At 41.0% G+C, this 71,874-nt stretch overlaps 3 protein-coding genes across 3 annotated transcripts; 1 reads left to right on the forward strand and 2 right to left on the reverse strand.

Annotated features, from left to right (window-relative positions):
* Positions 1-22,218: 22,218 nt before the first annotated feature.
* Positions 22,219-28,406, forward strand: CCL1 (C-C motif chemokine ligand 1). The gene is made up of 3 exons (XM_003818003.4): positions 22,219-24,189; positions 25,387-25,498; positions 26,624-28,406. The coding sequence occupies exons 1-3, from the start codon at positions 24,114-24,116 to the stop codon at positions 26,724-26,726; spliced, it is 291 nt and encodes a 96-aa protein (XP_003818051.1). The 5' UTR covers positions 22,219-24,113; the 3' UTR covers positions 26,727-28,406.
* Positions 28,407-28,757: 351 nt separating this feature from the next.
* Positions 28,758-39,057, reverse strand: CCL13 (C-C motif chemokine ligand 13). Its single transcript, XM_003818004.5, has 4 exons — positions 37,666-39,057; positions 30,773-31,195; positions 29,783-29,897; positions 28,758-29,342 (listed from the first exon to the last, which is right to left on the reverse strand). The coding sequence occupies exons 2-4, from the start codon at positions 30,846-30,848 to the stop codon at positions 29,237-29,239; spliced, it is 297 nt and encodes a 98-aa protein (XP_003818052.1). The 5' UTR covers positions 30,849-31,195; positions 37,666-39,057; the 3' UTR covers positions 28,758-29,236.
* A 26,963-nt stretch (positions 39,058-66,020) lies between these two features.
* Positions 66,021-68,187, reverse strand: CCL8 (C-C motif chemokine ligand 8). Its single transcript, XM_003818005.4, has 3 exons — positions 68,045-68,187; positions 67,236-67,353; positions 66,021-66,819 (listed from the first exon to the last, which is right to left on the reverse strand). Exons 1-3 carry the CDS (start codon positions 68,148-68,150, stop codon positions 66,714-66,716), a joined length of 330 nt encoding a protein of 109 aa, XP_003818053.1. The 5' UTR covers positions 68,151-68,187; the 3' UTR covers positions 66,021-66,713.
* Between the last annotated feature and the right edge of the window lie 3,687 nt (positions 68,188-71,874).

A 71,874-nucleotide genomic window follows, 5' to 3' on the forward strand; every position in this document is an offset into this window, starting at 1 on the left:
GTCCCCTCCCCTGCTCCCACTGACTGGGCATTGGGCTTCTCATGAATTGGGCAGTCTTCCTGCTCCTGTCTCCCATCAAGTTTAGCTGCTCCCTGTTCCACTCTGACCACCTGGCTCTTTCTTGCTTGCTGCTCTGAGCCTCTGAGGCAGGGCAGGATTTCTTTCCAAGCTCTCTCTGAGCATTTACTGTGAGCCAGACACTGTTCGAAGCACTTTCCGTGCATTATCTTATTTGACTCTCACGTCACTATGTGGTCATAATGAGTTAGTAACCGTTTTCTCTTAGAGGTTCAGAGAGGTTAAAGAATTTGCTCCAAATCACATCATCAGCAAGTTTGTATTTATGTCCAGCTGACTCCAGTGCCCAGGCTCTTAAGCAAACCCTCCTATGTGATATTAAGTTCTAAAGCAGAGGGAGGGACAGATAGGGGAGTCCTTACAGTTAAGAGAGTTTGAATGTCCCTTCCCCCATGCAGTTTTGGCGGGGGAAGAAATTTGTCCACTGAACACCCACTTTGCACCCAATAGGTGCTGCCCTGGGATTTCCCAGAGATGGAAAAGGGCTACCATATGTGGGAGGGAGGAAGAATGAGTCTTCAGAGGCCTGAGGGGTTCTCAGAACTGAGGGCCCTTTGCAAATGCCTGGAGCCCAGCAGTGCTAGGGAGGGTTGTTCAGCTCCTTGGAGGTCTAGGTTGGGGTGTTCATTCCACAGGCAAAGCTGCACAGAGGCTCATCAGTGCACCAGCGCTCTGTTTCCAAGGGCTCCTTGTTAGTGGGGGAGGTAGCCCTGAGACAGGCATTAGCAGGGCTGGGTAACTAGGGCCATGATGGAAAAAGGACAGCAGCCACGGTGCTGTCAAAATACTATCAGGGTCTTCCTCCTGGGGAATACATGAGGATAAAGTGAGAGAAAGGATCTAAAAAGTGAAGCGTGGAACCCGGGATGTAGAAAACGCTGAATAAATGTTAGTTGGCCTTGTTACTACTGCTTGGAGACCATGACTTAGAATGCTTTCCTTCAAATGGCTGGCAATGCTGAAAGAGACTCAGGGGCCATCTAGTTGCATGGCTTTCAGCTAGGGGGCTTTCAGAGTGTGACATTGCCCTAGAAGCCCCTGTCAGAGGACAGGGAGGGGGTGAGTAGGCAGCCCACCCATCCTCAGTCCCTGCCCCTTGTCTGTGTCATAGTTTGGGGTTCCCTGAAAAAGTTGTTTGGATAAAGGTGTAAGGAGGAGAGCAGTTCTGTTGGATTTTTAAAAGCTTGAAGTGTACAGATTTGTCCCAGTGATTTCTAACTCCCTCCCACTTCTCATGTGGACTTTTTGACTAGCTCCCCAAGGTCCCCATGGCATAGAGAGTTTGGTCTACCCTCATACTGCACGTACTCAGCGATGGTGTGCGAGGCTTTAGCGCTGGTCAAGGCAGAATTTTGCAAAGACTTTTGGCAACCCTTAAGATTATGAGCCTTCATTATCTCTTTCAGGGACTTAAGAAAGGCTCCCTTTCCTATAGGAGGCCGTGGCTTCTGAGCACCTTCTGCGGACCAGGAGCTGTGGGCATGGGCACTATCTTATTTAGCTTTCATGAGCATCCTTCCTTCTGACCACTAGTTTAGACTCAGAGAACACAGGGTCAGGACTGGGGTTTGGGGAAATGTAAAGTGGCTTGCCCAGTGTCATTAACCTGACAAGTGGTTTTTGGATACCAAGTCCACTGAGGACATATCTATTCTCTGCATGAAAAGAAGAGCCAGGACTGGGTGTAGTGGCTCGTGACCATAATCTCAACATTCAGAGAGACTGAAGCGGGAGGATCGCTTAAGCCCAGGAATTTGAGACTAGTCTGGCAATATAGTAATTTAAAAAGTTTTTTAATTACTTGGTCATGGTGGCATACCTGTAGTCTCAGCTACTCGACAGGCTGAGGTGGGAGGATTGCTTGAGTCCAGGAGGTCAAGACTGCAGTGAGCTGTGATTGTGCCAGTGCACTCCAGCCTGGGCAGAGAGAGACCCTGTCTCACAAAAGAAAGAAATAAGGAAAAAAGGGAAAAAAAGGAAGGAAGGAAGGTAGGAAGGAAGGAAAGAAGGAAGCCAGTTTCCTCCTTGTAGTGATCTGTCTGCTTTTTCTGATCAAATGACCTCAATTCCGCTGGATGCTTCGCTGTTACTTGGAATTCATTAGTTTTTACCCTATGTTAGTGGAGCTATGCAAGAAGGTGACAGTCAACAAGAAAGTGCAGTTGGAAGAACCGTGTTAAGCCACAAGTAGTCTGTGTTTGATTTCATTAGTTGTATTGTATCCACAGTCTCACTTAGATGTAGATATTTGCACATACACATAAACATATTCCAACCAATGCATGCTCAGAAACAGCATCTGCAGTGGAACCTCAGGCAAATACAGTCTACAACATATGTGTTCTTCCATACACATGGATATAGGTACACATGCAGAGAGATGGTCATATACCCAGACACACACATGTATCCAGAAACACATGCATGTGAAGATAGGTACAAACTAATTGAAATAAATTTTCTTTGAAACCCAATTTGACCAGCTGTGTCTTTAGGAAATAAGAAGAGCTGGGATTTACAAAAGGAAAAATTAAACCAATAACTTAGGATACAATTGCATTCTCATTTAATTGTTAAAAAGGGGGAGAAATAATACCACTCAGGGATAAAGACTACATTTTGTAAATCAGGTGTATTAATATGCTACCAACAGAGTTAACTAATGTTTTTTTTCTGTATGTTCCTGTAGTCAGAGTTGTGTCATGCCCTCTCTTCCTGTAATTCCACTTCTAGGAAGCTAATCTAAAGAAAACTATTGTAAGTAGAAAATGGGACTTGCAGAAAAGTAGTCACAGAAGTGTTATTTATAAATAACAAGCTAAGTATCTATAATAAATATCTACATATCAAAAACCTAAATAACCAGCTAAATATCTATATATTGAGACGTGTAACTTCAGCTTGATGAAATATTTTTCTGTCATCACAATGGCAGTTATGAAAACTAAGGGGCATCACAGAAAATGTTTATGATATTCAGTGAAAAAAGAAGACACAAAATTTGGCATTCATGATGATTGAGATGATATGAAGATTTATGTAGAAAAAGCTAAATAATGGAAAGTGAGAAACAAGTAGTTCTTTGAAATTGATAGGACTATTAATCTTTTTGCATGTACTCTAATGTTTTATCACGATGGTTTTCAATTCCAAAGGCTATCTGTCAAATAAAAGTTAAATCAAACCTAAACCAACCTGTTAACTTCAGTAGAGATCTAACCTACTTGTGGATAATGGAGACTTAACAACCCCTATGTATGAATGAGAAGCTGTATGTATAGGTGTGTGCATATATAATAATGTCACATGCACATTTGACTTGGTGAGAGTCCCAGACTCAACCTCCAAGGGTCTTAAATAAGATTACACAGGAACCACAGTGTTTCACATGCCTGAACCTCAGCCCTGTTGTTATTCTTTCATGCCCTGAAGTGGAATATCTCCAGGTAATCTCTACCAATACACCGATGTCTGACCTCGGGACAAATCTTCCCAGAAAGAGGTCTTACTCCTAGGAATTAAGATGACACTTGATGGAAACAGTTGTCTGGAGTCAGCAGAGCCAGAGGCTGAGACTTTGGCTTTTCATAAATGAGCTCTTTGAGCTCTGGCCCAAATAGTTACCATTGATTGAGAATTCGCTCTGTCAGGTGCTGTGGAAGATCCCCTCTATCAGTGGCTCTCAAATGTGAGAAGCATCAGAATCGCTCGGGGTGGAGGACTTGTTAAAGAGATTACTGGGCCTCATCCCAAAACTTTAAGGCTCAGTAGGGCCCAAGAATTGGCCTTTCTAACAAGTTCCCAGCTAATGCGGAAGCTGCTGGCACAGTACTGAGAGCCACTGCTCTAACTACAAGCTCTCATTGCTCATGACAACTTTGCAAATGAGCTGCCTTAATATGACATCCTCTACTAAGGGGATAGAGAAATGGAATCACTTGGCCAGTTATTTAACCATCTTTGTTTCATTGTATGTAAGGGGAGTAATAAGATGATATTCTTCTGTTTCAAGAACTGTAGGTACTCACATGTACTCATCTCCCCAGTCCTAAGGTGCAGGGGGTGAGGAGGAAAGAGAGAGACAGAGATAGAGAGAGAGAGAGAGAAAGAGAAAGAGAGAGAGACTCCTCTACTGTGGAGACCAACTAACTGCCCTTTTCTTAGACTATGGACCACCTCCAGATGTCAGGCTTCTGTTTGCTGTTGTTTTCCTTAATTAGCGAAAATGAGCTGCCTCAAACGCAGCCTGCATGGTTTCTGCTGTCGCTAGGAATCCTCAGCAAAGTGACAGACATACACCGCTAGTGACTCTGCAGACCTACCAGGTTCTGTGGGCTCAGGCGTCCCACTCCCGCCCCCGGCGCTGCATGGCTGAACTGGGGACAGGGAGGCATGCAGAACAATGACAGGAAACACCAGCTGTTCCACGAGACCTTTGACAACCTCCCCTTTCTGTGGGTCCCAGAGGGCAGGATTGACTCAGCATCTCCTAGCTGGGCACATGCCAACCCAAACTGTGTGATGTGGGCATGACAGGGGCTCTCAAGTCAGACATGCCTGGGTTTGAATCTTGGAGCTTCTACTTTGAAGCTGTGGAGCCAGTCTATTCTGTGCACCTCATCTATAGTATGGGGAGAATAATATTGACCTTCACTGGGTAACTGTTGGGGTTCAATAAGCCAGTATATAGTAACAGCATAGCTTGGTGCCCAACAGAGTGTTTCCTGGAACTTGATGAAATGGCTAAAAAAATTTTAAAGAAGAATAAAAGGGGCCAGGTGTGGTGGCTCATGCCTGTAATCCCAGCACTTTGGGAGGTAGAGGCGGGCAGATCACGAGGTCATGAGTTCGAGACCAGCCTGGCCAACATGGTGAAACCTCTACTAAAAATACAAAAATTAGGCATGGTTGCAGGTGCCTGTAACCCTGGCTACTTGGGAGGCCGAGGCAGGAGAATCACTTGAAACCGGAAGGCAGAGGTTGCAGTGAGCCAAGATCGCACCACTGCACTCCAGCTTGGGGAATAAGAGCAAAACTCCGTCTCAAAAAAAAAGAACAAAAGGGTAAAAATAGACAGACACTTCCAGTTAAAACAAAAAAAATCCCAGAGGGGATTTACGTTACCAGATACCACAACTTGTTATGAGTTGTACGTCAATGCAGCGATACACAAGCTGACCAATAAAATGATATACAAAAGTCCAGGAACAAAAGCACGTATGTATAAAGCTATGTTATATGATATGGTTTGTGTGTCAGATTAATGGGGAAAGGAGAGACTATTCAAAAATTAGGCCTGGAAAAATGGTAATCTCTATCTAATAAATTAAATTGGATCCTTACATTACATGATATATAAAAATCAACTCCACATGGTTAAATGTTTAAAAAGTCTTTAAAATTTTTAATAGAAAATATTAATAGAAATATTTTTTAAATCTTGGAGAATAGGGGTTTTTTTTAGTTTTAAAACTTTAAAAAATATATATGTGTTTATTTATTTATTTATTTATTTATACTTTAAGTTCTGAGATACTTGTGCAGAATGTGCAGGTTTGTTACATAGGTATACATGTGCCGTGGTGGTTTGCTGCCCCTATCAATCCATCATCTAGGTTTTAAGCCCCGCATGCATTAGATATTTGTCCTAATGCTCTCTTCCTCCCCTTTCCCCCGACCCCTGTGTGTGATGTTCCCCTCCCCGTGTCCATGTGTTCTCATTGTTCAACTCCCACTTATGAGTGAGAACATGTGGTGTTTGGTTTTCTGTTCCTGTGTTAGTTTGCTAAGGATGACAATTTAACCTTGTGTCTTAAGACAGAGGAGTTTTGACTATAAAATAAGAGACTGATACATGTGTATTAAAATTGATTTTTCTTTCATAAAATGACAACTTGACTGAGGAGTCAAGTTATTTTGTTTGTTTTTGTTATTTTGTTTTGTTTTGCATTTTGCTACATTATTTTGTTTGTTTTTATCTAGATGATATTAAAACTCAGAATAATAAATTTTGACATTGTTTTGTATTTACAGTTTATCAGTTGTTAATTTTCTCTGTTCAAGTGTAGTACAATAGATGCAGTGATTTAACATTTACAATTTTCACATATGATATATTTCAGAAATTTGAAATTAAGCAACAATCTCAAAGAGTGGAGAAAGTAAGGACTCCTCGAGAAATCTTAGTAGGGGACTAGGTCCCTTTGGAATTGTCTGTGGGTTCACTGCCTTACATCCTGATATCCGTGTCCAAGGTGAGGTTCTGAGGGGTAAAGGTAAATACAAATTGAAGAGCACTCTCTAAGCTGAAAGAAAGTCATGTTTGTTATGATTCATTCCCAGTTTGGTTTTGGATGGCATTGGAGAATGCTGTGAGCACTGCCGCATTGCTGTGCTGATTTAGGCAGTTTCGCCACCAGCCTGGAAAAGGAGACAAGGGCTCTGCACTCTACCCTTGCTCCCTGGTAAGTCGCTAAGCTCTGAACTTTGCTCCCTAAACTTGAAGTGGTCCTTTATTCACAAAGGGGGAATTACTTGAAAATGTCAGATGAGACATCTATAATTTGTTGCTTTAAATAAAATAGAAGCAAAATGCTAGAAAGGTTACCTTGAATTTTAATACCTGTGAAAGGTCCATGTTTCAGCTTTCTTCCAATAGCCAAACCATGTTCTACCTTGCGCCTTATAGCCAAGCAAGGCTAAAAGCTCCCTGTTTTAAGTGTTTGCTGTTTATTTTATTTTGGGACAAGAGGGAAAAGGGGCAAAGTGTGAAGGTGAGGAAAAGGTTACCACCTCACAAATATTTTCATTTATCTTGAACGTTAATATCTAGTGCAGTGCCATTGACAACAGTAACTTTACGTAAGAGGAAACATCAAACTCTCCCTTGGGTGGGCCCAAAAAAAGTGATGTATCCTGGACCACATTTGTGCTTTTTATGTATTCCCAGACGTATGGTAGGGCACCTACATTGATAATTGGTCTTTGTTCCAAATTGCGTAAACATTGGGGAAAAAAAAACAAACTTACATTTGTTGCCTTTCGGTGTATGCCAAAGAAAAGTGAGAATGTTCACGAAATTCTCTTTGGCATAATCTTAGTTAAACTGACAACATGCATAACTTGCCTGCAGAACATGAGGCAAGTACAGTCATTCTTTCATTCACAGGAATTTTGTGGTTTTCTGACATGTGTCTCTACTGTAGATATTACTACTACTCTGCAGTTGGAAACTTATCTTTTTCTAACTAATTAACTAAGTAAGGCCTGGAGAAAAATGAATTTACATGTTTCATTAATTACATAAGGGTCCATTTTACAGCCTTAATAGCCAAGCGGAGTAAGTGGACCAAATTATGGAGAATGGGTACATTTTATAAAAATACTTAAAAGTACCATTGCGGAGAGAGTGACAGTTTCAAAAAGCTTGTTTTTAATGTTGACAAAAATCATGATCAGAATTTGCTTCCATTTACTATAATTCAGGGGTCAAAAACTGAAAAGCTGAAATACCTTCAGAGTCCCAGGAGGAGCTGACTATGACTAGAAAACGCATGGCATCTAAAGGGGACAGGCAGGGTGTTAATTTGCTCCAGGTGATAGGCAGCAAGCAGGAGTTACATTGTGTCATCTACTTTTCTAATTGATCAAGAAAGGCCGGAGATTTTATGAGATTTGATGTTTGAATTTTGAAGATTAAACGCTTTAAATAAAATATGTGCTCCAACAATATATGGTGGGCTGAGGCTTAGACTACTGGTTTGCATCTTCTAATGTAATTGAATTACTTTCGCCCCTTCCTAACTTATTTGAAGTTTGGTTTTAAGCAAATGCATTTGTGGTTTTGATGAACATCATATGGCCAATAACTTTTTAAAAGCATCTGTGAAACAATTCTAATTGGTTTGAATTTGGAAAAAAAAACAACTCAAAAAAAGTGGCTTAATTTCACAGGTTTCTTTAAAGGGCATCTGCCAAGTAGAAGACTGGCAAGAAAAAATTGGTTCCTAAGGAAGAAGTACAGGTAGTAGGTTGCGTAGTTTGAGGACAGGGATTTTATCCACAAGGAGGTAATTATATGACCTGCTGCTACCTTTCTTAGGGCCTTCTGATTATATAGTAACCTGTTTCCTTGCTACTTTGCTTTGGTTCAAGCAGTTTCTTCTGCAGGTTTTCTCATAAATGAAAACACTGCAAGAATACCAAAGACAGCAATGTTTGTGTTAGTGATTTAAAACATCTGCATGGGGCCAACATCGATTACTGAAAGTCAACTAATGAGAATTAGAGACTTCTGAAGTATACCTGTTTGCTTACGGGTCTCACTTTGAGGTGGCTGGAAGGTTTCGAAAGAATGGTTTTTCTTGTTTTTTTTTTTTCTGTTTCGTTTTTGCTTAAGTTCCTCTTTCTGAGATCTGGAGACTGTCCGCGGTTCCCTGCTCACTGTTGTCCCTGGAGTCTGCCTGAAAGAAAGCATTTTTTAAAACTGTTGAAATATTTTCCAGTTTTCTACACTGTATTTGTAAATATTTATCTTTTGCTAAGTTGCTGTTTCTTTGTCTTCTGGACTTAAAATTTGCGGCAGTTCTTAGGGTAGCATTGCATGTTGTAGAAATTGATAATTGCATTGAGTTACTCATTATGGTATGTAACTCTGGGGTGGAGTTTGTTTAATGTGTACAGGGACTAGAAGGTCAATAAAAATGAAAATGGTTGTCAGGATAGTGGAGCTACTACAATTTGTTAAACCTATACATCTTTTCAATAAAAATATTAACATACTTTTTAAGGAGACAACTTAAAAACAAGTTACAAATGGGAGATTATGTTGCAATACACATACCAAAAGGATTAATATAAGAACATATCAAGAGCTCCTTCAAATCTGCAGGAGGCTCTATTCTCATTTAAAAGGGTTTAGAATGTATTTCTTCACACCGTTGACTTTGAGGTTGGCCATGTACCTCCCTTGAGCCAATAGACTGTTAGCAGATATGGGCCAGGCACGGTGGCTCAGGTCTGTAATCCCAGCACTTTGGGAGGCCGAGGTGGGCGGATCATGAGGTCAGGAGATCGAGACCATCCTGGCTAACACGGTGAAAACCTGTCTCTACTAAAAATACAAAAAATTAGCCGGGCGTTGTGGCGGGTGCCTGTAGTCCCAGTTACTCAGGAGGCTGAGGCAGGAGAATGGTGTGAACCCGGGAGGTGGAGCTTGCAGTGAGCTGAGATCGCGCCACTGCACTCCAGCCTGGGTGACACAGCGAGACTGTCTCAGAAAAAAAAAAAAGAATGTTAGCAGATATGACATGCCAGATCCCAGCAGAAGCTTTGAAAGCATTGCAAGTTTCTGATAATCCTCTTTCTCTTGGACCCTCTGCCAGTAGAATGTCCTGTCCTGAGCAAGAGCTGTTCCTTTAGCTGGACCCTGGAATTGGGAAGACTTGTGACAAAGACTGACATGACCCACAGCTTTATGAAGGGCTGCAGTTGGCCCGCAGACTTAAGAGCAAAAAAGAGAAATATTTCTTGTTATCAGCCACAGATATTTTGGGGTTGCTTGTTGCTGCAGCAAAAGCTGGCCGATACAGAAATTAATACCTAGAAGAGAGAAATTGCTCTAACCAGAGGACAAGATGTACAGATTTGGCTTTGCAGCTGGGTGGCAGACAGCAGAGAAATTATTATAGGGGCTAGAGAAATGGCAACCTATGGAATGCTGTAGTGAAACATTTGGTAAAACTGTCACATATGATAACTCGGAAGGCAGAAAATAAACCTACTGAATTTATAGCTTTGGGAGAAGAGGTTTTGAGACAGAATTGGTTAGTGTGAGTTAGCTTTTACTAGCTACATTTCATGAGGTACTACAAGAAAGAAATGATGTCAGCAAAGGGCAGGCTCATTTGCAAGTGGAATTGAAAGGGAATATAGAAAGTCTAGAAATTCTAGGGCTAAGAGTGTTGAAAGATGCAATAATCTCTCACTTCCAACCTCTGTGGTTAAAAAAATTCTCAAAATAATACATAGCTTTAAGGCACAAAACAAAACAAAGGCATGGCTATGAACACTTAGCCTGGAGACCAAGACCAAATCCAGGGCACAACTGTCACTGCCTTTGTTAAGACTTCTGATAAGAATACGGCACTCCCAGGGAATCCTGTCCATTAGACAAATTGTCTCATGGAAAAGTCTCCTAAAGCCTGATGATGTCAGAGTACTTGAAACTACATATAGAGGGAGAGCAAGACATGTCTCAAAATGAATTGTGGATTTGGCTACTGACATTTCAAAAAGAGTTTTCGAAAGAGTTACATTGCTGAAAGTGCTGCCAGCCTAGGTTAAATAAGACTGATTTTTAAGGACATGAAATGATCTTGAGCGATAGTATTCTACAGGCAGGAAGCAGGCCAAAGAGATTGATGAGAAAAATACAAACACCCAAAAGAAAAATGGCAAAAACTAGGAATAGACATTTCACAGAGGAGGGGACACTTAGAGCTGATAGATATAACTTTCTCATGACAGTGAATATTCTGACCCAGAAATTCTGCTTTTCATATATACCTAATGGAAGTCTTGCATATATAAGAATGTTCGTGTGTCAGAATGTTCAGAACTGTTTACAATGACAAAATTCTGGAAAAGACTCAAATGCCCATCAAAAGAGAGTGACTATATAAACAATAGAATGTTTATCCAATGGAATATAATATGGCATTTAAAACAAATGAACTGCAGCGATAATGATACATGATAATGATAATGTCCTAGATATTAACAAAATACTATTCAACAAATAAGTCCCTATAAACGGTGTGATAAATAAACAGTATGATACCCTTTTTATAAAGTAAAAATAACTAAGGTAAAAAAATATATATATACATTTTAGAAACACACATCACACATTGGTCAAATTTATGGAAAAGAGAAAGTAAGGGAGATTGAGGTCTTGGTTTTCTTAGGTTGGGGGAGTCAGGGAAAGCAGTATAGAGGGAAAATATGGTGGATGTATCTTATTGTCAAGATCCTTGCTTTTATTTTGAGTGGTGGTTTACATGGGTTTATGGATTTATTAAAAATAACTAAAACTTCAAAGGCTGATTTTTTTTAGAAATATAGCATATTAACATTGAAAGGGTCCTAAGAAGTTGATTAGTTCTCTCTTATTTTCCAAATGAGAACACTGAAGCCCAGTTTGGGAGAGTGGCTGACCCGATTACACAATCAATGAGAGTGGCAGAGCCCATCCTGGAGACTGGCGAGATGAAACTTGTTTCTCTTGTCTTCCTCTTACTCTGTACTGGCACACCCGAGCCAAGGCTGCATCCTTCTTTCCCCTGGTCCCTCACATCTAAGTCACCAGTCAGTCCTGCTCTACCTTTATGACATACCTGGATCCATCCACTTTGCGTTGTCCCGGGGCCAGCCGGAGCCATTGCCCTCCCTTGCCTGGCTTCTTGCTATTGCCTCTTGACTGGTTCTTATTTTCCTGAAAATCTGTTCTCCATACAGCTGAGAGAGAAGTCTTACTAAAAAAAAGAAGTCAGTTCCTATCCCTGGCTGCATTTCATAATTGGCTTTCTAATACACAAAAACTGACTTTCGTTTTTCTTTCTTTTTTTTTTATTTTTGAGGCGGAGTCTTGCTCTGTCATCAACAAGATTGGAGTGCAGTGGTGCCATCTCTGCTCACTGAAACTTCTGCCTCCTGGTTTCAAGTGATTCTCCTGCCTCAGTCTCCAGAACAGCTGGGACTACAGGCGTACGCCACCACGTCTAGCTAAGTTTGGTATTTTTAGTAGAGACAGGGTTTTGCCATGTTGGCCAGGCTCGTCTTGAACTCCTGACCTCAAGCCATCCACCTGCCTCGGCCTCCCAAAGTGTTGGAATTACAGGCGTGAGCCACCATGCCCAGCAAAGACTGACTTTCTAATACATCATGGCCTACCAGGCTTTACATGAGTTGGTCCCTGGCCTTCCTCTCAGACTTCAACCTCAATGGGGCTGACTTGATAAGACAGCCTTTACTAAGTGTGTCCCTTCCCTGTTTTGCTCCCCTACTCTCTTACTAATTTTCCCTGCACCTCCTCAGTCAACTACCTTTACCTAAATCTTTGTCTTATTCAGAGGGTAGCACAAGCAAAGATGAATTAGGCCTCATATTTGCAATTCTCTCTGCCTGGAATATTCAGCCTCTTCATTTTTCACATCTTCTTGTCATTCAGGTCTCAGCTCAAATGCAAACTCTGTAATCCCTTCTCTAGTTATATCCTTTTGTTATGTTTCCTTCATCAACTTATCCTATTTGAAATTATCTTGTTCACATATTAGCTTGCATGAAAACGATGCCTTTCTCGCAAGGTGTCAGCTCTACAAAAACGAGTGTCTTGTGTGTTTCAGTTACCAGCCCATAGAACAGTGCCCAGTACGGAGTGGGCATCCTTTAAATATTTGTTTACTTAATGAATGAGTGTTTCTTGCTGGGAGGGATGTCAAATACTGCATCGGGAGTAAGATTTACAGTAGCTGCTTGAGCGTATGCATTTCTAATTGGCACAGCAATTGCCGGCATGTAAATGGATACTGCTTTTGTGTTTTTGATTGGTTGATTCTCTTTAATGGGTTTAATCTGCTTCCAAGTACTTTAAAGTGCTCACAATTGCTCGGCTAATTACAAATCCTGATAAAAACCTCCATTAAAGCATATCTTCTAAGTACCTTCAACCCGATAATACTGTTAGAAGAATTACATGTGGTTGAAAGTAAGAGAACCACATTTATTTAATAATAGTCTTAAATTCATCTTGCCTTTCTGTTTATGTACCTGAATTAGTAAAGCCAGAATGCATTCACCTGCTTACTTGTTTACACAGGGGAGACATTGGCAGAGGCTTGCCCTGGGAAATACTTTTGTGGATGCTAAAAAGAAATGCTCCTTTGCAGGCCTTTGGAGGAGACCTATCTTATTACATGGCTTTGACCCATCGCATGTTCACCTGGCATGGACCTACTTCAATGTGGAACAAGCAGTCTTTCGGGCTTGAGGGGCTGTGGTTGGGGAGATAAGACCATATATTAACAGACTCATGTGGAGTCTGATGGGTTCTCCAATAGGAGACTTCAGACCCATTGGGGAAAGAGAAGACACAGTGAACCATCACTAGCTACCTATTAAACACTCAGCCCAATACTTTGCCCAGGGCATTTGGGTGGAGGGGTGTTTGTGTGAGAGAGATATATATTAATCTGTATGAGCCTTGATTTCCTTATTTATAAAGTAGATTTATATTAACTATTCCATACCTGGTTGAAAGGCTCAAAGTTGCAAATGGGTCTAAGGGGCTAAGGAAGCCACAAGTCATTGTGAACATATAAAGGACTGTTATGACAACTGGTAGCCACTGATTTCTGCTTGGAGACTGTCTTGTCTGACATGGTACATGACTTTGTGGTGAGATTGTAACTGTTAGGCCCCATGAAATGCAATGGATATTATGGAAGAATGGAAAACAGTCCTTGCAGAATTGAGATGACACATTGTAAGAAAGGCAGGATTTTCAGATGCCTGGAAGCCTGTGCAGATGTGGAGAATGGCCTGAAGGCTAAGACAGCCTAAGGGAGCTGAGCCAGGAAGTGAATGAGGGCTCAGGAGGGAATGTGTGCATGCATGTGTCGCTGCATGCATGTAATAGCCTGTATAGATGTGGGTGTAAAGGCTTAGGGTTTTTGTGTTTTGTTTTTTGGCTCAGTTTGTTAAAACACGGAGTAGGCCAGGTGAAAGTCTCAGGTGCTGTGTAGATGTGCGCCAGCTCATTCGTTCATTTACATGTTCATTCAGCATTCGCCAATGCTTATTACATCCATGCATTGTGTTAGGCAAGGAGCTCAGAGTCTGGCCAAGATGGCAGGCATGGGAATGAATGAATTACATTATAAGGCAATATGCATAACCACAGAGAGAAGAGCAAAGTGCCTGGCACTCAGAGAAGAGGGAGAGTTGGGAAGAGGTGGAGAAGGCCTCTGTGACAGAGGAGGCAATTTTGAACAAGGGTGGTCAGAAGAGTGGAAGCTCATTAGCTGATAAAACAAAGAGAAGTTTATTCCCCAGAGAGAGAGGAGGAGCACAGGCAAAGAGCAAGATGTGTCAGGTGGAACGGTGTGAAATTCGGCCTAGGGGACATCCTCTGTATATGATGTTATAGGTGGTGTAGGTTGTGGCCAGATTAGAAGGAACCTTGCAGGATAAGCTAAAATGTTTGGACAGCATTCAGGAACAAGTCTGCTGAGAGGCGATGTGGAGGATGGGTTCAGAACTCTGGAGGCAGACAGCTTGTGTTTAAATACCACCTCCCTGATGACTAGCTAAGTAATCTCAGACAACCCTGGGCCTCAGTTTTCTCATCTGCAAAGTGTGGGCCAATGATAACATCTACTTCCAGGGCTTTAGAAGATTTGACACATTAATGCATGTGAAGTGCTTAGAGAACTACCTAGCACACAGGAAGCATTTAGTAAATATTAGCTATTAACTATCTTAATGCTACAGAGGGATAGGGGAACATCAAGATTAAGGAGTGGACAGAGGACGAGAAGCCCCTAACCAGTCTCAGAGTAACAGCCATACAGGTTGAAGGAAAACCAGGAGGGCCATGAAAACCATGGCAAGGGACGTTTCAGGAAGGAATGGTCAACAGATCAAGGGTGCTGAGAGGTCAGGCGAGATGACAGCCAGGGGGGCCTTGGATTTGCAACAGGCAGTTGACTGGTGATGCCATTGCAGTTTTGGTGATGTAGCAGGGGGCAGAGGCCAGTTTGCAGCATGTTGAGAAAGTGAGAGGTGAGAAACTGGAGAGAGTGGCATGAATTATTTCAATCTCTTGGCTGGGAAGGAAGGTGAGTGAGAGGCAGTCATGGTAGAAGGATGGTAGTGTTGATAACCTTCTGCTCAGCCAAACACCACTTCCATCCAGTCATTGTCTTCTGTGAGGCTCACAACCTCTGGTCACCTAAGCTAGAAAAAGACTAAAATCCACCTCTTATGGGTGAGGACACTGATATAGACAGAGGCCAAGGGTGGGAGAGCCAGTACAAAAGCCAGCTTCCCTATTTCCTTTTTCTTTCCCCAGTGCTGTTTATGGCCATGTACAAGAGGGCCTAGGAGACGGGGTGTAGGGTGTTCAGAGCCATCTGCCTGCTTTGTCACAGCTGGATATCAGAGGACCCATCCATTGAAGGTGGCTAGAAGAGGTTGCAGAGGACACTGGTGACAGATTCCTTTAATTGAGGCCCTTACTTATTATGCAAGACACTGTGCTGGGCACCCAACACACCCCATTGCTGAATCATGCCATATCTGGGTGGTACAAGGAGTCTTTAGTTGAGATTAGCTCTGGCTGGAAACAGTGGCCGAGAAGGAATCCAGATCAGCAGAATGAATGCCTTCATGTTTTTCACATCTGTCCCTTCTCCACAATCCCTTCTGCCCCACCTTAGATCTGATTTGCTGACAGCAGCTCTGGCCTTTGATTCCGCTGGGGAGCAGGGGAGAGTAGCTGGGGGTGCTGTATGACTTGAGGGTTGATGTGCCACTTGGAGCTATTTTAGGGGGAAGTGAAATGCATCTCTCTGACTCATTTAGGATATATCTTTATGTCAAGGACTTTAACAGGCCAATAAAATCATAACAGTAGGATTCTGGAAAGTTACCTTGCAGGCCAGGGCAGAGGTGACTCCAGAGAGTAACACAGTAGTAATGCCTGGTTTCATGGCATTTAACTTGTGCTGTCTTGAAATTCTTAGTTTTTGAAGAAGAGAGTCATCATTTTCGTTTTGCACTGAACCATGTAAATTATGTCACCTGTCTTGGTCAGGGTCACAGGGTGGGTGGAACACAGACTGCAGGGTCTAGTTACATCTGGCAGGCAGCAGTCCTGACTTCAGGTGCTCCCTTGTAAACTTGGTTCCTGAAACTCACACTCTTCCAAGGAAGCAATGCTAGCCAGCCACAGCTGAGAAATAGGACCTGACTCACTTAGAATCAGCTCTTGAGAGCAGCTATAAAGATGCCTCAGGCAAACCAAGCAGGCAGGGAGGAAACACAGAACACAGAGAAATCACAACCTCTGAGCCAGGCTCTGTGCTAGAAATTCTAGCCTTTGCATGTAGTTCCATATATAGTCCTTACGACATTCCGGAGACAGAGGCATTGTAAACCCAGTTTAACAGATGATGACTCAGAGGTTTAGGGTGATAAGCAGAATTGACCAGGTACTAATGGGTGGCAACCTGGATTGAAATATGGATGTCTGGATAGCACGCCATCAGAGGATGGAGAAGAAGGCCAGGAGGCCAGGTGCTGGATGGTGTGTCTGAGGCTCAGCTTCAGTTGCTGAGGTTGAACAGTTTGAGCTTACTGGGGGATCTGTGGTCAATTTAGTTCACTCCAGAGCCCAGGAGGCCAGACCAGGTGACGGGGGCTTCTTACGAAGTGGGCCAGTCCTGAGAGACATGGACAGATGGAATCCCAGGACTGTCAGCCTACGATGCATTGGGAAATGGGCTGTGAGCCATGGAGTGTCCCAGGCTGTTCCACCTGCCACCCCAGAAAGGGAAGGACTCCTTGGGGGACTTTCCCAGTAGCCTGTGGGTGTGTCACCTCAATGATGGGTGGCTTTGTTGGTTTTAGTGGGCATATTTTGAAGTCAATGCTGCCACTTCCTGCCCCTGGCATCTTTGCTCTGTGGGGTGAAAATGTAGGGGCTTTCCCCCCACCACTCCCTGCAAAGTCACTGTGTCCTGGCCTCTAGGTGGGCTGTGGGAATCCTGCAGAACTTCAGCATCCTCACCTTCTCTCTGTCCATAGCAAGCCCTCCAGATATCAGCACATGGCCAGCAAATCACAAGACAAAGAGCCTGGCCCGGGAATTAAGAGGAAGGGTGTCTCCAGTGTCCTGTTACCAAGTCCCCACATGACAATTCACTTTTTCTTTCTCAGCCTCAGGCTACTCATCTGTAATATGACCCGGTCTACCCCAGGTCTTCCTAAGGGCTCTTCCTGCTCTACGGGAGTGGGGTCCAGGAGGGAGAAGATGAAAGGACACTTTCATCTGGTGTACCCCTCGGCACCAAGCTGTATATGGCGTATGCCTGACCCCAGGGACCCCTTGGATACTCACAGAGATGTTGCAAGGTGAATATTTTTGATACAGCATCAAACAGCTCAAGAACCACAGTGCAGAGTTCACAACACATTCCCAGTTCAAGGTGATTGCTAAGTTTCAGATGGAAGGATTGCAAGTGTGGTTCTCAGAGTAGGTGAGGGACCTAAATACCTCAAAGGCCAGGATCAGTCCCATTAAGTTTCACTGCCTTTGAGCCTCATCAGAAGGGGAAGGGGCATTTCTGGTAACCTCCCCTGCAGGCCCCCTCCGCATGAGTGTTTGCTGTTAACAGGCCAGATCCGACTGCTGGTCCCAGCAGGAATGGGCAAGTGTGGTGCTTTGAGCATGGCTGGTGGGCAGGAGTCTGCCCTTGCTTGGAGATCCTGAGAGTCAATAAATGCCAAGCTAGAGAGTGTCCCAGTGGCCATCCAGGTTAGGGGCTTTTGACAGGGTAGAGAAATGGTGGGATTGGATTATATGAGAAGCCTTTTCATTTGGAAAAGGCTGACCTGCATTTAGAATATGGGGATCTAGAGCGGGATTCAAGCATGTGTCTTTTTGACCAAAGCTTCCTGAATGATCCATATAAGAATCCCATTTCAAGGGCAAGAGTCGCTGATTTAGGCCAACCTTCCCACTTTTTGGGTAAGGAAATTGAGGCTTAGAGAGAGGAACTTGCCCAAATCCTACAGACAGCAGGTGGCAGAGCCAGCTCATATCCTGATTTTCACATGCTCCCATACACAACCTCAACCCTCCTCATCTCTCACCGGAGCTCTTTCCCAGCCTCCCCAACCTGGCTGCCTCCTTTCAATCTGTCCTAGCCTTTGGCACCAGCCCTCAGCCCTCACCACATATCGGGCCATCCTCTGTCCTGAGCAAAAGGTTAGCTCAGGCCCTCTATTGCCAACAGGGTCAAGGCAAAGCTCAGTAAACAGGATCTTGCACAACTGAACCCAGCCCTCCTCACCCTTCATTTCTAGCCACCCCTTGCCATGCAGCCTCACACACCCCCAAGCTCTGAAGACAGCAGCCTACACACTTTCATACAGTGATGTCACTGTTCCCATTTTCCCGGAGAAATATGTCAGGCACTATTCTAAGTACTTTATATTTAATTTTCACAACAAGCCTATAAGCAGATGCTATTATTATCCCTGTTTATAGATGAGGCTCAGTGGTTAAGTAACGCAAAGAAGTTACGCAAATAGCGTTCAGAGAAGCTGGGACTGGGCACCAGGGCATTCTGGCTTCAGACCGCACCCTCATAACCACTGCTCACCATGCTAGCCCCTGTTCCTTCTCCTCTCCTGATAAATCCTGCCTTCATCCTTGCAGGTCCAGCTGAAAGGTGTTTGCTGAATGAATGAATGAATGAATGAAGACACTGTTGAACTGCAATCTGTCACTGGAATCTTACGTGTCAAATGGTGCCCATTTAGCACACATGGAAATTGCAGTCTTCTACTGCACAGTGCAGTATAACCAAGCACAGGATTTTGGCCAGAGCTCGTTATCCTGATTCTGATCCAGGCAATCTGTGTGAACTCCTGTCTGTCTGCTAACCTCCAGGGTCTTCATTTCTCCTCTGTGACATGAGCTCAGCCATAGTGATGTTAAAATCTCTCCTTCTCTCTTTTCCAGCTAATAGTTGCTGCACATCAGTGCAGTGTTAAACGCTGCAGCATGAAATGCTGACCATAGCAGAGGGACTTCTGCTCTCTGGGAGCTTCTAGACAGGAAGGAGTGTGAACCACCACGAAATTACACTAGTATGAGATACCCGCTGTGAGGAGTGGGCTGGGTTCACTTTGGGAGCTCTGAGTTGGACAGCCTGCAAGAAGTTAGGCACATAAAAGCAGGAAAGAGTGTTCCAGGCAGAAGGGGCAGTAAATCCCAGTGTATGTGCAGACAACAAGCGGGATTGTGTGGCTGCAAGTCTGCCGACTGTGCTGTGCAGGACCCTGTGAGACCAACCAAGTCAGTTGCATGTCACCCTAAGCATGGTGGGCCATGTTGTGTCAGAATCAGCAGCACATTGAAAAGCTGGGTGCCTGTGACATCCTTTGGGGCACCCCTCAGTTTTCCTGTTGCCATGAGGGGTTCTCCATGCCTCCTTCACATTGTTTCTGATATATAAATACGAGAGGCCTCCTTAAAAAAAAAGTGCTAAATGTCAGGGGAAAACATAGGGGGAAAGGGAATGTGGGCAGAGTATAAGGAGGTGCTGGAAAACATGAGAAAGGGCTTTGAATCCTGAGGTGTTTTTTGGTGCTCGGGTCCTTGCTGTGGATTTGAACTTGTGCTTGCAGTAGGTAGGGGGTATGGTGCAGACTTGAGGACCCAAGAGGACACCCTGCTCATGTGGGCAATGAAACAAGGCTTGGTGTGGATTTCAAGCAGCACCAGATGAGAAGGGAAAGAGACCAGGAAATGGGTCCCAGTAGGGGAGAGGGTGGCACTGCCTGGGTTCATGTGCTGATGCTGAGAATGGTCCAGGATTGAGGGGAAAAGGACACAGTTTCATTGAGCATCTACCATGTGTCCGGCCCCGTGGTGAGCATTTCCGCACACTCTGCAGCTCACAGGACATTGTCTGTCTCCTCGAAGCACTAACCTTGACTTACCACAATTCCCAATACCAGGGCCCATGTTTGTCTTGTCCCGCTGCGGTATCCCCAGTGTCTGGTACATATTCGGTGCTCCACAATGATTTTGAATGATTCAACTTTTTCTTTTTCTCTCCCCTCCCTCCTCTTAAATCTCACTTGATCCTTTGGATAACCTCAAATAAATGTGTTTAAGGTTTGGGGAGTTTATTTATTGATTTATTGATTTTTATTTTATTTTACTTTATTTTTTTGAGAATGGAGTCTTGTTCTGTCACCCAGGCTGGAGTGCAGTGGTGCGATCTTGGCTCACTGCAACCTCTGTCTCCCGGGTTCAAGCGATTCTCCTGCCTCAGCCTGGGGAGTTTATCTTAAAAACAATAAGGAGAGTTGTGCCAAGTCCAGTTAGCTGTGGAGCTTACAGTGAGAGAGCAAAGACTCAGAAAGTGTAAATTACTTGCCTAGGCTCAAGTGGTGGAGCTGAGATCTGACCAAGTTGTGTCTGACTACCCTGCATTTCCTCTATAGCTTGCTTCCTCCCTAAGTGAGGGAACTCAGAAGGCTTGACCCCAGAGGTGGACAAAGCAAGACCAGTATTTCTGTGGTTGTATGTTGCTGGGCAAATGACTTCTCTCTTGTCAGTTTCTATGCCCTGATCTGCAAGGATCAGGCTGAACTCTAACTGCAAGCCAAGCAGGCAGGGTCAAGCCCCAGGCCACTCGGGCCATCCAGGAGGAGGAAAGAGGGCTGGAACACTCCTGGACACCCTCAGACACCACTGGGCGCCACTGGAGGAGATGTCTTAAGAGGCAGCTGCATGGGCTGAACTCTATCTGGTCTCTACCTGTCCTCTGTAATCGGTACTTATTTCATAAAAGATGACTAAGAAAACCTATCTCCAAGCAGTTCTGATTTTCAAATTTCTAAAGAAGAAATGTGTTCATATGAATAACTAGTTCAGTGTTTATTCTGAGAGCATCTCTTATACATCAGTCCATCCTATGCCATCTGTTCCAGCTTGTTCAGTTACACAACTGTTTAATTGAGTTACTACTTGGTCCTAGCCTTTGTGCTAGAGCCTAGAGAAGTCTGTGTCCTTGACAGTCACATTGGGGTGGAAGAGATACCCATGAGAAACATTAAGTTCCTGTGTGATAAGAGCCTCCAGTCAGTTCCTTCCATGTGCTGAGGGAGCCTGGAAAGGAAAAGCATGACTAAATCTTGCTGTTCTCTTTTTGCCTGTGCTGGTCTGACTGTGGCCACAGGGAGGTGGGGGGAGGGGAAGGGGGTGGTGGAGTGGGCAGCCCGGTTTCCCTTCTTGATTGGGCTGGGCAGCAACCCCAGGAGGAGGGGAAGAACAAAGAATTTCCAAGGTGGCCACATTTCCCCCTGTCTGTTTCCTACATCTAAAGGACCTACAGTTACATTTGGCTGATTGACCACCCACTTGCATCTTCTCTCTCTCCTGACACGCTATGGTAAAGGAATAAAAAAGTATTCATCTCTTGTAGAAATGCCATTTGACCCAGCAATCCCACTACTGGGTATATACCCAAAGGAATATAAAACATTCTATTATAAAGATACAGGCACACGAACCTTCACTGCAGCACTCTTCACAATAGCAAAGACGTGGAATTAACCCAAATGCCCATCAATGATAGACTGGATAAAGAAAATGGTACACCCTGCACATGTACCCTGGAACTTACAATAGAAGTTGAAAGAAAAAGATGGATGCATAGCGCATAGTAGGATGAATAGCACATAGTATTTATCCATCTCTAAGGACAAAGAGAATAGGATAGAAACAACAGCAGTTTGTGGTTTCAACCACTTTTCAGGTGGCAGGAAGCAGTTGAAAGGATAAATGGTACTTGGTTGGGCTGAGCAGAGGAAGTTAGTTGTGGACTGTGCAAAAAGTGTGTTCTCAGAGGCAGCTGCACATGAAGGTCAAAAGACCAGGGCTCAAGTTCCATTGTCCCTGAGGTCAACATGACCTTGGACAAGTTACTTTCCTCTCATTTCATCATAATATGAAGTGATTATACGAGATATGTGATTCTTATCTTCTGGTGTCTGAGAAAATTACCTGAAAATTTTTTCTTTCCAACATGTACATGCACATGTGTTTTGATTCTCATTCTGAAATGGGACTAAGATATTCAGATTTTTACAAAAGCTCTCCCAAAAAGCTTCAAGAGCCACTGTTGTAGATAGTCTGGAAGAGCCCTTTCAACTTGGACATTTCCATGTTTGGAGGGTGGACTAAAGGAAAGTGTTGCAGGAATTGTATGGCGATCCAGGCATGAGGGTTCTCACAAGAGGCTGAGATCCTATCTGCTAGATATGGCAGAAGTGCCTTTGTGGAGACAATGACATTTGCAATGGGTAGGATGTTCACAGAGTGAGACAGAGAGGTGGGCTCTACAGGTGGAGGTTACAGCAGGAGCAAAATCCCGGAGATAGTACAGCAAGTGGCAGTTACTTGCAATCAAGAATTGCAATTACCCGAATGTGCTGGCATCCACTGAGGCATGACATGAAGAACCACAAATGTCCAGGTGAGTAGCTCGGTGCTCCATCCAATTGATGGTGTGGAGCCACTGCAGGTTTTTGAGCTAAAGACTGCACAATCAGAGTAGATCAGTCTAGCCATCACTCTATATAATGCACACAGGCTTCATGATTTCAATGCCTAGATTCGGCTCAGCTACTTTTTCTTGAGCACCTACTATGCAGTACTCTTTATTCCAAGTACTGCATACATCTTTATGACCCAGTCTTCTCTGTAGCTGTACAGCCACATCTCTCTGCAACCACTGTCTCACTCCTGTCACTCTCCTTGGACCCTACACTTCTGCTTTTCCTGATGATTTGAAATGAAGTGTGCTCCCTTATGCCTTGCTGTCCTCATAGAAGACCCTGCCTCTACTTAGCTTTCCCCTCTCCACATCAGCACACAGGAGATATTGCTTAAAGAACATTCTCCTGGCTGGGGTGGTGGCTCACACTGGTAATCCCAGCGCTTTGGGAGGCCGAGGCAGGATTGCTTGAACCTAGGAGTTCAAGACCAGCCTGGGGAACACAGTGAGACTCCATCTCTACGCAAATAAAAAACAAAAAAATTATCTGGACAAGGTAGTGCACACCTATAGTTCCACCCACTTGTGAGGCTGAGGTGGGAGGATCGCTTGAGCCCAGGAGTTTGAGGCTGCAGTGAGTTTGCACCACTGCACTCCAGCCTGGGCAACAGAATGAGACCCTAGAAAAAAAAAACAAAAAGGAAAAATTCCCTGGCTGAGGCTGGAGGATTGCTTGAGCCCAGGAGTTTGAGGCTGCAGTGAGTTTGTGCCACTGCACTCCAGCCTGGACGACAGAGTGAGACTCTAGAAAAAAAAAACAAAAAGGGAAAATTCCCCTGGCAGGACTCTCAGATGCTGCTGAGTAGCTCTCAGTCCTCTCTGTCTTACACATCTATCTCCGTGCTTACACTGGGTGGCTTTCACTTGTTTATCTGTGAATTGAAGAGAAGTGGCTTGAGGTCAGGCAGTGCTCCTCATTGGTAACTGCCTTCCCTGGGGCTAACCAAGGACCTAGAACAGAATAAGCTATTGAAAAGTGTTGAGGATTGAAAAAAATAGAAAAAATAGAAATGGCAAATATCTAGGCCAGTCACTGGACATAGAGAATGTTATTTAATTCTTATCGCACATCCTTGAGACATGTATTGCTATTTGCATTTTGTGTGAATATTCATTTGGGTAAGTTTATGTAATCCCTCCTCTGCAGAACTGGGATTCAAATGCAGGTGTATCTCTGTTCAGGTCCAGACTCTTCTGCCCTGAAGCAGTAGTACTTGGATGGAATGACGTAGGGTTGGACAAGCCACACACAGGCCACTTCCTCTCACTCACTTTTCTTTGCTTCCCACTCAACCAGGACAGTTCCCACGCACTTTTTCAAGATTCTTATCTGCTCCCACACTTGGGGAAGTTCCCAATGCAACCTATCAATCCATCACCACCACGAATACCACCCAGGAGAGGTGGGGAAAGGAGTTTACCACATGGTCACTGGGTGTGAGCAACTGTTCCCTGTCCCTATGGCTTCCCACTTGTGGCTCCCACCATGGCCTGGAGTTTTGGGTGGAGTTTTTCAAATAAAAGCCCTCAGCATTGCAGGACGGCACAGTGGTGAGCTCTTAGCTTCACCAGGCTCATCAAAGCTGCTCCAGGAAGGCCCAAGCCAGACCAGAAGACATGCAGATCATCACCACAGCCCTGGTGTGCTTGCTGCTAGCTGGGATGTGGCCAGAAGATGTGGACAGCAAGAGCAGTGAGTGTGGCAGGCATCATTTTGCTTCTCTCTGGGGAGGGCGGAAACATGGTCAGCCACTCTGGGGTTGGAGCAGGCTTCTCTTTGAACTCACCAACTCTATCTCCCCTCTTCCTACCTAAAGAGGAGGAATAGTGAACTTGGACAGGCTGGGGGTGAGGGCTAGTAGGAGAACCATGAGTTGGGGCAAACACAGAGAACTGAACTGACAGCTGCAGTACAAGGAGGCTCTGCTTCATCCAGACCCAAAGAAGGGAACCTGTGAGGTTACTCGGGTAAAGCTGGGAGGCCCGAGGCCCAAGGCCCAGGGGAGAGCCTGGGTGTAGCTTCTACAGTGTGACAGACAGCAAGTAGAGTCAGAAGGCAAGACCAGGCTCTAACAATTGGTCACTCTTGGGCAAGTCACTTTAGCTCTCAAACTCTACTTTCTCTATCAGTGAAATGGAGTTGATGATGTCTGCCCTCCAAGACTGTTTGGAGAATACCAACCTAGTAAGAGGCATGAAAGGGGGTGCAAACAGAAAAACTAGGAGAAAGAAGCTGGGATTGGAATGCAGGTCTCTTGTGGGATGTGGTGTGGGAGGAGAATGCACAAATGGACAGAGTGGGGGTTGGGAGCTGGGAAAGAGCTAAGGACCAGGGCAGGAGGGGATTCAAGAGACTGAGTAGGGCAGCTAGCTAGTTCCTGGGAGCTCTTCCCTTGTCATCTCATCAGTTTGGACTCCTCGAACAATTCCTAATCTTCCCCAGATCAGGTCTGTGAACTGTGGACCACTGTGTCCTGCATCAGACTAACCAGGTCCCCAGGGTGTGGGGTCCAGAGCCCTTGGACATGAATACTGGGGCAGAACCATGCACATGTGGTGAAATACCAAAACTGGATGAACCTTTAGAAACCAGGCTCCAAAAAGTTTTATTTTACAGATGGGAAGTCTGGGGCCAGGGTGAAGGCACATCTTCCTCAGGGCCACTCAGCTGGGGTGCGGGGAGCTCAGATCTGAACCCCAATCTTCTGACTCTTTACCTAGCCCCAGAACAAGGTGGCTGATGAGACAGAGCTATGCCGGCACCGTCTGGATGTGGTCCCCAAGCCAGGGCTTGTCCTGGGAGGCGTTTTTTTGTTTGTTTTTTAAAAATTGTGCTACAGGTGAGAGGATGAGAAATGGATGCAAACCATCATTTGTGTTTCTCTTCTAGTGCAGGTACCCTTCTCCAGATGTTGCTTCTCATTTGCGGAGCAAGAGATTTCCCTGAGGGCAATCCTGTGTTACAGAAATACCAGCTCCATCTGCTCCAATGAGGGCTTAATGTAAGTGATCACCTGCTCAATCTCTCCCTAGAGAACAGAACCCCGCCAGCCTGGAATTACAAGAGTAGACACTAGATGACAGTATTTTACCGGAATAAGGTTTCTAAACCCAGAGCTGCCAGCACCTGGGTGCAAGCCACACTTGGGCGCTAGAGGGAGCGCTGAGCTTCCTAGCAGGTGTGAGGAAGGATGCATCTGTGCTCCTGCAGTGACTTGTGTTTCCTGAAACTCCAAGGTGCCAAGTATTGTATCCCAGCATTATGAGCTCAGAGGCTTAACAAAAGCATGAGGGGTTATTGTGCACTGGAAAGAGGAAGGGAACCAGGATTAGTTCCTGCCTCTGAATTTGGAACCCATAGTCTTGGGTGACCGTGGACAGGTAACTCCTTTGTACTGAATTATCTGTGTATCCTTCTGTATTCCTTATCTGTGAAGGGTCATAAACATAGCTGCATCACAGGGTCTTTACAAACTTAATTGGAGTAGCTTTCACATACCAGTCAGTATTTTAAGGCTTTTTCATGTATATTCTCTCTGTCGATCCTCTTGGGGCACATATTTTTGTTATCATGAAAAGTGAGGTTCAGGAAGGTAGAGATATTTGTCTAAGATCAACCAGAGAGTAAGAGATAGAGTTGGTCTATAGATTGGACAATAGTTCAGTTTAGGAAGTAGACAGATCAGAAGAGAAAAATACACACACACACACACACACACACACAAGGCACGCACACACACACACACACACACATGAGTCCAATGCAACAAGTAAGGCCCCAGATGGACACAGAAACATTAAAGTTGGTGCAGAGAGCTATTCCAGGATGGGAATTTCTCATCCCACCTAATCTTCAGAATGTTTTCAGGCTCTTCAGCCCCACCCTGATACACCAAACTGAAACCAGGAGAGGGGTCCAGGAAGTTCAATTCATAAGCTCCTGGCTTTGGCTGTTCCCCAGCGTGCAAACCACACATCCTGTGCAGCAACTTCATTTACAGAGGGGAGCCCAAGGCCCAGCAAGAGCAGTTTAGGGGACCTGGCAGCCGGAGGAGGCGGGGCTTGTGCGTTGCCCACCCAGTGGTGGCTTGGGTGGCTCAGCCTTCTCTCTTATTCTCTGTTCACAGATTCAAGCTGAAGAGAGGCAAAGAGGCCTGCGCCTTGGACACAGTTGGATGGGTTCAGAGGCACAGAAAAATGCTAAGGCACTGCCCGTCAAAAAGAAAATGAGCAGATTTCTTTCCATTGTGGGCTCTGGAAACCACGTGGCTTTACCTGTCCCCGAAACTACCAGCCCTACACCATTCCTTCTGCCCTGCTTTTGCTAGGTCACAGAGGATCTGCTTGGTCTTGATAAGCTATGTTGTTGCACTTTAAACATTTAAATTATACAATCATCAACCCCTAACCCTCTGGGTCTCTTGGATTTCAGAGTGAAAACTTGATTGGCATTGAGAGGTGGGAGCCAGGGGCTGAAGGATGGGTCAGGAGGAGGGAGACATGTTGCACCTGGTGCCAGGGGAACTGGGCTAATAAGTGACTCACTACCTCTCAGTGACTGCCTTTGTCCTGGGGTGTAAGCTTTGAGTCAGGGTGGTGCAGATTCTCTGCCTCCAGATTTGGCTGCCAGGAGTGGTACAGTGGAACAGAAAGCTGGGGTTCACAGCTGGGTCCACATTTGGGTGCGGGACTCTTCTTCTCCCTGCCCTGCCCAGAGGGCTTGGGGGGTGATGCTATCACCAAATCACAACTGCCCTAGCTGGAGGGGATCATGTGAGGTTGTCTGCCTGTAAAATGTTGCTAAACCCATTTTATAGATGAGGTGACTGAGGGCTAAAGAGAGATGCAGCAATTCAGGGGCAGATCTGGCATTAGAGCCTAGAGCTGTTGCCTCCTAGGACAACTCCTCCAGGTGTCCCACATTGCCAAGTGTACTGCCTGATGCAGTGTGGTACCAGATCTAGGGGACAGGCCCTGCTGTTGTCAGCAGTACCCATCTCTTCTTGAGGAAGATCTCAGTGGGTGTCCAGGCATGGGTAGGTTCTGGGTCTGATTGAGATGCCCACCCAGCTTATCTGGAGGAGTGAGGCTGTCTTGGGAAGAGCAGGATAAACCCTCGGTGGACATATAGGAAGAGGAGGGCCAACGCTTTAAAAGAGACAATCACAAGCTTCAATTTGTACAACGTGTGATTCAAGGAAGAATAGCCAAGGAAGGAAGTATTTCTAGGTCTTGGGGTTGGCACACCTTTAAAGATCACTTTTAGAGGGCAAAGGTCTCATGCTGTGTTTCCCTCATTCCCCATTCAACACGTCACACATCTGGCCCAGTCTTCTTAATCTGCCTCCTCCCCTCCACCCCCATGACTTCCCTTCTTTAGCCCTTATGACTGCCCCCTGTCACACATCTGGCCCAGTCTTCTTAATCTGCCTCCTCTTCTCCACCCCCATGACTGCTTTTCTTCAGCCCCTATTTTCTCTTGCTTGGACTATTGCAGTAGGCTGTTTTCCGCCCTCCCTTCTCAACTCCACCTTATCCACAGCCAATAGCTAGTCTTCCTGGCATCCATTCTTCCCTCTGGATGACTCAAAAACCTTCGCACCTTCCTCCTGCCTTCAGAACTGAGTCTAAACTCCCCACCCTGATATTCGAATTCCTCTAGAACCTGCCCTCAACTTTCCTTTCTACATGTCTCCAACTTTTACATTCTGGAACCCCATATCTGACCGTTTGGGGATATTCCCCCCAGGCACTCTCCCCACATTGCTATCTTGGACCTCCCCTAAAAGAATCTTTGCTATGGCCACACTTCCCCATCCTCTAAAGTCCATTCGGCCCAAGCCCCCTCTTCCCTACCAATCCTGAGGCTCACTAGGACTTGGTCATCTGGTTTCCCTCTGAGTGTCAGGTGCACATGAAGTCTGAATCACTTGCTGCTTGGAGTGGGGAGGCATAGATTGGGGTGGGAGACTAGAGGGGGAGGGATGGGTTTACTTTTGGCAGGAGTGTGGTTTTAAAGAAAGAAATGAACTGAATATGAAACGGATGAGTTGCGAGCCAGGAGCGCCCATGCTGGGGACTGGAGCCATTGTTCCAGAACAGCTTGGGCTGGTGAGGCAGGCCCTCCTTGAAACTCAGATGAGCCAGGCTAGCCCCATGGCCAGGGCCTCTGTACATCCGCCTTCCACTGGCATGCCATCCACCCACACCTCTGAGAGCCCCTACTGGTTGGCAGTTACTCCTGAAGAAAACACCACTGTGTAAGAGATTTTAAATAAAATGTATTTTCTGCAAAATGTCAGCAGTCCTACTATTGCATTCATCTTTCCACAATAACATATTTAGCAACACCTCACATTCACAAAGAGCTCTCCTTCCTACATTGCAGCATCCCTTCATGTCCATGACTCCCACAGGCATGCTCTCAACCCCTGGGAACCGAAGACAAACCCACTGCCAGCCGCTCACAGTGGAAGGGAAGGGGGCTTAGAGACAGCAACCTACTTGCTCAAGGCCTTGCTTTAGAAAAGATCAGCAATACTCAAATAAACTCCAAACCAGCAACAAGTCAAATAATAGCCAATATTACTTAACACATAGTACATTTTGAATCACAAAACAGAATGCATCCTATTTGAAAATTATGGTAGAAGTATTCCAAAGCATAGAAGAGGAGGCCAGAGGAGAATGGAAAAGTCATTTCACGTACTCCAGCTTGATTTCAGTAGGGGTAGCAGAGTTCAAGTCTTCAGGGTGTGAGCTTTCCGGCCCAGGTGTTTCATATAATTCTGGACCCACTTCTCCTTTGGGTCAGCACAGATCTCCTTGCCCAGTTTGGTTCTGAAGCTGTGGAGGAAGGAGATCTGGCACAGTTAGATGGAACCCTTTGAGGGTTTACCCAGGAGATGACAAACTGGGTTCTAAACCTGCCTGGTCCACCTACTACAGGTGAAGGGGCACCCCTCCAGGACAGGAGGTGGGAGGTGTGTGGACAGAAGGGGTCTCTGGAGGCAGCCACTGCTCTTGCTGCCCCTGGGAAACTGATCCTGGCATCTGCTAAAGGGTGTGGGCTGGTGCCCATCCAGGAAACAAGGTGTGGGAAATTATAGGTCCTCTTTGGACCGGTTGTGCAGCCAAAATTGGAGGATTTGCATCACATAGTCTGGCTAGATCTCATCCTAAGTAAGATCTCAAGTCAGTCTGACGTCTGTCTCCTGGGGCAGAACTTTGGATTGGGGAATGTGGGGATGGGGAGGAGCCAGGTGAGCAGGGATTTTTCTACCCACATGACAGCCTTCTGGGGACACCTGCTGGTGGTGATCACATAGCTCTTCAGCCTCTGCAAGGAGATCTTCTTACTGCTAAATGTGAAGCAGCAAGTAGATGGGACGTTGAGTGCATCTAGAAATAGTTACAAAGAAAAAGACTTTGAGGATGTGTTAGGCTTTTCTCAGCTTGAATACAGCAGGGAGCATCTGTACGGGATGCAAAGCAAAGAGGAAGAAGTAGATCTTACTCACCCCCAAGCCCAGCTCTCCCACCCAAACCCTGAGGTGAGGTGGGACCTGTGACATGTGCCTCAGGATCTCAAAGGCTCAGCTGCATGGTGGAGACATGTCACAGCCATCTAGGGGAGGCCACGGGCAAGGCCAGTGGGGAAAGGTCCTGGGCGTGGTCCCAGATCTGCAGAGTTTGGGACGATCAGATGAGGTCAAAGAAAAGGCCCTAAATCTGGAGTCAGAAGCTTAGGTTTCATTCTTGCTCTGCAATAACCTGGAGGTGGATGGCTAGGGTCCCTTCTGCCTCCAACATGGGCTTCAGCTTTCTATCTTTAAAATTAGATGTTAAAGTGAACCTCTGAGGAGCCTTACTATTCTGGTGGGCTTAGAAGTGGGGCACTTAGCTGGGCCTGGTGGCTCACGCCTGTAATCCCAGCACTTTGGGAGGCCGAGACTGGAGGATCACTTGAGGTCAAGAGTTTGAGACCAGCCTGGCCAACATAGTGAAACCCCTTCTCTACTAAAAATACAAAAATTAGCTGCACATGGTGGTGGGTGCCTGTAATCCCAGCTACTCAGAAGGCTGAGGCAAGAGAATCGCTTGAACCTGGGAGGTGAAGGTTGCAATGAGCCAAGATCGCACCCCTGCACTTCAGCCTGGGCAACAGAATGAGACGCGATCTAAAAAAAAAAAAGTGGGGGAGCACTTGGGCTTAGGTCTTCCTTGAATAGAGAAACAGAGGGAAAGAGAGGGAGAGACGAAGGGAGGTGACTTACCTGGCTGAGCAAGTCCCTGGGGGTTGAAAGCTGCTGTTATGAGCAGCAGGCACAGAAGCACTGCAGAGACTTTCATGTTGAAGGTTAAGAGTTGGAGATTTCACAATGTTTCTTTGCCTCTCTGCTCCTCTGGCTGTTCTGCCAGCCTTTTATAGGGAGTGGAGGGGCTTGGAACTCTCAGACGACCTTGGCCTGAGCAGGGCGTTGACCAAGTCATGATGAAGGGGGATCCTGAATCTGCTGAGCTGGAGCTGGGCACCAAAGACTTTTCTAGGAAATGCAAGAGGGAAGCTGAGGGCTGAAGCAGCACAGCATGGCTTCCTTCTGGCTGTCCAGGCCACAAGGAGCCAGAGAGGAAAAAGGGACACAGACACGCCCCAGCCATTCACCATGGGAAGCCATAAAGGAGCTGTTTTCTTCTTACTTTCTCCAACAGGAAAGAGAAAAACATGAAAATTAACTCCTGTAGAGAAAGAGTGTTGTGCTAAGGACTCTGTTCACGTTATATATTTAGTTTGAGGAGGTACATACCATTATTATCATGCCCATTTCATAGAAGAGGAAACGGATGCAGAGAGATTAAATAACTTGACCAAAATCTTATGGGAAATGAGAGGGAAAGCTAGAAGAGAAAGCTAGTCTGCTTATATTTTATCACCAAGGCAGTTTCAACTTTTGTTTAGCGGCAGAAGTCTTTTTCCAAGTCAACTTTTATGTGGAAGTCTAATATCTGAAACAGATTAAGTCAGATTTCTGATGACAGGGGCTCCTTACATTATATATTGTGACCCCTTCTGCCCCTCAGGCCCAGAGGGACATGGTTCAAACACCTCTGATTGATGCAGGCCCCGTGTTTCCAGGAAGGACCATTGGGTTTCTAGAGCTGTTGATGGGAGGGCTGGGGTGGCCCTCAGAGCAAATAAGTGAGGTGTTTGGCCCATTCCTGGGCTCCTCCTGCGAGGGGCACATATCTGAGAGCTGGGAGGTGGGGAGGGAATGGCTTAAAATGGTTGAACATGTCCCTTCCCCACTCATCCCTAGCTCCAAGACTTGGCACAGTTTTTCTGCCTTCCTGGAATACTCATCCCTCTGCATTCCACTCTAGCAAATTAAGCCCAGTGAAAGTAAAGGGAAGAAATAAAGAGCTAGGATTAGAGAAATAGGAAACAGTAAATATTAGAAAGGATAGATGAAGCCCAAAGTTGGTTCTGTAGCCTATAATTAAGCTAAAACTCTCCTGAACTGAAAATGAAAAAAAAGAAAAAAGGGGCTGAGGCGGGGGGGATCACTTGAGGTCAAGAGTTCTAGAGAAGCCTGGACAACATGGTAAAACCCTGTCTCTACTAAAAAAAATACAAAAATTACCCAGGCATGGTGGCACATGCCTGTAATCCCAGCTACTTGGGAGGCTGAGGCAGGAGAATTGCTTGAACCTGGGAGGCCGAGGTTGCAGTGAGCCAAGATTGCACCACTGCACCCCAGTCTGAGTGACAGAGTAGGACTCTGTCCCAGAAAAAAAAAAAAAGAAAAAGAAAAAAGGAAAAAGGTACACATAACCAGTTGCAGAGCCTGCAGACACCAAAAAGAAAATAATAAGAACCTTAGGCCAAAAATTTAGTTTAGAGGAAATGGATGAATTTCTTAAAAATCTAACTGACCAGGGTGCACAAAGAAATAAAAAATAGAAAGTCATTCTAAAGCTATTAAAGAAATGGAATCAGGAATTGAAAATCTTCCCACAAAACATTCTCTGGGCTCAAAGGGCATGAACAGCTAATTCCTCCAAGCATCGAAGGAAGTGGTCATTTCAATCTTGTGCAATCTCTTCCAGAGAATATCAAAAGATTGTACATCACTCAATTCATTTTGAGACCTACCTAACTTTGACACAAAAATGTGTCAAGACCCACCTGAGAAAAGGATATTACAAGCTTGTCCCTTCAGACACACATTCCATTGTTTTCCATTCTATTCTCTGCCCTAGGAAGCCTATCTTTGTGGGTTACATCAGTGAGGTTGCTGACCTTCTAGCTTCTGACTGGGTTTAGGCACAAGGGAGCTTCTGAGGACATTAGAGCAGGGAGAAGAGTTAAGTTGAGGTTCTTCTCCTCTGTTGTCTCCCTGTGTTCCTCAACCTGGATACATCCCTCAACTAATGGTTTTAACTTCTTTCAAGGTGGTTTCTCCATGACTCTCCTATCCAGGTTTGCTGAGCTATCCCCTGTTTTTCCTTTTTAGATTTAGGAATATAACCATGTTCTTTTTAAAAAAAATTTATTTTATTTTAAATTTTGGGATACATGTGCAGGATGTGCAGGTCTGTTACATAGGTAAACATATGCCATGGTGGTTTGCTGCACTTATCAACCCCTCACTCAAGTATTAAGCTCCATCCACATTAGCTATTTAACCTGACGCTCTCCCTTTCCCTCACTCCCTGACAGGCCGCAGTGGAATAGCCAAGACAATCTTAAACAAAAAGAACACAGCTGGAGGTATCATGCTACCTGACTTCAAACTATACTACAAGGCTACAGTAACCAAAACAGCATGGTACTGGTACAAAAACAGACACACAGACCAATGGAACAGAATAGAGATCTCAGAAATAAGACTACACATCTACAACCATCTGATCTTTGACAAACCTGACAAAAATAAGCAATGGAGAAAGGATTCCCTATTTAATAAGTGGTGCTGGGAAAACTGGCTAGCCGTATGCAGAACACTGAAACTGGACCCTTTCCTTACACCTCATACAAAAATGAAATCAAGATGGATTAAAGACTTAAACGTAAAACCCAAAACTATAAAAACCCTAGAAGAAACTCTAGGCAATACCATTCAAAACATAGGCACAGGAAAAGATTTCATGATGAAAATGTCAAAAGCAATTGCAACAAAAGCAAAAATTGGCAAATGGGATATAATTAAACTAAAGAGCTTCTGTACAGCAAAAGAAACTATCATCAGAGTGAACAGATATCCTACAGAACCGGAGAAATTTTTTGCAGTCTAACCATGTTCTTAATAGCCTCATGGTACCAAACACCCCTGTGGTCTCTTTTCACCCACTTACATCTTTGTAAATAGCTTCTTTACTAAACCTTTCTCCAAGTCTTCCATTTTAAGTGTTATCTATTTCTTGCTGGGACACTTACTGACATTGAATTGGCCCCATAAAATAGAACTTCCAAATGGGATTCTGGGATTGGATTGCTCGTATATTTTAGGTGCACCATGGAAAGGGGCACAGGAATAGGATCTGTCAACATATCATGATTACTTTAATTACCACCAGTAGTAGCATGGCAGACTGCTTTAACAAGCCCGTTAGGTGATCCTGAAATACACAAAATTTGAGAACTATGGGATTATATCATGCCCCACTGTCATCACTGATCTATAAAGAATAGCCACTACAGAGCTCTTAAGCATCCTGCCCTCCTCCCACAACTCATCAAAACATTTCCTAATACCTGGATTGAAGGGAGTGTCCCCCTGGGCCTCCCAGCAGCTTGCACATAGACTAGATCCATTCCAACAGATCCAACAGATAGACTAGATCCATTCCAATAGATCCACTTCCCTGAGCCTCTGGACTCCTTCCTGTCATTCCAGAGAATTTCTGGCATTTCAACTTCATTAACTGTAGGCTTCTTATTTTTTAATTTTTAATTTTTGTGAGTACATAATAGGTGTGTATTTTTATGGGTTACATGAGATATTTTGATGCAGTCATGTAATGTGTAATAACTACATCAAAGTAAATGGGATATCCATTGCTTCAAGCATTTATTTTCAGGTTGTTTATTTGAAGGTTTGCTTCTTTTTTGATGTAGGCACTTAGAGCTATATAAATTAACCTCTTAGAACTGCTTTTGCTGTAACCCATAGGTTTTGGTATATTGTGTTTCCATCATCATTTGTTTCAAGAAATTTTCCAGTTTCCCTTTTAATCTCTTCATTGACCAACCAGTTGTTCAGGAGCATATTGTTTACATTCCATGTGTTTGTGGAGTTTCCAAAATTCCTCTTGTTATTGACTTCTAGTTTTATTCCATTGTGTTCAGAGAATATACTTGATACTATTTCAATTTTTTGAATGTTTTAAGACTTGTTTTGTGGCTTAACATCTGATATATCCTTGAGAATGATCTATGTGCTGAGGAGAAAAATGTGTATTTTGCAGCTGTTGGATTAAATGTTTTGTAAATATCTATTAGATCCAATTGGTCTATAGTGCAGATTAAGTCTGATGTTCCTATGTTGATTTTCTGTCTGGATGATCTGTTTCAGGGTCTGAAAGTGGGGTGTTAAATTATCCAGCTGTTATCCTGTTGGAGTCTATCTCTCTCTTTAGCTCTAATGATATTGGCTTTATATATCTGGGTGCTCCAGTGTTGGGTGCCTATATATTTATAATTGTTATATCTTCTTGTTAAATTGACCCCTTTATCACTATATAATAACTCCCTCTGTCTCTTTTTTTATGGTTTTTGTCTTGAAATTTATTTTGTCTGATATTAGTATAGCCACTCCTGCTCTTTTTTGGTTTTCATTTGCTTGGAGTATCTCTTTGCATCCCTTCTGTTTTCAGTCTTTGTGTGCCTTTATAGGTGAAGTGTGTTTCTTGTAGGCAACGGATCATCAGGTCTTGCTCCTTCATCCTTTTAGCCATGTTTTATGTCTTTTGATTGGAGACTTTAGTCTATTTACATTTAATGTTATTATTAATAAGTAAGGACTTACTCCTGCCATTTTGTTATTTGTTTTCTGGTTGTTTTGTGGTCTTCTCTTCTTTCTTTCCTTCCTTCCTTCCTATCTTCCTTTTGGTGAAGATTATTTTCTCTAGTGGTATGATTTAATTTCTTGCTTTTTATTTTTTGTGTATTTGTTGTGTGTTTTTAGACTTGAGGTTACCATGAGGGTTGCAGATAGTGTCTTATAACCCATTTAAAAAAAAATTGATTACAATTTAATGCTGATTACATAAACAAGCAAAGAGAAAACTGATAAAACTTCTACATTTTAACTTCATCTCCCCACTTTTTAACTTTCTATTGCTTCTGTTTATATTTTATTGTACTATCTATGTCTTCAAAAGTTGTTGCAGATATTTGGATCAGTTCATCTTTTTGTCTTTCTACTTAACTTATGCATAGTTTACACACCACAATTACAATGTTATTCTGTGATTTTCTGTGTACCACTTTGGTGGTCTTGGATAAAATCCAGAAGAATTCTCTGGACTACCAGGCAGAAACTCTTGTTCTTTTTTCTTACTTTGTCCCAAACAAACAGATTATCTCTCTCTGTGCTGAGATGCCTGGAGCTGGAAGAGAGGTTACACAACTACCCCCGTGGCCACCACTACTGGGACTGAACTGGGTTGGACCTAAAACCAGTACCAACTGGAACCACTAGCTGACTACTGGCTATGTTCACTCAAGGCCCTAGGGCTCTACAATTAGCATGTGGTAAAACCAACCAGGCTTATGTCCTTCCCTTAAGGGCAGCAAATTCTTCCAGGCCTTAGGCAGGTCCAGAGATGCTGTCCAGGAGCCAGGGTCTGGAGTCAGAAACCTTAGTAATATATCTGTTGCTCTGTTCCACTGTAGCTGAGCTGGCACCCAAGCCACAAAATGAAGTTTTTTCCATCCTTTCCTTCCCTTTCCCTATGTAGAGGAGTCTCTCCTCATGTTCACCACCACCACCACAGGTCCATAAGGAGTACTGCCAGGGTACCTCCAATGTTCACTTAAGGCCTAAGGGCTCTTTGGTCAGCTTGTGGTGAATGCTGCCAGGCCTGGGACTCACTCTTTAGGGCAGTGGGCTCCCCTCTGGCCCAAGGTAGGTCCAGAGATGCTGTACAAGAGCCAAGGCCTGGAACGGGGGACCCCAATGCCCACTTGGTGCTCTTCTCTACTGTAGTTGAGCTGCTAAGTTCAAGACAGTCCTCTTTACTCCTCTCTCTGTTTTTCTCAAGCAAGGGGGCCTGTTCTTGTAGCTATCATATCTGGGAATGTGCCGGGTCACACCTGAAGCCAGCATGTCTCAGAGTCTCACCCAAGGCCTATAGCATGTGCTATCTGATTATGGCTGCTGGTTATTCAGCGCCCCGGGGCTCTTTAGTCAACAGGTAATGAATCCTGCCAGGACTGCGTCCTTCCCTTCAAGGTAGTGGATTCCTTTCAGCTCCAGGGTGTATCTGGAAATATCCTGGAGCTAGGCCCTGGAATGGGGGCCTCACAACCCTTCCCGATGCCTTACTGTGGCTTCCTACTGTGGCTGAGCTATTTAGCATCCAACTTGTAAGACAAAGTTTATTTATTTATTTTTTAATACCTCTCTTTTCAAGTGAAAAGAAGGGGTCTCTTTCAGAGCTGCAAGCTGTGACACATGGGGTTGGGGGAAGCGTAACATAAGCACTCCCTTGGCTGCCCCAGCTGGTGTCTCACTAGGTTGCGTGTCGCCCACCAGTTCACAGCACTAGAACTTGCCTAGTAAGTGCAGTCTTTGTGGCCTAGACTGCCTTCCAAGTTTATTTAGAACAATTTAGCCAGAGCAATTTAGCCCATGGTGGCAAGGCTTGCCAGAATTAACATTCCAACTCCTGGCACAGATTATTCTTCTCTGGCCAGGGCAGGTCTAAATGCTCCCTTTGTGGGCACTGGTTGAGTTCTGCCCAGTGTTGGCAGCACAGAGTTCCGGTGCAAGTCACCCAATCACTGCACTTTCCCTCCCCCCGCCCACATTTTCTTTTCGCTCCATGCAGCCACTGCCAAGAGATAGGGGAGGGATGGTGTTGGCAATTTAAGATTGTCTTTCCAACTCTCTTCAGTGCCTCTTTCAGTGATATGAAGTTACTGCCAGGTACTGTGATTACTTACCTAAGTTTGGTTCTTATGAAGGTGCTTTTTGTGTGTAGATAAGTGTCCAATTTGGTGTTCCTGCAGGGAGGATGATCAGTGGAGACTTTTATTCAGCCATCTTGCTCTGCTTCCTTCTCTTAGACTTCTTTTTAAGTCTAGACTTCAATTAGCCAATCTAGCTGACCATTAATATCCCTTCCAGGTACTTGTGCCAGTACATTAAATTCTGAATTTGGGCGATTGAACCCTATATGTTATTTTTCTCAGTCTAACACTCTTAAAATTGACTCACAAACATATGCCCCAAACTTTCCTATAAACTGGATGAGTGAGAGGACATTCAAATCTTCCCAGCTGTAAAATCTCCTGTCTGTCCTTTCCTGTGATTCAGGACTTAATACGACATAGGAGAATGTGAGCCTGGGAACTGGGGTCAGTTAAGCATGGGTTCAAGTTTTATATCCATCGTTTACTGGTTATGTGATTCAGAGCAAATTACTTCCCTCTCTGAGCCTCCATGAGGAAACTGATTGGTAATCGCTATCTCATTACGATGTTGGGAGAGTCAATAAGATAATGCATGGAGAGTTCTTAGAACAGTGCCAAAATTGTGTATTTCTAACAAGTTCTCAGGTGATACTGATAAGGCTTGTCTGAGGACCACTCTTGGAGAACCACTGCTGCAATGAGACTGGGGTTGCTGATCTCAGTGGGAGAAATGGGTTCCAGGAGCAACAAAAGCCAGGCAGCAATGTTTATTAAACAGCGGAGACAGGGTGGACACAATTACCCCAAGAAGCCACAGGTCCAGAGTTGGAATCTGAGTGCTTTGATTGGCAGGGATTTGTAGCTAAGACTATGGAATCCCTAGAAATGAAATAGATGAGATGCTTACTAAGGTGCTTCTTGACTTTAAGGTAGAAAATTCTAGTGGGCAGAAAGCTAGTATGCTCATATCTCTTACCCAGTTATCAGATCTAAGCCAGTTTATAGACCTGAAGTCTCTTGATGGATGGGTAGGCCAGGTCTTTTTGAGGAAGGGCCCTGCGATGCTGGATTGCCAGATGAAATACAGGGCAGTTAGTTAAATGTGACTTGCAAATAAACAGGGAGTGATTTTTTTTTAAGCATAGATATACCTCTTGCAATATTTTTGCTTAATCTGGCAACTCATAGGTCTAATACTATAAATCTTCTTCCATGCCTTTTCCAGAAGAATCTGCTGCCATAAATCAGGGTGACTCTGTACTGGAGAAATAAATAGAGACCTTCTGGGATTATTTGCTGATGGTTCTGAATGGATGATGTCCTATGAAGACCTGAAAATCTACCCTGGTTCACCAATCAGAGTGAGAACTTTCGAAGGTCCTATGTTAGTAATGCAGTTATGTCTAGAGTAGAAGTTCAGCCAGCTGTTTCCCAACCCAATAATCTTTATATAACAGAAGTCTCCGAGATCTATAGAATCCTGTTATTTTAGAATCATTATGTTGCTGTAGAATCTTAGAACCCAAGCATCCTGCCATCTGCCCACAATAGTACTGGGCAATCTTAGTGCCCACAATCTTAGAGAGTAACATAATAGTGTCGGCAAATGTATGCAATGTTGTGGTTTTCAGATATTTGTTTACCTTCTAAAGTCTATTCTCAAGGAGTAACTTATTGGTAAGTTCTGACGTAACAGATTAAAACCAAAACTGCTCAGGGAAGCAGAGCTGGGGCACCTTGTGCCTTTACTTTTCCCTGTTTATCTCATTTCACTTGTTAAGGCTCTGAGGAGCACCACGATGGTGCAAATTTTTCATTTTATAGGAAACATGTCTAACCGCTGGAGTGGCTACTGAAAAGGGGAGGAAGCCAGCACTAATCAATATGTTCAGCCTCCAGGGCTGACTCTCTCCAGAAAGGCAAGCCTGCAGAAGAGGAGACATCCATTGGTAGGCTGGGGGAGAAAAACCCATGCATTGCCCATGAAAACATTACAAGACCACTTCCTTACTTCTTCCTTCATACCACCTGCAGTTCTTATATCCATCACTATATGCATTGCTTATAATATTCCATCAACCTGTAATTCCTTCCCAAACAGGAATCATTTGAGACCTGGTATAAATCATGTCTCATTTATGAAGACTTCTCAAACTACACAGATGTCAAAGAGGGCCAAATCTGAAATAAATTGTTGGTCACCTCCCAGGGCAAGCTTTACTGCTTCTACTCTAGAAAATCCAGTCCACTTTCTGGGCATTCTCTGGACAAGCCCACAGTCAAAAATGAATACTTACTTATTATATGAGGGTCTAAGAAGCCATAAGGGGTCTCCTTTGTATGAGAACTATTATATACTTTATCTTGCAAGCCAGACAGGAATAAACCAGGGTTATCCCAGACAAATTGAGGTGTACCATCTTCCTCTCCAGTGGGGACTTCGCATCTTACCAGTTGTTGCATCATCACTTTAGTTGTTTACATTTCTAGCTTCTGCTGACCTTTCCTTCTGGGGAACTCCCAGGGGGGTTGCCTGGAGCTGCCCCTTCCCATGACCAAGTGGAAAATGCCAACAGGAACAACCGTGTATTCAGCATATGCTGGTACTAAGAATAAGCAAAGAAGCAGAAGCTTTTCTGTTGGAGCAGCGTTTTGTAGAAACACATTTATATTTTTAAAAATAATATATGATGACTTAGAACTCTTGAAAAGTATATCTCAAAAATCATAAAAATATTATAAAACAACATGTACACTCAATGTTGACACAGAATCACAGTAAAATTTCTGTTGTTCTTTTTTTCTTTCCATGTGAGCATATTAGGAATTTTACTGGATAAATGTTGGTCTCCGTTTGTTAGTTAATGCTATGTCAAAAGTCATTTTACATATCTCCATAACTGAATTTCTTAATGATTGAATAGTGTTCCGTTAAATGGGAGAACTAGAACTTATCTATGACCATACAGTGCTATTTGGCATTTAGTCTATTTCACTGGGACAATAAGTGATGCTTGATGCTATGATACACATAAGAAATATTTATTGGTCAATGTCCCACCTTCCAGAGGTGACCACTACTTTGACTTCTGTCATCACTGATTGTTCTTGAAATTCACATAAATGGAATTATATGGCATGCACTCTTTTGTGTCTGAAGTCTTATGCTCAGTGAAATTTTTTTTTATACTTTAAGTTTTAGGGTACATGTGCACAACGTGCAGGTTTGTTACATATGTATACATGTGCCATGTTGGTTTGCTGCACCCATTAACTCGTCCTAGTTTATTACTAGTCTTCAGACATCCAGAAAATAGAGTAAGATACTAGGTAGACATAACACCTAGATACATCCGTAAGGCATTTGTTTCCTATCCCATGGCCCATTCTAGCTTAACACCCACCAACTGAGATATAGTGAAATACTAAAATTGGATGCTCAGATTATATTTTTATCCAACCAAAGAGTTCTTTAAATATTATATTAAAAAATTCCTCACTTAAAAAAAATTTCTCTGATGACCAGTGATGAAAAATTTTTTTAAGTGAGGAATTTTTAATTTTATATTTAAAGAACTTTTTGGTTGGATAAAAATATAATCTTAGCATCCAATTTTAGTATTTCACTATATCTCAGTTTGTGGGTGTTAAGCTAGAATGGGCCATGTGATAGGAAACAAATGCCTTACGGATGTATCTAGGTGTTATGTCTACCTAGTATCTTACTCTATTTTCTGGATCTGTCTGAAGACTAGTAATAAACTAGGACACTAACTGGGTTCCATGCGATGTTTGCCCTTTCATATGATCTTCTAAGCTCATTTTTTTTCTCCCAAGTCCTTTTTAAAGAAAGTATACTGTATTTTACCAACCCCCTCTCTTTTCTCATAGCTCTTCTGTGGTGAATTAAACCTACTTGAGTTAAAATACTTCGATTTCTTTTCTTTTTTTTTTTTTTAACAGAAAGTACTGAATAACAACACTGGACCTTCTTAATTAAAATGCTCACCACTTAGTCTATCTTTTTCTCTCTCTTGTTTTTTAATGACAGATGATTTTGTCCAGAAATTTTGCTGTTTTTCTTGGTGCTAATACCTTGCCTCTTATTCCTGCTACAGCAGGGTGGTAATATTGGCATCCTGATTAAATACTGTGCCTTAGGAGACTGGAAGTTTAAAAATGTACAAGTCCTTTCAGTGATGAGGGAATTGACTTTTTTTTTAAAGTCTTTTTTCTTAGAAAGCCAAAATGTTTGTTTTTTTAAAATTCTGAAATGTGTTGTGACAACAATGACCTATTTATGATCTTAATTAAAAAAAAAGTTTCTGTTTTCTGTGTTGTGTTTTTCGTATTTAAATCCAAATGTAAGATGTGGTAGTAATAGGTTAACTTATGTTATTTCTTTAGTACATAGGGCTTAGCTTTATACTCTTGATTTCCACTCACACTAATGTCACATGGTTAAGGAAGAAAAATGTAGGCTTTCTGAAGTTTCAGATATTTAATCAATCAAAATGTGTTTCCTTCAAAGAGAGCTCTAAAATACTTTACTATGGTTATGAAGTTATTACAGGCCAGGCGCGGTGGCTCATGCCTTCAATCCCAGCACTTTGGGAGGCTGAGGCAGGCGGATCACCTGAGGCCAGGAGTTCGAGAGCAGCCTGGCCAACATGGTGAAACCCCATCTCTACTAAAAATACCAAAATTGCTGGGTGTGATGGTGTGCGCCTGTAGTCCGCTACTTGGGAGGCTGAGGCAGGAAAATCACTTGAACCCAGGAGGCAGAGGTTGCAGTGAGCCGAGATCGCGCCACTGCACTCCAGCTGCTCAATGTAATTTTAAAAAAATGTCAGTTTTTTGTTGTGTTTATTGCTAGGTAATATTCCATTTGATGAATACGCCACACTTTATCCATTCTCCTAGATCTTTGAAATGCTTCTAGTTTTCTGCTGTTATGAATAAAGTTGTGATGAACACTGTTGTTCCAATCTTTTTATGCATATAGGAATACATTGATTGAAATACTTACTTAGAAATGGGATTTCTGGGTCATTGGGTAAACATATGTTTACTTTTATCACAAAGCACTAAACAGTTTTGCAAACTTCCCTCCAGCAACATATCAGATTTCCTTTTGCTCTATATTTCCATCAATACATGGTATTATCAATCTTCCCTATTGTAGCCATTTTAATGGGTTGTAGTAGTATTTTATTAGGTATTCAATTGCCTTTTCTTGATGACTTGTGATGTTCAGCTCCTTTTTATATTTTTATTGGTTATTTGAATATTTTTTGTGAAACGACTATTCACATTTTTTCTAAAAAAACCTCAATAGCTTTAGGGGTACAAGTGGTTTTTGATTACATGGATGAATTGTATGGCGGTGATGTCTGAAATTTTAGTGCACCCATTAGTGTACATTTTACCCAATATGTACTTTTCTATCCCTCACCCTCCTTCCACCCTTCCCCCTTCTGAATCTCCAATGTCCATTATACCACTCTGTATGTCTTTGCATACCCATAGCTTAGTTCCCACTTATGAGTGAGAACATATAGTATTTGGTTTTCCATTTCTGAGTTACTTCCGTTTCCATCCAAATTGCTGCAAAAGAAGATATTTCATTCTTTTTTATATAGCTGAGTGGTATTCCATGGTGATATATATCAAATCTTCTTTATCCATTTATAGGTTGCTGGCCACTTAGGTTGGTTCCATATCTTTGTAATTGTGAATTGTTTTGCGATAAACATATGCATGCAAGGATCTTTTGATATAATGACTTCTTTTCCTTTGGGTAGATACTCAGTAGTGGGATTGCTGGATCAAGTGATAGATCTACTTTTAGTTCTTTGAGAAATCACCATACTGTTTTCCATAGAGGTTGTACTAATCTACATTCCTACTAGCAGTGTGCAAGTGTTCCCTTCTTACCACATCCATGTCAACATTTATTGTTTTTTAACTTGTTAATAATGGCCATTCTGGCTGAGGTAAAGTGGTATCTCTTTGTGGTTTTAACTTGCATTTACCTGATGATTAGTGAGGTTGAATATTCTTTTCATATTTCTTGGCTGTTTATCTATCTTCTTTTGAGAACTCTCTATTCATGACATTTGCTAACTTTTAACTGGGATGATCATTATTAATATTATCTACTGATTTGTTTGAATTCCTTGAAGATCCTGGATATTAGTCCTTTGTTGAATGCAGAGTTTGCAAATATTTTCTCCCGTTCTGTGGGTTGTCTGTTTACTCAGATAATTATTTCTTTTGCTATGCAGCAGCTGTTTAGTTCAATTAGGTCCCATTTCTTTTATTTTTGTTTTTGTTACGTTTGCTTTTGTGGTCTCAGCCATGAATTCTTTGCATAGGCCAATATCCGGAAGGGTTTTTCCTGGCTTTTCTTCTAGAATTTTTATGATTTCAAGTCTTAGATTTAAATCTTTAGTCCATCTTGAGTTGATTTTTGTATATGCTGAGAAATAGGGATTCAGTTTCATTCTTCTACATGTAGCTATCAAATTTTCCCAGCACCATTTATTGAATAGAGTGTCCTTTCCTCAATGCATGTTTTTGTATGCTTTTTCAAAGATCATTTGGTTTTAAGTATTTGTCTTTATTTCTGGGTTCTCTATTCTATTCCATTGGTCTCAGTATCTACTTTTACACCAGTACCATGCTGTTTTGGTTACTATGGCCCTGTAGTATAATTTGAAGTCAGTGCAATACCTCTTGGTTTGTACCTTTTGCTTAGAATTTGCTCTTTTTTGGTTCCATGTGAATTTTAGAATAGTTTCTTCTAATCCTGTGAAAAATGAAGTTAGTATTTTGATAAGAATTGGATTGAATCTGTATATTGCTTTGGGCAGTATGATCATTTTCACAGTATTGATTTTTCCAATCCATTAGCATCAGATGTATTTTCGTTTTTTTGAGTCATCTATGATTTATTTCAGCAGTGTTTCGTAGTGCTCCTCATAGAGATCTTTCACTTCCTTAGTTAAGTATATTCCTAGATATTTTACTTTATTTTTGCAGCTATTGTAAAAGGGACTCAGTTCTTTATTTGATTCTCAGCTTGGTTGTTGTTGGTGTATAGCAGTGCTACTGATGTGCAGATTGATTTTGTAACCTAAGACTTTACTGAATTCATTTATCAAATCTAGGAGTATTTTGAAGGAATCTTTAGGGTTTTCTACATATACCATTATATCATTGGCAAACAGAATTGGTTTGGCTTCCGTTTTTCCAATTTGGATGCCCTTTATTTCTTTCTCTTGCCTGACTGCTCTGGTTAGGACTTCCTGTTCACATTTTTTTTCCTATTTTTATTTGGGTTGTTTTCTGTTTCTGTTATTAATTTTTAAAATTTACTATCCAGTCTGAATTAAAGTATTTTCTATGTAATACAATATATTTTCTCCTAATCTTTAGCTTATCTTTTTACATTCTTCATAGTATCTTCTGATGAGTAATTATTTTCAATATTGATAAAGTCTAATATATACGTTTCTAAAAGTGTAAGGTTATATGTTCTGTTTTGCTTAAAAAAGATAGATTTTCTGCCACAAGTTGTAAGGATACTCTCCTACGCTTTCTTCTAGGTGTTTTCTAGCTTTAGCTTTTGTATTTAGGTATATCATCCATCTTAAATTAATTTTTATCTATAGTGTGAGGTAAGGGAGAAATTTATTTTTTTTCATACAGATATCTGGTTGCTCCAGCATAATTTATTTGGAAGACTTTTTATTTCTTCATTGGATTGACAACTTTCTTAAAAATGAAATCAATATGTGAATGTGTCTGGGTGTGTACTTATAGTGATGGTTACTTTTATGTGTCAGCTTGACTGGGCCATGGAGTGCCCTAATATTTGGTCAAACAATATTCTGGGTATTTCTATGAGAGTGTTTTGGATGAGATTAACATTTAAATAGGTAGACGGTGTAAAGTAGATTGTTTCCTCTAATGTGAGCGGGCCTCGTCCAATCATTTGAAGGCTTGAATTAAACAAAAAGGCTGACCCTCACTTGAGTTAGAGAGAATTATTTTGCCTGACTTCCTATGGACTGGGACATCAGATTTTTCCATCCTTTTGGACTGAAACTGAAACAATAGCTCTTCCTAGGTGTCTAGCCAGCTGGCCTTTGCAGTGGAACTACCCATCAATTCTCATGGTTCTCAGGTCTTTGGGTTTTGACTGGAGCCACATCATTGGTTCTCCTGGGTCTCCATCTTCCTGACTCATTCTGTAGATCCTGAGACATGTCAGCCTTCATAATTCTGTGAGCCAATTCCTTACAATCAATCAATCAACCTCTCTCTCTCTCTCTCTCTCTCTATATATATATAGATAGGAAGATAGATAAATACATATGTGTGTGTATGTATGTATATGTTCTATTTCTCTGAAGAGTCACGACTAATACAGATCCATTTATTTATCTATCAATAGATACCTAATCTATATATAGTTAGATACATACATACATATATATGTATATTTCTGAACTCTCTACTTTGCTCTATTGATCTGTTTGTCTATCCTTATGCCAATATTATACTATCCTAATAATTATCACCTTATAGGAAGTCTTGAAATCTGGTAGTGCCCATGCTTCTATTTTATTGTTTTAAAGATTGTTTTGGCTATTCTAGGTCCTTTTCACATACATATCAATTTCTCTATAAAAAAGACTGTGGCAAAAAACACAAAGCACATAGACCATTGACATTATAAAGCAACTCTACAGTCAAGTCTGCATAGCAATCAGTTAACAAGGTGATAACATGATCAAATCTGCACATATCAATATTAACCTTGAATGTAAATGGGCTAAACTCCCCACTTAAAAGATACAGAATGGCAAGTTGGATAAAGAAGCAAGACCCACTGTATACTGTGTTCAAGAGACCCATCTCTCACATTCAGTGACACCCTCAGGATCAAATTAAATGGATGGCGAAAAATTTGTCAAGAAAACAGAAAATAAAAAAGCAGGGGTTGCTATTCTTATTTCAGACAAATAGACTTTAAACCAACAATGATCAAAAAGGGCAAAAAATGGCATCACATAATGATAAAGGGTTCAATTCACCAAGAAGACTTAACTATCCTAAATATATGTGCCCCCAACACTGGAGCACTAAAATTCATAAAACAGGTTCTTAGAGACCTACAAAGACACTTAGATAGCTACATAATAATAATGGGAGACTTCAAAACCCCACTAACAGTGTTAGACATAATCGAGGCAGAAAACTAATTAAGATATTTGAGACCTAAACTTGACACTTGATGAAATGAACCTAACAGAAATCTATAGAATACCCAACAACAACAGAATAGACATTCTTCTCATCCACTCATGGCACATACTCTAAAATCGACACCATGCTTAACCATGAAGCAATTCTCAACAAATCAAAGAAAATTGAAATCATACCAATCACACTCTCAGACCACAGTACAATAAATAGAAATCAATACCAAGAAGAGCTCTTAAAACCATATAATTACATGGAAATTAAATAATCTCGGTCTGAATGACTTTTGTGTAAACCAGAAATTAAGGAAGAAATCAAGAAATTATTTGAATCTAATGAAAACAAAGATACATTGCACCAGAATCTCTGGGGCACAGCTAAGGCAGTGTTAAGAGGGAAGTTTATAGGGCTAAATAACCACATAAAAAAGTGAGAAAGATCTCAAATTAACAACTTGACATCACATCTAGAAGAACTAGAAAAACAAGAGCAAACCAACCCCAAAACTAGCAGAAGAAAAGAAATAACCAAAAGCAAAGCTGAACTGAATGAAATGGAGACATGAAAAACCATGCAAAAGATAAACAAAATCAAAAGGTGGTTCTTTGAAAGAATAAATAAGATTGACAGACCAATAGCTAGACTAATAAAGAAAAAAAGAAGGAAGATCTAAATAAACACAATCAGAAATGACAAAGGGGACATTATCATCGACCCCACAGAAATACAAAAAAAACCCTCAAAGACTATTATGAACACTTTATGCACACAAACTAGGAAACCTAGAATAAATGAATAAATTCCTGGAAACATACAACCTTCCAAGACTGAACCAGGAAGAAGCTGAATCCCTGAACAGACCAATAATGAGTTTCAAAATGGAATCAGTTAAAAAAACCAACCAACCAGAAAAAACCCAGACCAGATGGATTCACAGTCAAATTCTATCAAATGTATAAAGAGCTGGTACCAATCCTAATAAAACTATTCCCAAAAATTAAGGAGGAGGGACTCTTCCCTAACTGATTTCTCCCCCGCCAGCATCATTCTGATACCAAAACCTGGCAGAGACACACAAAAAAAACAACAAAAACCTCACGCCAATATTCCTGATGAACATAAATTCAAAAATCCTCAACAAAATACTAGCAATTTGAATCCAGCAGCACATGAAAAAGCTAATTCACTATAATCAAGAATGCTTTATTCCTGGGATGAAAGGTTGGTTTAAAGATATGCAAATCAATACATGTGATTCATCACATAAGCATAACTAAAAACAAAAACCACATGATCATCTCAATAGATGCAGGAAAGGCTTTCAATAAAATCCAACACTCCTTCATGTTAAAAACCTTAACAAACTAGGCATCAAAGGAACATACTTCAAAATAATAAGAGCCTTCTTTGACAAACCCACAGATAAGATCAAACAAAACAGGCAAAAGCGAGAAGCATCTCCCTTGAGAACTGGAATAAGACAAGGGTGTTCACACTCACCACTCCTAGTCAACATAGTACTGGAAGTGTTAGTCTGAGCGATCGGGCAAAAGGAAGAAATAGAAAGTATTCAAATAAGAAGAGGAAATCAAACTATCTCTACTCACAGGCGATATGATTCCACACCTAGAAAACTGCATATTCTCTGCCCAAAGCCTCTTAGATCTGATAACCAGTTCAGCAAAGTTTCGGGATACAAGATAAGTGTACAGAAATCAGTAGCAATTTTTATACATTAATAATGTTCAAGCTGATAGCCAAATTGAGAATGCAATCACATTCACAACAGCCACAAAAAAGAATAAAATACCTAGGAATGCAGTGAACCAGGGAGGTGAAGATTTCTACAACAAGAATTACATAATACTGCTGAAATAAATCAGAAGTAATGCAAACAAATGGAAAAACATTCCACGCTCACAGATAGGAAGAATCAATATTGTTACAATGCCATACTCCCCAAAGAAATTTACACATTAAAAGATATTCCTATCAAAATACACACGATATTTTTCAGAAAATTAGAAAAAGAATTATAAAATTCATATGAAACCCAAAAAAAAGAGCTCGAATAATCAAAGCAATCCTAAGCAAACAAACAAAAAACAAAGCTGGAGGCATCACATTACCAGCCTTCAAATTATACTACAAGGCTACAACAAACAAAACAAAACAGCATGGCACCGATATAAAAATAGACACATAGACCAATGGAACAGGTTAGAGAACCCAGAAATAAAACTGTCCACCTGCAACCATCTGATCTTCAACGAAGTCGACAATAGCAAGCAATGCGGAAAGGGCTCCCTATTCAATAAATGGTGCTGTGATAACTGGCTAGCCATATACAGAAGGTGTATGCTGGACTTTTTCCTTTCACTATACACAAAAAACAGCTCAAGATGAATTAAAGACTTCAATGTAAAACCTAAAATTATAAAAACCCTAGAAGAAAACTTAGGAAATATCATTCTGAACATAGGCCCTGGCAGAGATTTTATGACAAAGACTCCAAAAGTAATTGCCACAAAAACAAAAATTTACAAGTGAACCTAATTAAACCAAAGAGCTTCTGCATAGCAAAAGAAATTATCAACAAAACCATATGATCATCTCTGAGTAAACAGACAGTCTTTGTTCTCTGTTTGGGAGAAAATATTTGCAAACTAGGCATTCAACAAGGGTCTAATGTGCAGAATCTATAGGGAACTTAAATTAAAAAGCATAAAACAACCCATTAAAATGGGCAAAAAACATGAATAGATGTCTTTCAAAAGAAGACATACATGTGGCCAACAAGCATATGAAAAAATGTTCAACATCACTAATCATCAGAGAAATGCAAATTAAAACCACAGTGAGATACTATCTCACATCACTGAGAATGGCTATTATTAAAAAGTCAAAAAAATAGCAGATGATGACAAGGTTGTGAAGAAAAGAATGCTTATGCACTGCTGCTGGGAATGTAAACTCATCCAGCCACTGTGGAAAGCAGTTTGCAGATTTCTCATAGAACTTAAAACAGAACTACAATTTGACCCAGCAATCCCATTAACGGGTATATACCCAAAGGAATACAAATCATTCTACCATAAACACATGCACACATGTTCATCACAGCACTTCTTACAATATTAAAGATGTGGAATTAACCTAGATGCCTATCAACAGTGGACAAAATAAGGAAAATGTGATAATGAAAAAATGATAAAGGGGATATCAACACTGATCCCACAGAAATACAAACTATAATCAGAGAATATTATAAACATCTCTATGCAAATAAACTAGAAAATCTAGAAGAGACAAGGTATGGTGGCTCACGCCTGTAATCCTAGCACTCTGGGAGGCCAAGGTGGGTGGATCCCTTGAGGTCAGGAGTTTGAGACCAACATGGCCAACATGGTGAAACCCTATCTCTACTGAAAATACAAAAAAATTTAGCCGGGTGTGGTAGCGGGCGCCAATAATCCCAGCTACTCAGGAAGCTGAGGCAGGAGAATCACTTGAACCTGGGGGTCAGAGGATGCAGTGAGCCAAGATCATGCCACTTCACTCCAGCCTGGGCAACAAAGGGAGACTCTGTCTCAAAAATAAAAAATAAAAATAAATTGTAATTAAAAAAAAGAAAATCTAGAAGAAATGTGTAAATTCCTGGACACATACACCCTCCCAAGACTAAACCAGGAAGATGTTGAATGCCTGAATAGACCAATAACAAGTTCTGAAATTGAGGCAGTAATTAAGAGCCTACCAACCAAAAAAAGCCCAAGAACAAATGGATTCACAGCCAAATTCTACCAGATGTACGAGGAGGAGCTGGTACCATTCCTTCTGAAACTATTCCAAACAATAGAAAAAGGGGGATTCCTCCCTAACTCATTTTATGAGGCCAGCATCATCCTTATACCAAAATGCCTCAAAGACACACCAAAAGAAGAAAATTTAAGGGCAATATCCCTGATGAATGTCAATGTGAAAATCCTCCATAAAATACCGGCAAACCAAATCCAGCAGCACATCAAAAAGCTTACCCACCACGATCAAGTCAGCTTCATCCCTGAGATGCAAGGCTGGTTCAACATATGCAAATCAATAAATGTAATTCATTACATAAACAGAACCAGTAACAAAAACCACATGATTATCTGAATAGATGCAGAAAAGGCCTTCAATAAAATTCAATATCCCTTCACGGTAAAAACTCTCAATAAACTAGGCGTTGATAGAACATATCTCAAAATAATAAGAGCTATTTATGACAAACCCATAGCCAATGTCATACTGAATGGGCAAAAGCTGGAAGCATTCCCTTTGAAAACCAGCACAAGACAAGCATTCTTTCTCTCACCACTCCTATTCAACATCGTATTGGAAGTTCTGGCCAGGGCAATTAGGCAAGAGAGAGAAATAAAAAGTATTAAAATAGAAAGAGAGCAAGTAAAATTGTCTCTGTTTGCAGATAACATGATTGTATACTTACAAAACCCCATTATCTCAGCTCAAAAACTCCTTAAGCTGATAAGCAACTTCAGCAGTCTCAGGACATAAAATCAATGGGCAAAAATCACAAGCATTCCTATATACCAACAATAGGCAAGCAGGGAGTCAAATCGTGAGTGGATTCCCACTCACAATTGCTACAAAGAGAATAAAATACCTAGCAATACAACGTTAAAACTTACAAGGGACATAAAGCACCTTTTCAAGAACTACAAACCACTGCTCAAGGAAGTAAGAGAGGATTCAAACAAATGGGAAAACATTCCATGCTCACTGATAGGAAGAATCAATATCATGAAAATGGCCATACTGCCCAAAGTAATTTATAGATTCTTTGCTATTCCCACTAAATTGCCATTGACTTTATTCACAGAATTAGAAAAAACTACTTTAAATTTCATGTGGAATCAAAAAAGAGCCCATATAGCCAAGACAATCCTAAGCAAAAAGAACAAAGCTGGAGGCATCATGCTACCTGACTTCATACTACACTACAAGGCTACAGTAACCAAAACAGCATGGTACCGGTACAAAAACAGATATATAGACCAATGAAACAGAACAGAGGTCTCAGAAATAACACTGCACATCTACAACCATCTAATCTTCAACAAATCTGACAAAAACAGGCAGTGGGGAAAGGATTCCCTGTTTAATAAATGATGCTGGGAAAACTGGCTAGCCATATGCATAAAACTGTAACTGGATCCCTTCCTTACACCTTATACAAAAATTAACTCAAGATGGCTTAAAGACTTAAATGTAAAACCCCAAACCATAAAAACCCTAGAAGAAAACCTAGGCAATACCATTCATGATATAGGCATAAGCAAAGACTTCATGACTAATACACCAAAAGCAATTGCAACAAAGGCCAAAATTGACACATGGGATCTAATCAAACTAAAGAGCTTCTGCACGGCAAAAGAAACTATCATCAGTGTGAACAGGCAGCCTACAGAATGGTAGAAAAATTTTGCAATCTACCCATCTGACAAAGGTCTAATATCCAGAATCTACAAGGAACTTAAACAAATTTACAAAAAAAAAACCATCAAAAAGTGGGTTAAGGATATGAACAGACGCTTTTCAAAAGAAGACATTTATGCAGCCAACAAACACACACACAAAAAAAGCTCATCACCTCTGGTCATTAGAGAAATGCAAATCAAAACCACAATGAGATACCATCTCACACCAGTTAGAAGGGTGATTATTAAAAAGTCAGGAAACAACAGATGCTGGAAAGGATGTGGAGAAATAGGAACACTTTTACACTGTTGGTGGGAGTGTAAATTAGTTCCACCATTGTGGAAGACAGTGTGGCAATTCCTCAAGGATTTAGAACCAGAAATACCATTTGATCCAGCAATTCCATTACCGTGTATATACCCAAAGGATTATAAATCATTCTACTGTTAAGACACATGCACATGTATGCTTATTGGAGCACTATTTGAAATGGCCAAGATTTGGAAGCAAACCAAATGCCCATCAATGATAGACTGGATAAAGAAAGTATGGCACATATACACCATGGAGTACTATGCAGCCATAAAAAAGAATGAGTTCATGTCCTTTGCAGGGACATGGATGAAGGTGGAAGCCATCATTCTTAGCAAACTAACACAGAAACAGAAAACCAAACACTGCATGTTCTCACTCATAAGTGGGAGTTGAACAATGAGAACACATGGACACAGGGAGGGGATATCTCACACCAGGGCCTATCGGGGTGGGGGACAAGGGGAGGGGGAGCATTAGGACAAATACCTAATGCATGCAGGGATTCAAACCTAGATGACAGGTTGATAGGCATAGCAAACCACCATGGCACATGTAAACCTATGTAACAAACCTGCACATTCCACACATGTATCCCAGAACTTAAAGTTAAATAAAATTTTTTTAAAAAGAAAATTTGGTACATATACATCACGGAGTACTATACAGCCATTAAAAGGTATAAAATCGTATTCTTTGAGGCAACATAGATGGAGCTGGAGGTCATTATTTTAAGCAAATTGGTACAGAAACAGAAAACTAAAGACTGCTTGTTCTCTCTTATAAGTGGGAGGAAAACATTGAGTACACGTGAACACAAAGAAGGGAACAATAGACACCAGGGACTATTTGGGGGTCAAGGGTAGGAGGAAGGTGAAATTTGAAGAATTAACGACTGATTAATATGTTCATTACTCGGGTGACAAAATAATCTGTACACCAGACATCCACGACATGCAATTTACCCATGTAACAAATCTACACATGTACCCCTTGAACCTAAAATAACAGTTGGAAAAAATTAAGAAAAAAAAGACCATGGGGACTTAATTGGGATTATATTGACTTTTTTTAAACTTTTAAGTTCAGGGATACAAGTGCAGGTTTGTTACACAGGTAAACTTCTGTCATGGGAGTTTGTTGTACAGATTATTTTGTCACACAGGCATTAAGCCTAGTACCCATTAGTTATTTTTCCTGATCCTCTCCCTCCGCCCAGTGTGGGTAGGATCTTTCAGATCCTCCCTCTGAAAGGCCCCAGTGTGTGTTGTTTCCCTGCATGTGACCATGTCTTCTCATCATTTAGCTTCCACTTATAAGTGAGAACATGCAGTATTTGGTTTTCTGTCTCTGTGTTAGCTTGCTAAAGATAATGGCCTCCAGCTCCATCCTAAATTGACAGCTTAACATTATCGAGCCTTCTACTCCATAAATGTGGTATATAGCTCTTCATTTATTTAGGTCCTTCTTCATTTTCCCTTGAGTATGTGTGGTAGTTTTCAGTATAGAGGTCTTACACATCTTTTGCTAAATTTATTCTTATTCTTATTCTATTTTTGATGATACAATAGATGGATTTTTAAAACTTTAATTTCTAATTTCTTATTAGTATATAGAAATTCAAGTGATTTTTGTATATTAGCTTAATTCCTGTGATCTTGAGAAATTCACTTTGTTCTAGTAGTTTTTGTAGATTTCCTTGTATTTCCTATGTATATAATCATGTTACCTGTATATGACATTTTAAGTTCTTTCTTTCTAATCCTTACGTCTCTGTTTCTTTTTATCTTACCTTATTGCACTGCCTAGGACCTTGAGAACAATGTTGAAAAGGAATAGGAGATACTTCTTTTCTTGCTCCTGATCATTTACAGTGCTGTTGTTTACTTCCTGAAGATCTGTGTTTCCATTGGAATCATTTCCCTTCAGATTTTCTCATAGTGAAATATTGTTATTCTAGTAACAAATTCATTCAGCTTTCATTTTTTTTCTGAAAATGTCATTAGAGTAGAAAAACACTACAAGCAAAATTTACTTAGTTGACATGTCTGTAACCAACAACTTCAGCATATACATTTTTTCAAATACACGTGGAACATTTATCAAACTGACTCTCTATGTTGGACTACAAAGCTAATCTCAAAAATAGAAAAGGTTTGAACACATAGAATGTGTTCTTTAACCATTATGGAATTAAATTAACACCAACAATACAATGATTTATTTTTATAATATCTCAAAGCTTAAAACTTTAGTCAATTTTGTCTAAATAACTCATAGATTAAAGAAGAAATCACAATGGAAATGAGAATATATTTTGAGGTAAATTATGATGAAAATGTGTCATATTAAAATGTGTGAGCTTTAAAAGCTGTGTTTAAGAGATTCATAGTGGCGACCGGTTGCAGTGACTCACACTTGTAATCCCAGCACTTTGAGAGGCCAAGGTGGGTGGATCACCTGAGGTCAGGAGTTCGAGACCAGCCTGGCCAACATGGTGAAACCCTGTTTCTACTAACAATACAAAAATAGTCAGGCGTGGTGGTGGCCACCTGTAATCCCAGCTACTCGGGAGGCTGAGGCAGGAGAATCGCTTGAAGCCAGGAAGTGGAGGTTGCAGTGAGCTGAGATCGCACAATTGCACTCCAGCCTGGGCAACAGAGTGAAACTCCGTCTCAAAAAAAAAAAAAGAGATTCATAGCGGCAACTCACTCATTGAGAGGGAGGAGAAAGCAGGGAGCTCCAGAGCCCTGCCTAGCCTGGCCTAAACTTTGCTGCCAAAGATGTGGTGGCAACAGGTACAACTTCTCCCTTGCCGAGCTGCAGCACTTCAATGGGGTTTAGGACCTGCACATTCTCATGGCCACACCAGAAAGGGCAAGGTGTTCAGCGTGACCAGAGGTTGCAAGTTCCAAGGGCCAGGGGGCCACACAGGATCTTTGCCGAAAGAGATACATCCAGGGGCCCTGCCACATTTTGCCTGGATAAGGGAGCACTGCAGGACAAGCATGATGACCTTTCTGACCTCCCTCCTGCCCAGGAGGAGACCCTGAGTGACTGGGCCTCTCAGTTCACGTTCAAGTATTCTCACCTGGATAAACTGCTGAAGGAGGGGAGGTACCCACTGTGGATTCAGATAAGGAAGAACCAAAAGATGAGAATGTACAGAAAAATGATTATTTTACAGAATCATTTGTAACATTCCAGTCTGTCTTAAAACATGGTGATTTCAATTTTTGGAAAAGCTTTGAACTTGCTGTATCTTTTAAAATTAACAACACTAGTGACACTGATAAAATTAACTTCTGTCTTAGAATGCATGATGTTTGTGTGTCACAAATCCAGAAAGTGAACGGCAGTGCTGTAATACTAATGTTAATACTGTTTTTTCTTTTATCTGTAGTTAATACAAGCTGAATTTAAATGTGTTTGTTCTGAGAGACAGGTAAGAAGACTTGAATATTTCCCAAAATAGGTAGAAATGTTAAATGTGCACCAAGAATAAAGAATCAACTGTTAGTTGTGATATTATCTAAAGATGGAAAATCCCTTTTTTTCTCAATTGACTTAACTGCCTGATTTGTTTTATCTACCTCCATAGCAAATCTGCAGTGTTCCAGAGTCTTTGGTATTGATTAAAGAGCTGTCCACTAACGAAATGAAATCTCAAAGCCGGGCTCAGTTGGAAACACACACACACACAAACACACACACACTCACTTACTGTGTTCCTGGACTACTTTGTTGTCCTTGCCATCACATGGTCACTTAGATACCCTCACAAACACAGTAATCTACATTTAGGATTAAAATAGTATCTGAAGATTCAAAAGAAAGCTTTGGAGAAAACCAGCCGGCTTGCCTAAAAGCCAAAACCTATGAAGAAGATTGTAGGACTATCTTTCCAATCCCCAATGTTCATGGTGGGGCAATAGTTATTTTACACAGTTTGAAATGAGAGAGAGGCATACAGAACAGAAATAGATGTTTGCTCTCCTAAGAGCCTTCATACACACCCCAGAGCAATGAGGAAACAGTACAATTACTAGCCAAGTGATTTTTAAAGTATATTCATAAGGTAACAATTACTCTTCTGTTATTACAAAACTCTACCCATGACTATGGTTTGCTCTTTTGGTTCACACTAAGCTTAAGTGGTCTACACGACTGTGTGAATTTGTACAAGTATTATGTGAACAACTAGGGAGATTTCTAACTCTTGTAATTGCAGTTAGTTAAGTAATCATTGTATTTTCTTGTGAACTGTGTTTAATGGTTGAACCTCGAATCAGGAAACAAAATGAAGTGCTTTGATCAGTTAATAAAGTGGTTTTACCCAATGAAAAAGACAGAGATTCATAGAATTAAATGCATGTATTAAAAAGAAAAACTTAAAATCAGTAATCTAAGTATTCTTCTCAAGAATTAGAAAAAAGGTAGAAAATCAAATCCAAAAAATGGAACAAAAAAAATAAAAGCAGAAATTAATGAAAACATAAAAGAAACATCCAATGAAGAAAAATGCCAATGCAAAAAGTTTGCTCTTTGAAAAGATTAATAAAATGTTAATCCCTTTGCAAGACTGACCAAGGAATCAAAAGTGAAAAGTTCCAATTTAGCAACATCAGAGATCAAAAGGAAGACATTATTACAGAGACTACAGATGTTACAAAATAATAAAAAAAATGAACAACTTCAGATAGATATATTTTAAAATTTTATGAAATGGATAAAATGTGAGAAAAACACAATTTATTAAAGAGAACCAAGAAAGATAGAACATTTTAATATTTCAATTCTAGTAATTAAAAACTTTTGACAGGTAAATTCCAGAATGCTTTACTTCTAAGTACTAACGGAAGCAAAAACATGAATTCTTATAAAAATATTTTCAGACAATAATTAAATAAGAAACACAGTCCAGTTTATTTGATAAGATCATTATAATGTTGAGGCCAAACCCTGAGAAGGACTTTCAAGAAAGAAAAATTATAGGGCAATATCTTTCATGAGCATAGATGTAACAGTCCTGAATAAAATAATAGCAAATGGAATCCAGTAATATCTGAAAAAATGATACATTGTAACTAGGTTGGTTTGATTTTTAAAATACTAGCTTGTTTTAAAATTGGAAAAACCAATGAATGTATTTTATCACAATTATAAAATGAAGTAGAAAAATCATATGATCGTTTGAATTAAAAAATCATTTATTGAGTTTCAAAGCCATTTCAAAGCTAAAAGAAAAAAAACCCTAAGCAAACTAACAAATACAGGAAACTTCCTTAATTTGATAAAGAGCATATACAAAATACCTCCAGCAAGCATAACACTTCATAGTAGAATATTGAAAACTTCCCTTTGAGAGCAGGACTGAGACAAGGCTGTCCACTTTTATTCAACATTGCACTGGAGGTCCTAGTAAATGAGATATAAGAATCTGAAATGAAATTATCATGATTGTAAAGGATGGAATAAAGCTGTCATATTTTGGCATGAAACATGGGTTTCATAAAAAACATCTGAGTCTACACATAAGCTATTAATAATTGAGTGAATTTAGCACAATTGCTCATTAATAATACAAAAGTTGATTTTACTTTTACATGTAACTAACATTAAGAGATGACATTTCATAAGTGACACTATTTCCAATAGTTTATAAAAACCTTAATACCTAAGAATAAATCTGACAAGACACGTGCGATACCTCGGAAACTACTAAGCATTACTAAGAGAAATCAAGAGACTTGAATAAGCAGAGGGATATGGCATGCACACGAATTGGAAGACTGAATAATCAAGTTGTCAATTCCCCCACAAATGCAATGTAATCTCAATTAAAATCCAAGCAAGTATTTCATGGAAATTGATAAGCTTATTCTAAACTTCATATAAGGAGAAATACAAAGCCAAAAATCATCAAGACAATCATAAAGAACAAAGATGTAGAACTTGTACTACCAGATATTAACACTTATTATAAAGTTGTAGTCATTAAAACATGTGCCATTACTCCAAGAATAGAAAATATACCAAGGGAACAGATTAGAGGGTACAGAAGTGGAATCATACGTATATGGACATCAGATTTATAACAAAGTTTGCATTCTAAAGAAGTTAGGAAAAATAGTCTTTTAAATAACTCATGTGCTTTGATTAGTTAGTAAAGATATTTATAGGAATCAGATATTTATAGGAAAAAATATAATCTTGATTCCTATCTTTCCTATCTTTCAGCATACACAAAAATTAATTCCAGGTAGATTGTAGCTCTAAATGTGAACAGAAAAAGAAATGAAGTTTCTAGAAAATATCATAAGAGAATACCTTAATGACATTAGGTTTTAAAAAGTTTTCTTAAACAGAAAACAAAAGTATAAACCATGAAGGAACATGATAAATGGACTATATTAAAATTGTGAACTTGTTTTTTTTAATCAAAAAGCATCTTTAAGGGAGTACACAGTCAAATCACAGATTATGAGAAGATATTTCAATTCTTATGCCTGACAAAGGGTTCCAATCTGGAATGTCGAAAATACTTCTAATTCATAATGAAAAGACAGACAATCCCAAATAAAAATGACAAAAGACATGGTCTTGAACTTTATAAAACAGGATAGCCACCAAACATTTGAACAGGTGCTCAACCTCATTATTCATGAGTGAAATGCAATTTGAAACTGTATGAGATGGAACCATGCACATAATAATAATGGCTAGCTTTTTAAAAAATATACCTTAAGTTCTGGGATACACGTGCAGAACATGCAGGTTTGTTACATAGGCATACATGTGCCATGGTGGTTTGCTGCACCCATCAACCCGTCATCTACATTAGGTATTTCTCCTAATGCTATCCCTCCCCTAGCCCACCACCCACCAACAGGCCCTGGTGTGTGATGTTCCCCTCGCTGTGTCCATGTGTAGTCATTGTTCAGCTCCCACTTATGAGTGAGAACATGCAGAGTTTGGTTTTCTGTTCCTGTGTTAGTTTGCTGAGAATGATAGTTTCCAGCTTCATCCATGTCTCTGCAAAGGACATGAACTCATCCTTTTTTATGGCTGCATGGCCAGCTGTTTTAAAAGAACAACAATACCAAGTGTTGCAATACCAGATGTGGAGCATCTGGTGTTACACGCCCCACCCCCCCACACACGCACACACACTTACAAACATACACACCATAAATATGTGATATAGAATGATCTATCTCTCTATCTTTAAAGGGAGTGTTTTGTGTCTTGAACTGTTTGAGATTAGACTGTAGACAGAATGCCTAATTATACCTTAATAGTTCAGTATATTTCCTAAAAACAAAGATACTCTGCTACAGAACAACGGCATTAAAAATATGAAATCAGGACATTAACATCAGTTTAATATCACCATCCGATCCAAATATTTCATTAAGGCTTTTTTCATTGTCCTAATCATATCCTTTACAGGTTCATGATCCAATCCAAGATCATGTTGCATTTAGCTGTCATGTCTCTTTAGTTTCCATCAATATGAAATAGTTGCTCAGTCTTTCCTTATATTTTGTGACCTTGACAGTAAGACCAGTTACTTAGCAGAATCTCCCCCAATTTGATTTGCCTGATATTTTCTCCTGATTGGATTCAGTTGATGTATTTTTAGCAGGAAAGTAATTGAAGTAATGCTGTGTCCTTCTCAGTGCACCATTATCAGGAGATATTCAGGCTGATTTGCCCCATTACTGGTGATGTTAGCTTTTATTACTTGGTTAAAATGTTGTCAAGTCTCTTCTCTTCTCTTAATTATATATGTTAATTAATAAGTGTTTTGTACTTATTAATTCATGTTATTAATTATGTTGTGGGAAGATACTTTGAGGCTATGTCAATAGTTAAATTTTCACCCATGAGTTTTAGTATCCATAGATGATTCTTGCCTGAATCAATTTTTACTCTGATAGTTAGAAGTTAGTGATTTTCTAACTTCACCATTCCATCTATATGCATTGGTTAGCATTTTATTCTAAGATAAAACTTTATCTTCTTTGATTTTATTCAATGGGCTAAAATAAATTATTTTGTAATAAAAAATGTATTTATTTTGGTGATCAAATTGTCCCAAATTGGCCAGTGTGAGACTCTTCAGGTTGGCTCTTTTTTTTTTTTTTTTGAGTCGGAGTCTTACTCTGTCACCCAGGCTGGAGTGAAGTGGCACGATCTCGGCTCACTATAGCCTCTGCCTCCCGGGTTCAAGCGATACTCCTGCCTTAGCCTCCTCAGTAGCTGGGACTACATGCATGCACCACCATACCCATCTACTTTTTGTAGTTTTTTAGTACAGATGGGGTTTCACCATGTTGGCCAGGCTGGTCTTGAACACCTGGCCTCAAGTGATCCTCCCGCCTTGGCCTTCTAAGTTGCTGGGATTACGGACATGAGCCACCAAGCCTGGTCATGAGCCACTGTACCCAGCCCAGATTGGTTTTTAAATGTTTTTGACACATCTCCATCTTTCTTTGAGTACTCCCTTTCTCTTTGACACGATAGAATATTCTAATTCTGGAGTCAGCCACTTATCCCAGGAGCTCTTGTTTCTATAGTGGAGGATAGTATTTATAAACTGGGCACTGAAGCGCACATTACCACCCCATGTGTCATTCTTTCTAGGCTTTCTCAGTGAACATAACTAGTATACATATGTTTATGTGTTCCCACCAATCACCATTTCCTTTCTTCCTTCCTTCCTTCCTTCCTTCCTTTCTTCTTTCCTTCCTTCCATCCACCTACCTATCTATATTTAAAACCATGAGTTTACCTCTAATAAGTTAATGAACAGTGAGTTCACCTCCAATTCCAGGCCAACATCCCAGAGTTTTTTTTTTGTTGTTGTTGTTTTGCTTTATTTTTTTTCCCTCCAACTTTCTGTACTTTTTATAGAAGCTTCTTCAACATTGAGTGACTTGACTTCCATTATCTTTGATACATTTCCATTTCCATCATTTGCTCAATCCATTTTTGTGTCTTCATTCTCCTAGTTATGTGGCTAACTTGGCCCCGGCCCTGTTGCTCCTGATTTGTGGGCTGTCCTCTTGAACCCAAACCTACCAAGCACGTTGACTGAGTCTATAATGTCAGCCCCAGTCCTGGCTCCAAAGATCATGCTGGGTAAGTCCCCAGTCCTAGTCTTATCCCCAACCCTGGAGAACACACCAACCAAGTACCCAACTGAGTTCCTGGCCCTGACTCTAGTGAGCTTGCCTTTTGAGATCCAGGTATTGACCAAAGAGAAGGGAAACAAATATTAACTGTATAAAACAATGAATTAGGCACTTAACAAAAATACAACCAAGAACACTCACAGAGTCCACTTCACTCCCATGCTACCTCCACTGGAGCAGGTACTGGTATCCATGGCTGAGAGACCTGAAGACAGATCACATCACAGGACTCTTTGCAGACACCCTCCAGTACCAGCCCAGAGCCCAGTAGCTCTGCTGGGTGGCTAGATACAGAAGAGAAATAACCAGCACTACAGTTTGGCTGTCAGGAAGCCTCATCCTTAGGGGAGAGGAAAGAGCACCAAATCAAGGGAACACTCCATGGGACAAAATAATCTGAACAGCAGTCCTTGAGTCCTGTATCTTCCCTCTGACACAGCCTACCCAAATGAGAAGGAACCAGAAAAACAATTCTGGTAATATGAAAAAGCAAGGCTCTTCAACGCCCCCAAAAGATCACACTAGCTCACCAGCAATGGATCCAAACCAAGACGAAATCTCTGAATTGCCAGAAAAAGAATTCATAAGGTCAATTATTAAGCTAATCAAGGAGGCACCAGAGAAAGGTGAAGTCCTACTTAAAGAAATAAAAAAAAAGATAGAGCATATGAATGGAAAAATCTCCAGTGAAATAGATAGCATAAAAAAATCACAATCACATCTTCTGGAAAGGAAGGACACAGTTAGAGAAATGCAAAATGTGCTGGAAAGTCTCAGCAGTAGAATCAAACAAGCAGAAGAAAGAACTTCAGAGCTTGAAGACAAGGCTTTTGAATTAAACCAATCCAACAAAGGTGAAGAAAAAAGAATTTAAGAAATGAACATAGCCTCTAAGAAGTTTGAGATTATGTTAAACGACCAAATCTAAGAATTATTGGTGTTCCCAAGGAAGAAGAGAAATCTAAAAGTTTAGAAAACATATTTGAGGGAATGTTTAGAAATATGTTCCCCAAATATGTTTAGAAAACATATTTGAGGAAAACTTCCTCAGACTTGCTAGAGATTCAGACATCCAAATAAAAGAAGCTCAAAGAACACCTGGGAAATTCATTGTAAAAAGACCATCACCTTGGCAAGTAGTCATCAGATTATCTAAAGTCAAGAGGAAGGAAAGACGCTTAAGAACTGTGAGGCAAAAGTACCAGGTAACCTATAAAGGAAAACCTATCAGATTAACAGCAGATTTCTTAGCAGGAACCCTACAAGCTAGAAGGAATTGGGGTTCTATATTTAACCCCCTTAAACAAAACAATTATCAGCCAAGAATTTTGTATCCAGCAAAACTAAGCTTCATAAATGAAGGCAAGATAGTCTTTTCCAGACAAACAAATGCAGAGAGAATTTGCCACTGCCAAGCCGGCACTAGAAGAACTGCTAAAAGGAGCTCTAAATCTTGAAACAAATCCACAAAATACACCAAACTAGAATCTCCTGAAAGCATAAATCTCACAGGACTTATAAAACAATAACACAATGAAAAAAAGGTATTCAGGCAACAAATGGTATTATGAATAGAGTAGTACCTCACATCTCAATACTAACATTGAATGTAAATAGCCTAAATGCTCCACTTCAAAAATACAGAATGGCAGAATGGATAAGAATTCACCAAGTATCTGCTGTTTTCAGGGGACTCACCTGACACATTAGGACTCACATGAGCTTAAGATAGAGGGGTGGAAGAAGATATTCCATGCAAATGGACACCAAAAATAAGCAGGAGTAGCTATTTTTATATCAGACAAAACAAATTTTGAAGGAACAGCAATTAAAAACGACAAAAAGAGACATTATATAATGATAAAAGGACTAGTCCAACAGGAAAATATCAGTCCTAAATATATATGCACCTAACACTGGAGCTCCCAAATCTATAAAACAATTACTACTAGACCTAAGAAATGAGATAGCAACACAATAATAGTGGGGGACTTCAATACTCCAATGGCAGCACTAGACAGGTCATCAAGACAGAAAGTCAACAAAGAAACAATGGACTTAAACTATACCCTAGAGCAAATGGACTCAAGGGATATTTACAGACCATTCTACCCAACAACTGCAGAGTATACATTCTATTCATCAGCACATGGAACATTCTCCAAGATAGACATTATGACAGGCCACAAAACAAGTCTCAACAAATTTAAGAAAATTGAAATTATATCAAGTACTCTCTCAGACCAAAGTGGAATAAAATTGGCAATCAACTCCAAAAGGAATCCTCAAAACCACGCAAATATATGGAAATTAAATAATGTATTCCTGAATGATTGTTGGGTCAACAATGAAATCAAGATGAAAATTTTTAAAATCTTTGAACGGAACAATGATAATGACACAACCTATCAAAACCCATGGGATACAGCAAAAGCGGTACTAAGAGGAAAACTCATAGCATTAAATGCCTATATTTAAAAGAAAAAGTCTGAAAGAGCATTAATAGACAATCTAATGTCACACCTTAAGGAACTAGAGAAACAAGAACAAACCAAATCCAACCCCAGCAGAAGAAAAGAAATAACCAAGATCAGAGCAGAACTGGTAAAAGGGATGGCAGAAGCATTTGAACATCTGCCTTCACCCTTCACTGTGGACAGTTACCACCCAAAATGTTCACTCTTCCACACTTCTGAAACTTGGACAAGTGTGTGGCGGAGTCAACTCCTGACCCAAGATGACACCCAGGAGGAGCCTGGGGGCAGCAAGTGAGAAGTGAGAAGAGGCAGAAAGCAGATATTGAGTGAATCAAGTGAGTCATGGACTGCCACAAATGGTTGGCCTTAGCTGAGGGTGAAACTGAGGTGAGCCTAAGAGGTTGTATGTCAGCTTTGAGTGACCTTTCCAGGTCTTTCCCCCAGTTTACAAGGCAGCAAAGCAGGGCTTACAGATCTGAACCAGTTTATGGAAGGATGTGGATTTTTAAAACACATATATTCAAGTCAGGGCACATAAAACATCAACCACTTAAATAAGATGACATGTTACTTAAGGTGTATTATGCTCATTGTCATTTGAAATATAATGACATAATCCCAAAGTGAAGCTGGGTAAAATTTGAGAAGAACAAATTTGTGTCTTTTTGCTGTGGCCTGGTGTCAGTTTTGTGTGAGTGTTCTTGCCTTTAGAATTTGGGATTTGTGGTCCAGGATTTCATGAAGCCCAGGACCCACATATCTGTGCCCAGTTGACCTTGAAGCTATTGAAGAAAGAGGTTAGAGTTTGATGGAGCTTTTTTGTGGACCCTGCCTGGGAGGTGTCCCTCTAGTCCATCTGACACTTAGCTGCTTTATTGCTCTTGGGACTGTGGGTGTACTACTTTGAACTTTAACGGAAAGCTTGTCTCCAAATAAGGGGTATCTGACTTAGATGTGTTTTTCCAATAAGCTAGGCCCTGGCTGCCTTTATGGCTTTAATCCCAGGAACTTTACCTCCCCACTCTACCCCAGACAACAAACATGACCTTGTTTCTAAGAGACATGGCTCTAGAGCTGGAGGGACTTGTGTAGTCATCTGCTAGATCCTCTCACTTCCTGCCTGTGACACAGTATAATCCTGATTTTTGGACAGGGCATCTTAATGATGAAGGGAAAAATTATATCACCCTAAGTGACCAAGAGAGTTAAGGTTATTCTTAGGAGCAGAACCCAAATCTCTTTCCTTTCTATACTTCCAAATATACTAGAATTGTGGTATCTTTACATGAACATTAACAGTAGGCCCTGCAGAGTTGGTTCAACAGTACAATAAATTTGTTTGCCTTAGACGTGTTTTTCCAATAAGCTGGAAAAATAATAAGCTCTGGTATGTATGGCTCAATATGGCGGGTCACATGTTTGTAAGAAGATTCAGCTAAGCTCACTAAGTACAGGGGAATCTTGACCTTAAGAGGCTGTCAAAAAGAAGAGGTTCCACGCCTTTAAATGGATGCTTGCAAGTTCTTGGGATTGGGGTTGGGGGTAGAGTGATGGAGATTATCTTAGTCTTTTTGGGCAGCTATAACAAAATACCTTAGGCTGGATAATATATAAACAAGAGAAACAAGAGAGGCTAGCGAATCAGGGCTGCTGAAGTTAGGGACTAGAGTCAGAGAGCTGGAACATCCTGGCCTGGTCCCACCAAGTTCTCTGGGAACCTTGGTTGAGTCCAGCGTAGCCAAAAGACATTCCTGAAAAATGGCCCGTCCATGCCCAAACTGTCACCCATGATGCCCAAAACTCACTCCCAGCTAAATGTCACCCCAAGAAGAATAAGACTAAGTAGTTTTAAATTATATATATATTTTTCTTTTTGAAATTTTTTTTCAAAATTCCATAGTTATATACAGTAACATCAATTTCAACAACAGCAGTACAAAGCACACATTTGACTTACAGGAGCACTGATTGCCAAAGAATACCAAAGTGTTTCACCTTCATGATCCATGGGAGGACCCCACAACACTACAAACAGGTAGGAGGGAGAACAATGACATTTTGCCGTGAACTTAATTGAGCTCACAGGGAAACAAAAACAAAAACAAAAAACACATCACCAGGATTTTGAATTTTACATTCACCAGGATGTATGACAGATAGAGTGTCAACAACTTAAATATAATTAAATACTTTTTAAGAAATATTATGCTTTAAATTATTTAAAAATAATCTCTTTGTGGATGTTATAATAAAATAATGTCCCACTGCACCTGGGGGAGGTTGGGGAAAATAAATAAGCTTTTCTTCAAGCTCTGAATCTCAGTCCATGTATGAAGGCTCAAGGCTTCAGATTTTGAAATATTTGGTCCAGATGCTTCATGGAATCCCTGACCCATCTCTCCTTGGGGTCAGCACAGACCTCCTTGCCCTGTTTGGTCTTGAAGCTGTTGGGGGAGAGAGGGCACAATTAGATGGAACACTTTGAAGATCCTGCACAGGACTGTGGGCCATTGGTCCCTAGAACTGATCAGCCCTTGGTCCTTAGGTGAAGGACCCAGACCCGGGAGAGGAGGGAGGGGAAGAGTGGGAGGAAGAAGCTCCAGAAGGAAGCTCTGCTCTTGCTGTCCAGGTGAAACCCTCCAGGGTCCTGGCTACAGATATTGGGTTAGTTTCACCAAGCCCCTAGAAGGGAATCCTAGAGCAGTTATGGACTCCTTCTCATGGACTGAGTTTCTCTATGGGGTAGAAGGGCCCTTTGGATAGAAGTTATATACATCTGACTCATATGGACATGAATCTTGACTTCTCTATGTTGTCCATCAGAACTTTTGAATGGGGGTGCCAGGCACTGTCCACTCACATCACAGCTTCCTTGGGACACTGGATGTTGGTGATTCTTGTGTAGCTCTCCAGCCTCTGGATAGGAATTTTCCTATTGATCACGTTAAAGCAGCAGGTGATTGGAATGGAAACTGAATCTGAAAGAAATTTTGCAAAGAATGAGACATTTAGGACCCACTGTAAGTGTGCATTTGTAAGGAAAAGAAGAGAAGGAAGGAAAAGACCAAGAAGTCACCATCCCAAGTTCAGTGTCTTAGTCCAGATCCCAGAGATACAATGTTGCCTGTGAGTCTCTTTCCTCTATTGAACTCTGCGGCCCGTCATTGTTGACTGGGTTTGGAAACATTTTGAGTAACAAGCTAGTCCTTGTCTACTAACCCAAAACTTCTGACTCTGGGAACATAAGTTCCAATACCTTGCTTCCCAGTCTTTCATCCTCATGGGCTTTAGAGTTAGCCTATGCCATACGCTGAGATTCTTCTTGGTCCTCATCCTCTTTACACAGCCACTGTTCTGGAAGGTACACTGAACCATAACCAAAATTTGAAGCTTCAGGCAATAGTTTCTTCCTCTCCACTACTGCCTGAAATGTCCTTTACACCCACAGTGAGAAACAGTTCTTCGTTCTGGATTATTTCCCCAAACAATGGGCGGGTTGCTGCTGTAGTGGCTCCACTGTCTCCTCCCAAAACTGGGGTCAGGAAAGATCAAGGGAACCAGCCTCAGTGACCTGAGCCTTTAGTTCTGGTTTTGTTCCTAATGAGCTGTGACATAATGGCTCTTCTTAATTCCTCTTTTGGTCTCCCCTTAAAAAGGGAGAGGTCTTACCTGGCTGAGCAAGTCCCTGAGGGCTGAAAGTGGCTGCCATGAGCAGCAGGCACAAAAGCGCTGCAGAAACCTTCATCTTGGAGGGCAAAGGTGTGAGCTTCAGCATGAGAGGTGAAGGTTTCTGGGTTGTTCTCAACCTCTCTGCTCCTCGGTGGCTCTGCCTGCCTTTTATAGGGAGCAGAGGGCCTGGGCAGGGTCACAATCAAGGAAGAATGAAGTAAGACCTTCCTTGAATATGCTGAGTAGGCACCAGATCCTGGGATAATTTCCAGATTACAAAAGAAGGAAGTTGTGAGTTTCTATCTTTTGCTTAGGCTCTGTGGAGCAGAGGCTGAAGGGTATGGGATTGTGCTCAGCAAAGTGACCTCACTGAACTATTAAGGGCTCTGATTTCCTTGAAATGGAAAATTGTCTATAAGAAAGGAAGAATGGAAGCTGACGTCATAGTGGAAGAGAGCCAAGGGCCTAACCCTCTGTGGGTAACAGGAGGCCAGGGATGGGCCCTAAGGCTTTGCTGGTGCTCTCCATCACACTAGAGTCACTTGCAGTTCTAAGCCAGGCAAGCTCCTTTAGAACCCCAGCCAGAGAACGTTGGCAGAATGACAGAATCCTGGAACTAAGTCTTAATGCCCCAGAATCTTACTGTTGCAGAGGGTAAGAACTAGACAGCACATGCTGGTCTTGTAGCATGGTGGTTTCCAAACATTTTATTTAGATGCTCAAGTTTCTTTCCAAATGAAATTATATGGAGAAGTCCAATATGTCATGGAGATTCAGGTGGAATGGGCCCGTTTGCTGAAGGCCTTCCAACTCTCTTGGTTCACACACAGTGGGGCTGTAGGCGGGGCGTGGCGAGAAGGAACCAGGTTTGCAAACGACTGACCTCATCTACTCCCCCTGCAGGCCTGATCTATCCATCATTACAATATCATATAGAAGTTTTCCTGCTCTAAGAATTCACTGTATTCTTCTATTCATCCTTTTTCCTCTCCACAAATCTCTGGCTACCACTGATCTTTTTACTATCTCTGTGAGCTTGTCTTTTCCCAAATATCATATGCGTAGTTGGAATCATATAGTAGGCAGCCTTTTCAGACTGGCTTCTTTCACTAAGCAATATGCATTTAAGGTTTCTCCGTGCCTTGTTGTGGTTTGATAGCTAATTACTTCCTTTCTTCTTTATTCATTTATTATTTTTATTGTGGTAAAAATGCACATACCATCTTAACCATTTTTAAGTGCATAGTTTAGTGCCATTAAGAACATTCACACCGTTGTGCAACAGTCTCAATAACTCTTTTCATCTGTAAACAGAAATTCTATACCTATTGATCTCCAGTTTCCCCTCCCCCAAGCCCCTGGCAACCACCATTTCTACTTACTGTTTCTGATTTTGACTGCTCTAACTACCTCATGTGAATGAAATCATATAGTATTTTTCTTTTGTGACTGGCTTATGTCATTTAGCATAAGGATCTCAGGGTTCATCTATGTGGCAGCATGATATGCTACATATCCTTAAGGCTGAGTAATATTCCCTTGTATGTATATAGTACATTTTATGTATCCATTCATCTGTTGAGGGCTCTCTATTCTGTTCCATTGATCCATTTGTCTATTCTTTCGCCAATACCACACTGTCTTGATTACTGTTTCCTAATAGTAAATCTTGAAGTTGGGTAATGTTAGTCCTCTGACTATTCTTTTTCAGTACTGTGTTAGCTATTCTAGATCTTTAACCTTTCCATATAAACATTAAAATCAGTCTATCACATCCAAAAAATAATCTGCTGGGATTTGGACTGGGATTGTGTTGAAGGTACAGATCAAGTTGGGAAGAACTGACATGCTGACAACATTAACTCCACCTATCCATACACATGGAATATCTCTTCATTTATTTAGATCGTCTTTAATCTTTCATCAGAAGTTTGTAGTTTCCCTCATATATATTGTACATCTTAGACTAATTTCTAAACACTTCAGTTTATTGTTGTTAATGTAAATAGTATTGTGTATTAATTTCAAATTCTAGTTGCTCATTGGTGATATACAGGAAGTTATTGAATTTTATCTGTTAGCCTTGTATCCTGTAGCTAAAATTGCTTATTAGTGGCATGACTTTTTTTGTTGCTGATTCTCTGTAATTTTCTACACAGACAATCATGTCTTCTGCAAATAAAGACAGTTTTATTTATTCTTTCTAATCTGTATATATTTTTATTTTCTTGTCTTGTGCTGTTGTGTTGGCTAGGCCTTCCACTATTATGTTGAATTGCAGTGGTGAGAAGAAACATCCTTGCCTTATACTCAATCTTAGGAGAAAAATATCTAGTTTCTCACCATTAAGTATGATATTTGCTGTAGGTCTTTTTTAATGCACTCTATAAAGCTGAGGAAGTATCCCTCTATTCCTAGTTTGCTGAGAGTTTTCTTTTTTTAAATCATGAATGGCTGTTGAATTTTGTCAAAAAAAAATTTTCCATCTATTGTTATTATAATAAGATTTTCCTTCTTTAGAAAGTTGATGTGATGGGTTATATCAACCAATTTTTTAATGCTGGATGAGCCTTGCATACCTGGAATAAATTCCACTTGGTTGTAGCTTATAATTCTTTTTATATGTTGTCGGATTTTATTTGCTGATATTTTGTTGAGAATTTTGTTCATGAGTTTGGTTTATAGATTTCTGTTGGTTTGTAGTTTTCTTTTGTTGTAATGTCTTTATCTGCTTTTGATGTTAGGGTAATTCTGGACTCAGAATGAATTAGGAAGGGAGGAGAGGGGGCAATTACAAAATTTGTTCCTCAGGAATTCTCATTGTTTTATAGAAATAACATCGGTTAGTAATTGGCAATGTATTGTTGAACTATAGGGTGTATATCTAAAATTTCACCACCAAATCCAAGATTGAATACTGCCTTTTCAATTAGTGTGTTTCGATTTCTCACAAGACAGTAAATATTCCTCAATAATCTTGAACTTTAAAAGCTCTATAGGAGTTCATATATATCAGTGCACCATAATTAACTTAAGAATTTACTTCTCCATAGTTGGGAATCATACCATTTCCATTTTTATGGTTTTACACAATACTTGTGGAAAAGCTGATATAACATTATTATTAATGTCTTCGTTTAATTTTCTAGCCAAAGAATTAATAAATCAAAATATGTGGATATTATTAAGGCTTTTAATCAAATGAACACATTGCTGGAAAATTTGCCCCTTCACTTAAATGTGAGTGTATTATTCTTAAAAACATTTTATAGTTGCTAAGAAGAAGATATTTGTCTTGTTAAAAGACAAAAGAAACGTACAGTGATAGAGGTTAGAACAGTGGTTCCTTTGCAGGTATGGACATCATGAGGGAACCTTTTGGAAGGTTCCCTCTCTGATTTTGATCAGAGAGGTAGTTAAATGGTTAACTACACATGTAAAATTCATGAAACTCTACATTTAAAATGCCTGCACTTTACTGGACAGTATATTGAATTATACTTCGAAATAAAGTAAATCGAAGCAAAAGGCTCACCATTATTTTGCTTACATTTTACTTTATTTGCTTTTGAATATGTATGTTAGTTGCTTTATTTTTTTCTTGTGATTAATATGCTCCTGTTATTAAATCAGGTGGGTTTTTACTGTTTTGATTCAGAAGAGATTTTTAAACATTTACCTCATGCATTTTTCATTTATTACAATTACTATGTGAACTTTCAACAGTAAAGAATTTGCAGTATATGGAACATGTGTGTCATTTGGTTTTCCTTTAATCAGAAAGGAAATTGAGTTGTTCCAGGATGGCAGCTTTTTAATCATTTTAGGGG

Source organism: Pan paniscus, chromosome 19 (genome assembly GCF_029289425.2).
Source record: "Pan paniscus chromosome 19, NHGRI_mPanPan1-v2.0_pri, whole genome shotgun sequence".
Taxonomy (NCBI): domain Eukaryota; kingdom Metazoa; phylum Chordata; class Mammalia; order Primates; family Hominidae; genus Pan; species Pan paniscus.

What these genes read in the sequence shown, in the direction of transcription:
- CCL1 (XM_003818003.4), top strand. Translation starts at nt 24,114, where the DNA reads ATGCAGATCATCACCACAGCCCTGGTGTGCTTGCTGCTAGCTGGGATG. An exon ending in AGATGTGGACAGCAAGAGCA is followed by an intron (nt 24,190 to 25,386) that starts GTGAGTGTGGCA and finishes TTTCTCTTCTAG; the next exon opens with TGCAGGTACCCTTCTCCAGA. An exon ending in TGCTCCAATGAGGGCTTAAT is followed by an intron (nt 25,499 to 26,623) that starts GTAAGTGATCAC and finishes CTCTGTTCACAG; the next exon opens with ATTCAAGCTGAAGAGAGGCA.
- CCL13 (XM_003818004.5), bottom strand. Translation starts at nt 30,848, where the DNA reads ATGAAAGTCTCTGCAGTGCTTCTGTGCCTGCTGCTCATAACAGCAGCT. An exon ending in CCAGGGACTTGCTCAGCCAG is followed by an intron (nt 29,898 to 30,772) that starts GTAAGTCACCTC and finishes AACTATTTCTAG; the next exon opens with ATGCACTCAACGTCCCATCT. An exon ending in TGTCCCCAGAAGGCTGTCAT is followed by an intron (nt 29,343 to 29,782) that starts GTGGGTAGAAAA and finishes CTTCCTCCACAG; the next exon opens with CTTCAGAACCAAACTGGGCA.
- CCL8 (XM_003818005.4), bottom strand. Translation starts at nt 68,150, where the DNA reads ATGCTGAAGCTCACACCTTTGCCCTCCAAGATGAAGGTTTCTGCAGCG. An exon ending in TCAGGGACTTGCTCAGCCAG is followed by an intron (nt 67,354 to 68,044) that starts GTAAGACCTCTC and finishes AATTTCTTTCAG; the next exon opens with ATTCAGTTTCCATTCCAATC. An exon ending in TGTCCCAAGGAAGCTGTGAT is followed by an intron (nt 66,820 to 67,235) that starts GTGAGTGGACAG and finishes CTCCCCCAACAG; the next exon opens with CTTCAAGACCAAACAGGGCA.